The sequence below is a fragment of the Strix aluco genome, chromosome Z (assembly GCF_031877795.1).
Source record: "Strix aluco isolate bStrAlu1 chromosome Z, bStrAlu1.hap1, whole genome shotgun sequence".
In the NCBI taxonomy this organism is placed as follows: domain Eukaryota; kingdom Metazoa; phylum Chordata; class Aves; order Strigiformes; family Strigidae; genus Strix; species Strix aluco.
In genome coordinates, this window is record NC_133971.1 from 64033121 (window position 1) to 64105209 (window position 72089).

Genomic DNA, 72089 nt, shown 5'->3' on the forward strand with positions numbered 1-72089 from the left:
TTCAATAATTCCTGTTTGAATTTCAGGAACTCGCAAGGGCTATGGATCATTCCAAACAAGAGCTTTGCTTGCAGACCCAGGGTTTCTGAGACTAAAGATTTTTACAGTATGTAGAAGTCTTCCCTTGTCTATTTCTTTTAGCATCAGATAACAAACATGACTACATTTAAGCTAATAGTATATACGCAGCATTAATGTGATGGCCATGTACCCAAAAAGGTAGATAACCCAGTGCCTCCTGCAGTACACCAGGTAAAAGCAGTAAGAAACTAGGTAACATTCAAGAAAAGTTTGGCTTGGATACAGTAGCTGAGAACAAAGAACGATCTGGAGCATTTTCTAAGTGACTAGCAAATAAATATACTTTGGGTTGAATAATTAGTAATCTCAACTATGAATCAGTGCCAAAGAGGATTTTTATGAAACAAGAATTACACTGTTACAAGAAGCTGCATCCTTTTTTTGAAAAACTTTGCAAAATTGCAGTTTAGAGGGAAAAATGTGGAAATGGAAGATGGCATCCTTCTAGAATAAGTGAGAGCTTGTTCACCGTCTGTTTGTTGTAATAAGGTAAAAGATAAGGGATAGCTACCTGCACTTAAATATTCAACTTGTAATAATTTTTAACATTTATTTAGGACAGAGTTTCTTTAACTGCTGCAGAAATGAATCACCATTAATCAAGTAGAGTCACCCTAAGCACTTTAGATGAAGTAATTTTTTTTTCTAAAGTGCAATTAATTTGGTTATTTTCTTTTAAATCAACATTGTAATTACATTATAATTATAAAACCCACCTTTTACTTTATGAATTACAGCATGTGCATGTATGTATACTGTCCTATAATAGATCCATGGATGTCTGTATATTCTTTGTGTAAACTAGGCTATATATTATATGGCAGCATTTGCTCAAAAAGATAAGGAAAAAGTCTTTCAAGAGAACATATTTTGAAAAAAAAAAAAAAGGAAATCACCACTGGGTGCCACTGTTCTTCCTTGCCAGCTATCTTGTCTATCACTGCAGAATGATTTTAGCAGTAAGAACATGATCCAGAGCCCATTCAGTCAGTGGTAAAGCTCACAAAGACTTCAACAGCACGTGATGAGAATCTAAAAGAACATGGCCCTTCAACAGAGATGTGCCAGTTGCATAACTATTATAAAATATGGTTGCTTGTGCAACAAAAATCTCTGGAATTTTATTCCACTGCTGTACATGGTTTTTGAGATTAGCAGCTTCTGAGAGATAAATTGGCAAGCATTTTGTATATTAAAAAATGTATGCACTGGTCCTGAATTCCTGAGAAGGCAATGATAAATCTTCTGCTCACTTCAGCAGAATCGTGGGCAGACTCTTGGAAACCGGTTCTTCATATGTATAGTGAAGCTATAGTCTCCCTTCATCCAGGGAGATGTACATTTCAGAGCATCCACAAGAAGCTGTAATTCTGTTTTCTATTCCTTCTAAGATGCATTATTTGTCATGCAATAACACTACCCTCCCCTACAAGGATGATGTGCAGTCTCTGCTATTTAGTGATGCTGGCATTATTCTTCTCTTGGCTTCATTCTCCAGTGGTAATGCTATTGATTTATGAAAGACTCAGAGTACTTAGATAAGCTATTTCCTGGCTCTGTGCCTTCCCTTTCTCTGTCTCCATAGAGCCCCAGGTTATGAAAGAGAAAGGGAGAGCATTGTCCTAAGTTTTTAAATTCAGGTTAAAGCTAAAAGCCTTTGGCATTTGAGACATCTTTTCTGGATCCATATATTATACAATATTATCTAAATGGTACAGCAAAGCTAGAAATACAATGTTCAGAAGTACCTTAAGTAACTAAAAAATGTAAGGCCAGACTTGTAAAGATTTTTAAACTTCTAAGAATTCAAACAGTAGGATTTTTAAATGCTTTAAGGTCAATAGGAGGTAGATATATCCAGAACTTCCTGGACATTGGCATGTTCAGCATTTGGGGATCCTGTGTCTTAAAAGAATTATCTGTCCCGAGCTAGATATATAAACATCTGCGACAGACACAGGAAGCAGCCTTCACCTTAGAATGAGTTTTACAGAAGTCAATAAACTGAGTGGAAAATTGCTTACATTCAACTTTGGGAAATACTGATAAAAGCGCTCAGCTCTCTAAAGTAGGTGGGTGCCTCAACCCACTCAAGAATATCTGTTTATATAAAGCAAGGTATTATTCTTATAGAACAAGTATTCTTATTGCTGGACTACATTTTAGCACCTAACTGAATTTGCTCTAATTTACATAAAAGAAATATTAATTGAAAAAGAGATCTTCCATATTCTCCTCTCTCCTGTCTATCTGATTATTGAGGTTTAGAACCAACAGTCTGGTGACATTGGATGTTTGGGAGGTTTTGCACATTCCTGCCAGAAACACAAGGACACTAGAGTTAAAAGGCAAGTGTAAAGGATTTCAAAGTTCTCAGTGGCATTGTAATGTTGGACATAGCTATTCTATTGCATCCCACTTTTAAAACCCAAGGTATTTTCTGAGCCTAGCCTTTAGTATAGAAAATATGGTTTAGACTTTTAAGGATTAGATTAAAAAAATATTTTGGTGTATAACTCCTATTCAAATCTGTGTCTGGGGAGTGTTTGGTGATTGGAGGCTCTGTATTTAATACATTTTTGCAAAAGGGAATACACGTTGGCATTTCTAAAAATATCTTCCATGTACTTGCTCCTATCCTTCTCATTTATTTTCCCATGTCCTGTCTACATGTCAATGTTTTAGTTTCAAATACAATTCAGATATAATTCCTCTGTATGTCATTGCCTCCTTTTTCTTATTTTTAATTTATTTCATCATGAAATGTATAGGAGCCAGGTTACTCCTTGCACTATAACACTAGCTGAAGGCTTAGCTGTATTAATTTCAAGATAGCTTGATACCATTTACAAGAGTTGTAATCTCTTCTCTTGAACAGAATAATAGATGCAGTTATGCAAAACTGATTCACCCAAAATATGGGGAGAAAGCAGTAATTGTAAGGCAAAAAAGAAAGGATTGTTCTAGGTTTATAGAGTGAAAAAACTCTGATGAAACTATACATAATAGGGTTCATGTAAATAAGGTTATATATTTTATAGGCTGTTCATTTTGTAAGACTAAACTACATTGGTGAGAAGGGAACAAAAAAGATAAGCCTTTCAAACAGCAGAACAAAACTCCATATAAAAATTAAACTTCTGCACTTAAAATTTCCAAGTGGCAGAGGAATAAAGTGGGTATTTTTGCAATTTTATTGCAATAAATAACCTGTAACCTAATTTCAGATACTCAGATCATTCAGTTAAATATTTCTTTAAAATATAGATAGTGCCTCGATTTTTGTAATAAAACATTCCTTTGTTTAGGTGGGTAAACTTACTTTGAGTCAGTCATAGTCATTGGGGTGGTTTTTAATTAAAAAAAAAAATCTGTGAGTGATTTAATCTGAAGTGATATTTGTTGAGTATTAATGTATTCAAATATACAGTGTTTCCAGTTGGAGTGAGAGAAAACCACTTGTCTTCGCTTTGCAATCCTTGGTGTCACTTGAACTTCTCATGTGACAACATTCTAATCTGGAAAGAGACAATAGGCATTGTTGGGCTTGCATATTAATAAATAAGAGCCACAGTGTGTGCAAACAAAGGCTGCTTCCTGGAACACTGTGTCACAAGATTCCCAGGGTCAATCCTGATGGCTTTGCTCTGATGAGAAGCTCTGTTGAAATCAATGACCTTGATTCTCCTCACATTAATTTTACACCACCATAGAGATATTACTATTACGTAGTCCCAAATTCTGATCTCAGTTTTGTTAGTGTAATTCAGATCAGAAATGACCTCCCAGTCTGAGAGTTATATCTGGTGTTACCCCTGGGCTGCCTAAAAAAGCTCATGTGAGGAGGGAAAATGGGCCCAGCTGCCACTGGGCATCTTTGCAGAGCTGTAATTAGATAGTAAAATCTGTGTGAGTCACCGTAGAAGTGGTGAGAGAAGAGCTCTTGAGGATTTAAAGGAAGTGTCCAGTTTTTGCACTGAGCAGGAAATAAATTGAAAGAATAAGTACTATGTGACTGTGTCTGCAGGGCTTATAACCCCTGTGCTTTTTCTCTAAACTCAGACTTAAGTTACAGTAAAGAACAGTGTTTTGCTTTCTTGCTTGTGTTCTTTTGAGTGCCCCTCTTGTAAGAAGGTCTCACTTACTTTTTGGATTGCTAAGTAATAAAAGAAAGGCTATCATATAAAAGACAGACAATGAGAAGCAGGAAAATTCTCTTAGAAACAACAGGCAGAGATTTTTACCCTTAACTGATACTTGTTACTTTCTAAACATTTCTAATATTTATTTTCTAGGCTGCTAAAATACACACATATGTGTTATTCCTCAAAAAAAAATGTTAAAAGTAAGGTCTCTGATAGCATGCCTATTACCTAGGAAAACCTACTATAACCTGTTTAAACAGGTTTTTTTCATGTTGAGGGGTTGGATGAGACAATCTCTGAAGGTTCCTTCCAACTCAAACCATTCTGAAATTGGGGAGGTTGTGTGTGTGTGTGTGTACACGATACTATCCTGAAAACAGCTGGTTTACCCCTCTATATTATTCTCCTCTCCATTACTAATCCGTACAGTTTGACTCCCTGTTACAGCACTATCCCATAACTTCCTTACATTACTTGGGTATGAATCTAGTACAGAGTGCAGCATTGTCTCATGCGCTATTTTCCACTTAAAAGCAATTTGGTGAGAAAAGCAGTTGGAGTCCTAATCTTGGTGGACAACCTGAGGAGACAAAACAAAGGGAATAGCTCTTTGGGAGTACATTTTAACAAGAAGAAGCAAGTCTGGAATAAACCAAGTCCTAGTGTTGAAATCCTTCTGGGGTTTTATACTCATAAAATTCTGCCAAATGTATAGTTCACGTTGTAACTAAAATACATCGTACTATCATACAGCTGGTACTGACTGACCAGTACTTGTTATTTAATTCATCTGCAGTCTGTTCACTCTTCGTTAGCATTAAAGTTTATGAGAATGTCCAGACAACCAAATTGGAAGGTTTTTTTGAAAATATGTCACTAATAATTGGGGCAAGAGAATAAAAAGAATAAGAGGAATGACTTCTTACCAAGATTCTTATGTTCCTTCAGAATGACCATGGGTTTCCATTGTCTACTTTGTCTCCAGTCCCTGTCTCTAATGGATCTGAGCAGATTGTTCAAGTTCCAAGAAATTCTGTTGCTCTTGAGAGCCTCAGAAAGTGCATCCAAGAAGGTTTGTTTCCTTTTGGTCTTTGACCACTGTCAAACAGACAAGATTAACACTAGAAAAGTAGCAATGAAATCTTCCTTATCTCTGATTTTGTCATGAATTTGTACCTGCCTGTGTATGCATCAGACTCCTGCCAAGGCCCTGGTACAAGGTAACAGAGACAATGCAGTAATATCTGCATGTGCAAATGTATGTAATTCATTAAAGTTTACCAATATGCCCACATACACATATATTATCAACATGATAACTATAGCCCATGTTTATCTAGTTCTGCTTGTCTACTGTGTCTTTTTCAACACAAGACTATATACTTGGAAAATTTTCAGCTTATTGCTAATACAAATGAATACGAGCACAAAGAAAAAGAGAAAACTGCATATTCACTAGTAACTTGAGAACTGCCTGATTTATGAGTTGTTCAATTGATTTTTTGTTTGAATTATGTTGACTCTTCTCTCTGTGTTAGTACAAACAACAATGAAGTTCAAGGTCAAGTCCACATTAACATTTGAGTAGAATCACTCTCCTCTTTTGCTGACCTCAATTCATGACATAATTTTAGTTTTTAAGGAAATAAAGATAACTATAACAATGACGAGTTTATCTCCACATTTCAACTGGACTATCTCTCCCAGACACCAGTAACTGTAGTTCTCTGTTGCAGATCTTTACAGGTGATTATGAAATCCGTACAAATACAGACTAACCAGATTTTAGTTAAATGCTGAAAGTCTAACACATTGTGCCATATTCCTATCCTGCTGAACTAGCCCTGACTATGGAGATTACTGAGAACACTTTGGACACTTCATCAAGTTGTGCAATGGCTCCAGAATACTTGATATAAACAAAGATTTGTGCTTGGCTGTGCCAGTACCTTGTTTAGACCAGTGCCCATTTAGACTGCTTTCCCTCTATTTCTTTGTGAGTTCAGGTCTCTAAAAGCAATACAGTATTTCAGCTGGTGCATTTCTAGGGGATTATTGTACTTGACGGGTGGTTAAACATCATTCGATGCATGCAATGATTGCCCAAATATGCACAGCTTATTGTGTTTCAGTGTTTAAATAGAACACTGGATCTAATGAGGGTAAGTTTGTTTGAAGTAAGGTAGTCTTAGCAGCAGTGTTTATATGTGAAAGTGCATAAACACTATTATATCTGTAGTGCCAAAATTAAATTCCTTCTCTACAGCTAGTTCTGCCTGAACAGGAGCTAGTGTCATACCCAGATGATCACAGGATCACAAAGTCATAATTATTAGTGACAGAGAAACCTATTAGGTAAATCCCGTGGGGACCAGCACAACATCACTGACACAGTAATCTCTCACAATAAATGTAGTCATACAGCTAATGTAAGTAATTGGAACTTTCTATCTCTCTATCCAGTTAATTCTGCCTGAACGCAGGCTTAAGCTCTGTGTTATACCCAGATGATCAGAGAATCCCAAAATCAGAATTATTAGTGATAGAAAAACCTATTATGTAAGTATCACAGGGAGCAGCATGGCATCGACACAGTAATCTTTCATGATAAATGCAGTTATACAGCTAATTTTAGTAACCGAGACTTTCTTCAAACAAATACCTTACTTCTGAGGCCATTTGTATCTGATGTCACTACAAGAGAATTGTTCTGCAGCATGACTTCAGCTTTGTTAGTGAGGAAGGAACACAAACAGTGGTACAGCAGTGCTGTATTTGGAGCAGCATATTGGCTTAAAGAGAATGGCAAAGATAAAACAAATCAGCTTTTGTTCTTGTTTTTCCAGGCAGGATATTTGCCTCTGATAACTAATTACATAACTGATGGCTTTGCTTAGTCGTAAATGTCATGCTCTCAGTGGTGTGAATGGTGCACACAGATATGCTTGTGCCTTCAATACACAATATAGGTTGTGTTTCTTTCCCTTTTCCCATGGATTTTCAGTATTGGACAAATAATTTAAATCACCTTCCTTCTGAAACTTTTCAAAGAGGTGTGTAGGCTGTATCTTCATTGGAAACTAATCATAGGTAAAATGACTGCCAGTTTATATGTAGCAATTCAACATGCAGCAATAGAACCACACATAGATATGTTAGTCTCATACCCCATGTACACACTGGCCTGTCTTTGACTAAGATCAGTAGAACAAGCAGCTTATCTCAGGATTTCTAAAACAGTAAATCATTGTATTATTCCACACATTTCTGCAGAAGATGATGGACTAGCCTGCCTGTCAAATCCAGAGATTAAGGAAACAAATGCTCTAGAGCAGAATGTCTCTCCTCTCAACAGCCAAAGCTATCTGAACTCCCGCAGTGGAATGCCAGTTCCCCATTGCCCAGGTCAGTTTAGCTGGGAATCACATGAGCAATGGAGTCTTGCTTCTCTCAGTACAGAGGGTGACAACAAGCCTATACAGGAAGACATACTACCAGTCTGAACAGCTGTTTTCCTTCTCTTCTTGCTGAAAGGTACTTGGCTGGAGACAATCAAACAAAAGGCTAAAGCTGACCCTCGGGCTGTATTTTGACTGACTGAGTCTAGACCCTGAAAATCTAGTGTGACCATGTTCTGTTAAATGCTTACCATGTGGATCTGTTCTTCACTAAACAACTGACAGCTGTTAAACTTTTAGACAGCAATTATCTGACTGTGGCTCTGCCATATGGCTGCTATTAACAGCTGTATCTACTCAGTCTTTCTGGTACTGATTGTGGAAGAGATCCCTGGGTTACAAGGAGAAGCAAGAGAACTCCTTCTCTTGACCAGAGATATGTGACAAATATTTGAAGGTGTCCACATTGTCCAGACTGTCAGGAAAAGGCAGACCTGTATGGTGGCACCTGATCTCTTACTGTTATCCTTGGCCTTTTCATCACTTCTGTGCATTGCCAGCTGGTTTGCTTGATCCTGTTACCAGTTCCTTCTACTCTGACACAACACTGTACAGTTTAGGGTTTCTCTGTGAGAGATTAAAGCCCTCATATCAGGCCTAGATTCTGATACAGTCTTTCTTTAGATATGAAAAAACAGATTCATCCCTTTTTCACTGAGACTGAAGTTATGTATTGTTTTACTTAACACCAGGCATAAGAGTGCAGGCAGAGAAACTGATAGCTGGAGATGGGACTGAAAATGGTAAAATCCCATATGAACTTTAGGTCTCAGCTGGCAAGGTGGGGCAGGTCACAGTACAGCAAGAGCAGAGGAATGCGTTTGGAAACATGTGCTTGGAGAAGTTTGTGGAAGGGTTGGGAGGAAAATAGGGTATCAGGTTTTGTGATTGTAATACTTGCATGTGTTCACACTGATTATCTTTAGTTATCAGTATTCAGGAAAGGTAATTTGAGGTCTGCGCTGGACCTCAGGGCATGGTGGCTAGGTCAACACAGATCATTTTAAGGTAAAAGGCTGCAGTAAAGACAGAATCATAAAAATACCAATCCAGTCTCATAAAACCTGAAAGAATTAAATGTCACTTCACTGTGTGCAGTCAGCTGTTGCCTAAACTCATGGTCATGTATGCTACACAATGACAACTGAAACATGCTAATAGAACTAGTAACGGAATTTTAGCAGCTGGAATGAGATAGAATGAAGCCAGAACACCAGGATTTAAGTACACATGTCTTACAGTGCTGAAAAACAACGAGACCTTAAATGTCCACAAATAATAAGGACTTTAGTTTTTTTGTTGGTCTGAAAGATGACCTAGAGCACAACATCCTATAATGTTTAATAAATGGTGATTTAGCATTAATTTCAGAATAATACCACTTTGTTTGCTTGCGCTGACCAACTTCCAACACACAAGTGTTTTGAATATATTGTACTCCAGATGTGTTAACATACACACACATGGCTTAAAAATGGACTAAAATGCAAGCCATGGACATGTGAGTCATAAAGCAGAATGACCAAAACCAAAATAATCTATCAGACACCTACCTGATCCATACAGATGAGTTTTAGCAAGTAAGTCTAACTTCATTTAGTAGTTTATCAGAAAAAAAAAAAAAAAAAAAAAAAAAAAGAAAAGAAAAAGCTAGTTATATAAAACAAGGTTTATGAATTTTAAGAAAACAGGAAATCTGAATACAGTTTTTCCAGATTGAAAAACTGACTAATCCACTGAGAAACTGATTAATACAATCTCACCCAACTTTAGCTGCCTGAAAGGTAGATATTAGAGTTCATATTATCTATTTAGGTTCCATCTCCAGTCAGTGGAAAGATACAGATGGAACCAAAGTTCTGTTCACCTTATTGTACATTCAGTGTCTAGGAACTGTCTTTTCTGTTTACAAACAGAGACAGAATTTGATTTTTAAACGAGGTAGCAACAGTTCATATGGATCAAGTTAAGTGAGAAAAATCCTAAGCTCGGATTCCAAAACTGGGGTGATAGCAGAAGACAGACAAATAATGCTAGTTTTAATACCTACAGTAAGAAGACACAAGATGAGGAGATCTAGTATTTCATGACCTGCAAAAGAAATGTATACAATATTTCAAGCAGGATATGCAGGTTCATACAGTTAGCAGCTACACACTGGAGGAATGTTTCTCTAGGTTGGCTGATGCAAAGCAAAACATAATATAATGTGTGATAGAGATCTGTATTTTTGAATCTCCTTGTACTAACAATATTAATGCTTTTGAACACTGACATCTTTTGGCCTGGTGAAAATTTAGGAATGGATGTGGCTAGTGCCCGAGGTAAAAGATGGCCTTGTTTCCATGTGGGTGAATTAGTGCAATTCAGTTACATCTAATGCAGAGATACAGCATGCTTGAGGATATCATGCAAATTTGCCACAGTCACCATTAAAAATACTTTGCCAAAATTGTTTCTCATAATGAGAATCCTATAGAGATTTCCATTCATAAAACATAACATTTAAAACACAGGAGAGACCACCATGGAAGAAGAACATCTAGCAAAGAGGGCTGTGGGCATGATAAAATGGAAGGTTAACAGGCACTCAAAGCCTTTTATTTCATATAAATAACATATACTGTAATAAAAAAAGCCTTTTATTTTAAAATAATCCTGGTGGAGAAAGATATACAGAAGATCTTGTCTTGACTGCATTGGTTTCTAGATCCTGACATTTTGGATTCCCAATGCAGACATCCACTTGGAGTGATTAAAAGTTTTATTATGCCTCTTAAAGTCATAACTCAAAGGTTAGAAGATACTAAAATTCTTTCCGCAATGATTCTCTGGCTTCTTCAGGCCTTAGCCGAAACACAGCCAATATTCAGCTATCAGTGGAATTAATGGAAACTGTGCTAGCATGACACATTTCATTAGATTGTGCTTTGTCCTCTTTTACTTTGAAGCATTTTAATCTAAAATCTCCAGGAAATTAAAAGCAGCTTGCTGAGGAAAGGAAGTAGGGAGGAAGAGAAGGGGGAGGAAGGGAAAGAAATTATTTTTTGCTGTTTTCCCAAATTAGACATAACACCTAAACTAGTTGGACCAACTCTACATACTTCTATGTCTGGAAATACCTGTTCTATGCAGGTGATCAGCCAGTATTTTAAAAATTTTTATATTAGTTACACTGACAGCAGCATGTATAGTTACTAGTGTAACTCAACCCTGGATGAGATTTGTGAACTCTGTATGGTTTAGCTGAAACTTGTATTTGTCTCAAAAGTCATCCACTCCCTCCCTGTGGTGTAACATCTCCCAGACTTGCCTGGAGCCTTCTCTTTATCTGATTTTGAAGACAGTACAGATCACATATTTTTCTGCCAATAAGGGAAGAAAATTATAAAAATTGGTTTATGAAATAATAAGGAACTTGATACATAAATATTCTTCTTTGTTCTTTAATGATTTTGTCCTCCTTCAGTGCCTGAGGACATCTACAGACTCATATCACTCTGCAGATCACAGGTGCTATATATATTAAACATCTTATTACATTAAGCTATAGTAGTGTCTCCAAAATAAAAGGAAAAATGCAACTATGAGAAAGTATACTCTATCTCTCATTTCTGAGCAACTTAATGTTTCATAGGCTAAGAAATGCAATCTTACCACTTTCTAGTTCAATTATTCCAATTATTCTTAATTCAAAACCTTTCTTGAACAGAAATTACATTGATATGTTTGTCTTATTGTAGCACAAAGACTTATTTTAAGCTTAAGGTAACATTGAAATTAAATCCAAAATGGTGGCTGAGCTTTTCAGAATTAAAGCTCAATTCCAGGAGGCAAATACACTCTTTAAGTCATAAACTTTATTAAATGTTGCTAAAAACCTCTTACAGCAAGTGCTTTCTTAGCTTTTCAGTAATCCTAAAACAAGTTCTACTCGGTTTGTCCCACTAACAGGCAAGTCAAAATTCTTTTAGAAGTCCCCTCTGAAGGTTTTCCTCTGGAATGTTTTGAAAAAAAAAAAAAAATAAAAAAAAATTAAATGGATTATTATAATTTATAATTAAATGACACCAAATTGGTGTCACCAGTCAATATGCTCAAGGGCAGGGCTGCCACCTAGAGAGACCTAAACAAGCTGGAGGAATGGGCTGACAGGAACGTCATGAAATTCAACAACAGATGTCAAGTCCTGACCTGGGATTGAATAACCCCTTGCAGCAATACAGTCTGGGGACTGCCAGGCTAGAGAGCAGCTCTGATGAAAACTTCCTGGGTGTTCAGGCAGACAGCAAGCTGAGCATCAGCCCTCAGTGTGCTCTGACAGGTACAAAGGCCAACTGTGTCCTGGGCTGTATGAACAGGAACATGGCCAGTCAGTTAATGGAGGAGTCTCCTTGTCTATTCAGCCCTCGTTAGACTACACTGTGGTACTGTGTTGTCTTCTGGGCCACCAGTATGGGAAAGATATAAACAAACATCATCAAGTTTGGCAGAGGACCACTGTGGCTAGAGTACTTGTCTTTGTAAATGGAGGCTGAGGGACCAGGGCTGGATTCAGCCTGAAGAATTGCTGGCTGGGGGGGCACCTGACAGCAGCCTTCAGTGCCTGTGAGGGGCTATTAGGGAGATGGAGATGGGCATTTCTTAGTGGGGCATGGTGGGAAGGTGAGGAACAGGAAAGGTGAAGGCTGGTTATAAGAATGCCTTTCCACTAGAAGGCCAGGCAAGCAGCAGCACAGGCTGCCAAGGGGATTGTGTAGGCTCCCTTCCTCCTCAGAGGGTTGCATATCCCAGCTGGTTGAAGGCCTGAGCAACCTGGTCTGACCACAGCTGTGAGCAGCACATTGAACCAGAGACCTCTGAAGCTCCCTCACATCTTGAATTATCTTATCTCATGGCCTTATGATGATTTCATTTCTTAAACACATAAATATTCCTAAATAAACAAAATGTCTAAATATATTTTATCATTATATCTTTTTAATCTCTCACAAGCCTTATGACCTAGTTTTCCTTGTTGATTATGCTTAATATCCCAGTTCACTTGAGTGATATATGAAAGTAGCTTGGCACTGGCTGTGCAGGCTAAGAAACCCAAGGTTGTGCTCTTGTTTTCTCTCCCCATCTGTCCTCTGATGTGAAGGTTTTATTAACTGTCTGACCTGCTGTTAGTTAATATGCACTGAAACAGTTTTGATGGCAAGCCCCATGTAAAAGGAAAATCGCATTCACTGCAGTTTTCTCTGGTTCATCAGTCAAATCTGAGCCAAAGGATCATGCTGCCTTTTCTGGCCCTGCTGTGTTCAGTGACACTGGGCTGCCATTAATCAAACCAGGCTGTCAGAACAAACTTACAAACTTCAGCGGAAACCGGTCTTGCGGCTGACAACAGCCTGACCACATGCCTTACTAGGAAGTTGTTCATGGACTATGGGAAACTGTTAATAAAAAGGTGAAGAATTTGAAGCAGATACTAAGTGGTCATGCAGACAGTCACACCACCAGTGGTGAGCTAAGCTGCCAATCCTGAAATTTACTAGTTCAAACCAGTTTTCATTTAATTTTCATTTTTCATGAAAACATGACATCTGATTTCTGCACACTGTTCAGGGGAACAGCAAACTATTGCAACATCTATCTTACAGCAAAAGCAGCGAGAAAAATCAGCTACACACTTCAGGACTTGAGCTGCAACCACAGAAAGTTCCCAAAGGAGCAGATAACTCCTTGCAAACAGTGGAATTTTTTAAAAAGCCAAACAAGCATGTGCAAGGCTTCTCTCAAACCTCCCCTCTCAACCAGACGGTGCAGAGGGCTCTTCCCCTACCTGGGGGCACAGGCAGGCAGAGGCCAAGTGCAGCTGTGAAAAAGCTGCAGCTGGTGGGAGCATGCTTGCTCTGGGCTCAGGCCTCCTGCCTGGAGGCCCAGCCTAAGGCATGAGATGAGGCTTTGCTCAGTGGGAGGCTGGTGAGCCGGGGTTGTCTCAAAGGCAGCTGAAGTCACTGTAGCACTCAGGAGGGTCGGACATCTTAGTGCCCAGATATGCCTTCCTCCCCACAGCTCCTTGCTAATCAGCACGGTGGAGCCACTGCCACCTACCATGGCAGTGAGGCCAGCAGGTGAGGCCTGGGGACGTGTGCCCTTGCTTAGTGCCTCCCTCACCTTAGCATTGCTACTGGTCCCTTGGTGCTGCAGTTTTCACAAGAGTTACCAGCTCTGAAAGACCCTATCTGTTTTGTTTTGTTTGCCATTTGTTGCGTGGAGCCTGTTGTGATCCTATCCAAGGGTGCAGCTTGGCAGCACAGGTGGCAACAGGCTCAGCTTGTCCTTGCTGGGAAGGACGGGAGGCTCCTGACAGACAGTTCCTGCCCGGGGGAACCTTCTGGAAGGTGGGAGGTGGGGAGGAGCAATGTGAGGAAATGACTGAGTGAGGAGTGAGCCCTCAGGGACAACAAAGCTTGCCAACCCATGAGAAAGAGGAGGAAGCGGGTATGCAGCCAGGTACTTCAGAGGGGAGAGGAGACAGCCATGGGCACCTGGCTGTGGCAGCACTGAATCTGCCACAACTCAGCCAGTTCTTGAGCTACTGGGCTGCAACCAGCCAGGAGGAAAGGATGTGATCTGGAAGGCACGGAGAGACAATCTGTTTACAGTCCTTTTACTTCTGTTTCCTCTCCATTCAATAGCCTGTGTGTGGATGGGGGTGCTCAGCTTACAGGTGAGATGAGTCACTCCAGTGTGAGGCCAGGCCCTGGCACCTTCCTGCTCAGTTTGGCCTCAAATGCAAACAAACTTCATCCCAAGGTATGAAAGGCTACGGTAAAAGCCAATGTCCTCTAACCAGCACTACATCCACCATCAGTCAGACACAGAACAGGAGGTGTATTCCAGGCAGGTTATGTGTACAGTATGTTTTCATTTAAATAAAGAAGCCCATATTCAGGAATTTTGTGGAGCCGCCATCCTATGACAAATAATGAGAATTTTTACAAAGTTTCACACCTTTGTGTGAGGAGTGTGTATGAGGAGAAGCAGCCTGCTAATCTCCAACAGCTGCATCTCTAGGCCAAAAATCTGTACGGGGCTGATACAAATAAAAATAAACAAACACAAAGCCAAGTCTAAGGTTAAACTTAAAAAGTAGCATTTGGGAATCCTAACAAGGGAGGCTTAACATTGGGGAAAATTATAAGTTCGCAGTTGTTTTGTTCAGGATTAATCCACAGACAGCAGAGCACCAGAAATGCATCCCCCTGCAGCTGCACAAAACCTCAACCCTGCGGATGAGCGGAGTGATCTGTGCTTATACCTCAGCTGACAGTACATTTCATGAGGTAATAGAAAGCTGCTTTTACAACCCACTAATTCTAGGCAAAAACAATTGTTGCCATATTTAACTTCAAATAGATGCCCAGTGACAGTCTGTGTAGGGTGCAAGCAATTAGCATATTCTCTGCATGGTGTGAATTGGTCCTGTCACCAATGTCTGTAAAACTGAGTGTGAAGAAAAGCTTACTTGAAAATCAGGGTTTTATGTGATGCACAATAGAATACATAGGCGGAAAAAAATAAACTCAAATGTTTAGCAGTTCAAATAAACCTCAATTTTTAATGAAGGGGTATGTGGGGGAAGAGGGTGTCTTTGTTCCTTGTGCAGAACAGCCTCGTTTCTGGTTTGGATTAATAGGAAGTGATTTCAACGGATTTAAAAGAAAGTAAGTATCCTCAATGTAGTTCTTAATTTTTTCTTTCCTTCTAAAAAATGCTTTGCAGAAAATTAAAATATCAATTATATGTTTAGCCTGCCAACTCTAATAAGACAGAGCTATAAGACCAAGTGTCACAGAGTATTTGGAAATAGCTGCCATTAAAGCAGAATCTTTGAAATCCTAATATATGCCAGAAACTAGGTATGTTCCAGGATCTTAAAAGAACCAAGATCCCAAGCTTTAAAAATGTCAAGAACTGTGAACAAACGTCATCTATGGTAGCTAAATAAAGGTATTTGTGCCAAATCCTTTTTGCCTAAGCTACATATAGTCATTTAAGGACAGTATTGCAAAAACTAAATATTTGTCTTTGTTGAGACTAGCTATGTGATATTTCCTGCAGAACATTTGAACAAAGAATCTAAACATCCAATATTAACTGGAAAATGGTCTGACATTAGTCCAACATATGCAGCTTTTTCACTCAGGAAAATTCTTTTAAAACGTTAAAGTAATATTTCATAGCTGCAGATGCAACTATTTACTCAAGTTCCAAGGAAGACTAAATTAAACTCTTAAGAACAAAAAAGAAACCATGCTTTTAAGCAGGGCTCACAACCTGGGAAAGATCAGCAGGCCACATTTGAAAACAGATTAATTTACCCTTAGCTAATTACCCTGTAAGGTTCAGCTGAGCTGCCAGCATCACTAACAGTCAAGACATATCACAATGGACTGTTCTGTCTGTTTGATAAACTCATTCACTGAGCATGCTGATTTCTGGCTATGCATGTACAATAAAATTTAGCCAGTCAATAGTGCTACTAGTCATCTCATTCAGATCATCTTCTGCCTTTTTGTTATGGCTTATTATTTTCAACATACTTTTTGCATCATTCTTTCTAGTTTGAGAAGTCTGGCAGTCAAGACCAGTATGTTCTAGTTCTTGCTCTGTTGCTTATTATTTGTATCATTTTAGTAGCTCTGACTTCAATTTCCCATCTGTAAAACTGGAATAGTATTTAAAGTCTCTGGGGATCTTTTAAAGTATAAAGTAGTTCTCAAAGTGAAACCTACACACAGTGCAAAGGGACATAAAATTATAACCTTCAGGAAATACACTGTGTTCATTTAATTGCAATATTCTGTGGCAGGCATACAGTTTAATCTAGATCTGAAATAGGAACAGACATAAAAGTCATAATTCAGGAAGAAGTCAGTACCTTGTTTGTCTTTTCAGTATATAAGGAGATTAAAAGAGCTGAAAATTTCATGGAAAGATTTTGAAGATCATGTAAGGTTCCTTTTTTTTTTTTTTTAAAATTACCTAATAATGCACATACAAATATGGAAAATACTGAAGTTATGAAAGCTACCATAAATAGAGTAGGCCTTTTTTGACATAACTGTGAATAAGTCACACTCTTGCTAAAACTACTGCTTTCTGCAGAATCAGAGCCTGTTTTCATTGATATCAACCAGTCATTACTGCTGACTTTAATGAGAACTGAATCAGGCCCTTTATACAGCAAACTTAACAGTATGCTGAATCTTAGTTGAAATATTGAGACAGCTTGCTTTGAATTGAGGAGGTATGCAATTAAGTTTAATTGGGATATTCTTTCCTAAAAAGCCAGTCCTTAGATTCAGAGCAGCATAAAAACATTTCAGTTTAATTTTTGTTCTTGTTAAAAATTAAGTTGAAAATGAAAAACAATTTCTTTAAAGCCTGAGAAAAGATGTATCGTGCTACCTGCAGAAAAAGAATGGGTAGTGTACTCTTTTTTAGGAGTGTAATAAAACTAGAAGGTAAACATGCCTCTCACTGTGAGCAAAGAAGTACTGTTTGTTAGAATACAGCAAAAATGAAACTTTAGAGAACTGGCTTAATCATGGCGGCTGGAGAGTCTGAGAAGAGGCATAAAAACGTGACTTCCATTAACTAATGCAATGACTGGGACTACACATACAAAAAACTCATGCACATGAGAGAGAGATTGAGAGGAAGACATTTGTCAAAGAGCAACCTTTGGCTGTAAAGAGGGAGATGGAAAAATTTTCCGTATCATTAAAAGCACTTCAGTGGTTACAAAATAATTTCCTCCACCACTTCCTCCTCTCTTCATTATCTTTTCTTCAACAAAATCTTCTATTAGATAAAAATGTAGTACAACATGGGGTTGGAAGAGATCTCAAGAGATATGGTATTGTCATTAAGCTTCTGGCCTTTCATCACCCCTTGGTTTTCAACAAAGCAAGTTTAATACACCACAAGGACATGTGATATTAAATCTGACAGTGCAAAGTCTTTCAAACATGCACTATTGGAAAACTATAATACTATAGGTTACATGGATTATATATTTCTCCAAAACTGGCATAAAAGAATTGGGAAAATAATTGTGTATTCAACTGACTGCATTCCCTGGGATATGACATTTAAAGAAAACCAGCTAATTACTGTGAGGTGAAGTCTGCTATGCTACATCAGTTTAAGATTAGAGGAATGCCACAGAAATTAGTCTAATAACTCAAGAGTCATATGGTGTAGAAAAGAGCAGAATTTGGTACATGAAGTCATTTTTTTTGGTTTTCTGCGGGGACACCTATTTATAGCGCCATTTTCATACGGCAATCTTGGGTATTGTTTTAGTCATCAATACCACTTAATAAACGTCTTTCACCCGAGCTACCCAGCATTATCTCCAAAGCTGAAAACAAGAAGAAAACAGAGAAAATAGGTGGGATTTTCTGTAGTCTTGCTTTCAAATATTCTGAGTTTTATGCATGGGTAACTAGCAATTCAGGAAGAAAAAAACCCACAAAAACCCCACAAAACCAAACCCTGACTGCCTTGCCTGTAAGTACAGCAAAATCATTAGGAAGCAAACTGGCTTTTCATAACTATGTTGAGTTAAAAAAAAAAAAAAAAAAGGCAACAAACGCCGGGAAGCAGATACATGATATAGACTATAGAAGGAATTCCTTCCTTACCAGGTAGATCACCTACAAGTACTGGAAATTTCAGAACAAGGAAGGTGACGTACAATAAAATGGTGACAAGAATCATACTATGTGCTTGTTGCATTTAAGGTGATAAATTAATTTGGTAAGAGATGAATACCCTTGCACTCTAGCTGACCCTTAGAGATTAGAGGGGATAGGGGCGACTGGACATCTCTTAATAGGTATGCCAATTTAGGCTGTGACTGTAGGCCTGACAGCAGATGCACAAACAGCCCGTATGCTGTAGGTCCGGTTGCACTCAAGAGAAGCAGTCAGATTCACGAACAGTACGGTTTATTCTTATGCAACATCTACAGATTCTTTGAGGTTGCCTACGATAAATGCACAGACTGCAGGTTGGCTATATAGCACTGCACACAAAAGAAAAAGGATTGCAATCACACACACTTAGTTCCCAGGTAATCACTCAGCATAGCTGAGGGAAATCTTACCAAAAGGCATCCCTTCTGGGGGTGGGGGGCCAGAGCCCAAACCCGTCGATCTGTCCCTCCGATTTGGTGTCCGATTATTGTCCCTCCTAGCAAGCCCCTTCTTCTTTGACTGCATAACCTACTGCATTTTCAGTACTCTTTTATAGATGGCAGAATTGGGAACATTGCAGTGCTTGGCATTTTCAAACATCAAGTTCAGATCAGCCTCCAACTGATCTAAAGTTTCATATTCATGGTTCTTCAGTTTGGTTCTGATCTGCTGCAATGAAATAGATGTTTTAATTTGCTTATAATAATCAGGATACTTTTTCTTCGTGGGCAAGTGGAAAAAGGGTTCAGATATGAGCTGGCCATGCTTATTTCAGCAACTTCTAACTGTGTCATAAAGCTGATAAAGAGGATTAGAAGTGTCCATGAAGGAATTAATGTTCTTGGCTTCAGATTTTCCCTCTTCATAACGAGCAGCAGCAGCCAAAGCCACATCCTCATCACTTTCTGATCCTTGGTACTTCCATCTCACCTTCATGGGTCCAGTAATGACCTTTTAAAGTCCAGGCCCCATTAGCAAAGGGACCTTCCCCTGATTCGTGCACGTGCTAGACTGTTTGTTTGTTTGTTTGTTTGTTTGTTTGTTTTCTTCAGTGTTAATTTCCCAACCCTTCTGTTTTGTGTGATCTACCACTAATTCAAGAACTCGTTGTACCTCCTCCTCATCATTTCCTTGAATCAAAATATCGTCTATATAGTGACTTAATTGTGTGTGAGGAGGCTCCTGTATTTCATCTAAGTGTTCAGCTACAATTCTATGACAGATAGTGGGGCTATGCAACCACCCCTGTGGTAGTCTAGTAAAAGTGTATTGCTGGCCCTGCCACATGAAAGCAAATTGGTCCCAATGCTCTTCTGCAATCGGGATATTGAAAAATACATTAACCAAATCTATTACAGCATACCAAGTTCCTGTACGTTTCTGAACCTTTTCTATTAAAGTGACAATGTTTGGCACGACTGCTGGAAGTGGTGGAGTATGTTTGTTTAGTTCTCTAAAATCCACCGTCATTCTCTAGGATCCATCACTTTTCTTGACAGGCCGTATCGGATTGCTCCAAGCCAGGGGTGGTTGGCTTTAAACTCCTACACCAAATAAATCTCTAGTTGTTGTAACTAACTTAGTTGCAGCTGGAATCTGCATGGGAGGCATTTTTACTTTGCCGACCATAACAGCTCCAGCACTAATACAGAATTTAACTCCAAATTGATACTGACCATCAGAAAGATTTAAAGTCAGTCTTTTTAGAATGTCTATACCTATTATATATTCAGGAACAGGGACAGTTTTGGGAGGTTTCCTATTTGTGCTTGTATAGCTTTAATTTATTTTCCTTCTAAACCTGTAATAATTACAGGTTGTCCTTTAAATTTCTTGGGATTCCCATATATTAAGGAGGCCTCTGCTCCAGTGTTAATGAGGGCATTTACGGTTTTGCCGGGACTGGTTGTTTCAAAAAAAAAATAATTTTAAGCTCTACATGGGGTCGTCAGTCCTTCTGCACCCACTGCCCTGGAGTTTGGCCATTAAATTATTTGTACTGATCATAATATTGATTCACCTCCCTTGTCTCATGCAGAGGGTACAAGTTAGAAAACGGTGCCCACTCCTCTTTCACCCCCCCGGAACCGGTGATCCACTCACGGGGGCCCTCTGCAAGTGGATGGAGGGTCCCGTTGAGGTTTGAGAAGGGGCACCATAGGCTGAGTTGTCCCTGGATTCTTAGTTTTAGAACTCTGCACTCTCTTGCTAGGTTTATTCAGCCCTCTCTGTGTATATATTCATCACAGCTCGTTAGTTGGAACACCATAAATTTTTTCGCGAGACATGCTGTCTTTTAACAAAGCCGTAAACATTTCTTTACGAGAAATCCTGTTTTCACTTCTTTTAGGGCTGTCTCGAGTATCTTGATTCCCTGCACTCCCTCGGGAACCCCACTCTCCAAGGTCACCCAGCTGCTGTATTCAGTGCTGTTACTCCCTTTTTGTCTGAAAACAACCTTAACAGCTGCTGTCTGTAAGTGCAAGCCCCTGCATGTTGCAGATATTTCTGAAACTATAGGCTGAGGTTGTTGGACTTCCTTACATCATAGCAATTTTACAATCATTTTCATTACTTGGTTTATGAGTGTTTAGAATATGTATTATCTTTGCTTTTTACAGAGAAAATATTATACCCAACACCTCAGTGACAGGAGAGTTTAGGTTGCCAAACTAGGAGGCCAATGCCACTTTTAGAGGATGATCTCCCTAGGTATGTCCAAGCGTATTCTCCCAACAAGAAAATAGTCAAACTTGAGCACTTTCTCCTCCCAGCCAGCATTTGTATTGTTGTGTCACCCTCTTCTAATACAGTTTTTCTATAGTTTACACAGCCACATGTAATTACACCTGTGTAATTCAGTGTGATGTTTTTTCAGCTTCCCCACTGACAAAATGTACACCGGAAAGAGGCTGGATTTCTAAAATAATCTTCATACAAATTTACTTTCCTTGAAATATTGCTTATTCTGGAAATTTTAATTGCTCTGTTGCTGTTCTAATGTTCTAATGATAAGGGCATAGGTATACAACCTATTTTCCTGCTTTGACAGCATTTGTTACATTTGTTGACTTAATACTAATGAACTGCCCAGATCTTTACAAGCAGATTATCTTTCAGACTTTCTTTGTGCTGTTTTTGATTTACTACACTATTTTCAGACAAATATTAGGCAGTTTTGTATGACAGATTCCAAAGCACTAGAAATTTTCTCTTTTGTTCTGTATATTGTAGTAGTTGTTCATATGAAACTAAAGAAAAAAATTGTAGCAGTCATTCATTCCTCTCATATCCTTATTTCCATTTCCTGCCACACTCTTGAATCAGTGATCAAAAAACCTTCATTAGACAATACTTAATCTGGTCAGTACCTGATATGGTAATCTTTAATGTGTAGTAGAATATCTGATTATAGATACACAGTTGTTAAGAATAATGTACTTCTATGTTTTGACTTTTTAATCTATATAAATGTGAAAAAGTATGTTCTAAATAAAATTTGTTAGTGTCAGAAAACAGAAACTGTAAAGCAGTGCAATTCTTGAACTGTTTATCCCCACGCAGTATGGGGAATAAACATGATGAGTTAGAGAACTACATGCACTTGCAGGGCTATGATCTTGGAATGATGGTGGGATGGCTCCCATGACTGGAGTATTGCAATGGAGGGATACAGGGTCTTTAGGAAGGACAGGAAGGGAAGAGGAGGGGGTGTTGCCCTCTTTGTGAGTGTACACCTTGAGCTCTGTCTGGGGATGGAAAAGGAGCTGATGGAGAGTTTATGGGATAGGATTAAAGAGAAGAGAGGCAAAGGTGACAATATAGTGGGTGTCTACTATAGGCCACACAACCATAAAGAACAAGTGGATGAGGCCCTCTACAGACAGATAGTAACAGCCTCACATTCACAGGCCCTGGTCCTCATGGGGACTTCAGTCACCCTGGTATCTGCTGGAGGGACAATGCAGCAGGACATAAGGAAACCCGGAGGTTCCTGGCATGCATTGATGTTAACTTCCCCCTCCAAGTGGTTGAGGACCCAACAAGGAGAGGTGCTGTGCTGGACCTCATACTCACCAACAAGGAGGGACTTGTTGGGGATGTGAAGATCAAAGGCAGCCTTGGCTGCAGTGACCATAAGATGGTGGAGTTCAGGACCTGGAGAGGAGGGAGTGAGCAGGACAAAAAGCAAAATCACAACCCTGGACTTCAGGAGAGTAGACTTTGGCCTCTTCAGAGATCTGCTTGGAAGAGTTCTGTGGGATAAGGCCCTAGAGGGAAGAAGAGCCCAAGAAAGCTGGTTAACATTCAAGGTTCATCTCCTCCAAGCTCAGGAGAACTCCATCCCAACAAATAAGAAGGCAGACAAAAATGCCAGGAGTCCTGTGTGGTTGAACAAGTAGCTTCTGGACAAACTCAAACACAAAAAAGGGGAAGTCATGCTTGACCAACTTGATAAACTTATATGATGAAATGGCTGGCCTGATAGGTGAGGGGAGAGGACTTCATTAGAGCCTTTAACACTGTCCCCATAAGATACTGATAAACAAGCTGTTGATGTACACGCTGGATGGACAGATGGTGAGGTGGATGGAAAACTTGCTGAATGGCCGGGCCCAGAGGGTGGTGATCAGTAGTGCAAAGTCTAATTGGAGGCCAGTGATTAGCACTGTACCCCAGGGGTCAATACTGGCTCCAGGCTTGTTTATCATCTTCATTAATGAGCTGGATGATGGGGCAGAGTGTACCCTCAGCATACAGATGACACCAAACTGGGAAGAGTGGCTGATATGCCAGAGGATCATGCTGCCATCCAGAAGGACCTCAACAGACATTCTAAGTCCAGTACAAGAGAAACATATTGGGGAGAGTTCAACAAAGGGTCACAAGGATAATTAAGGGACAGGACCACCTCACATATGAGGAAAGGCTGAGCAAGCTGAGGCTGTTTAGTCTGGAGAATAGAAGGCCTGGGGGATTCTTATTAACGTATATAAATACCTGAAGGAAGGTCGCAAAGAAGACAGAGCCAGGTTGATTCCAGTGGTACCCAGTGACAGGACCAGGGGCAATGGGCACCAAGTGAAACACAGGAGGTTCCATATGAACATTGGGAAAAACTTTTTTACTGTGAGGGTGACCAAAGAATGTAACAGGTTTCCCAGGCAGGTTGTAGAGTCTCCATCATTAGAGATATTCAATAACCATCTAGACACAGTCCTGGACAAGTGTCTGCGTGGCCTTGCTGGAGCAATGGGGTGTTGGAAAAGGAGACCTTCAGATGTTCCTTCTAATGTCAACAATTCTGCAATTCTGTGATACTTAACCCATATAATTCCTTAACTGCTTTTAATGAGTAGTTCAAAAATGCTCTGTATTAGAGACTATACCCTGACTGCTTCTTGATAGCACAAGAATGACCATCAGAATTAGTATTTTCCTTTGGGACCATTGTGTAAAGAGTGGAGCAGTACTAAAGAGAATCCCCTAGTTGTACCAACCTACAATACACATCAGTTTGGTTCACAAGTGACTCTGGTATGCACAAACCCTGGACCTAAACTGTAAGCCGTGATCAAGATGCACCCTGCTCTCTAATTGGGACATACAGATTCAAAGCAACCACTGTAGAACTCTGTGCAGCTTTGGGCTGTATGTGTAATGTGAAAATTAAGTTCTGAGGGGCAGAGTAAATTTAGTCTAAAGTAAAACCCCCAGACTCCATCATGTGTTGATGTTGGGGGTCTCAGCAAAACCTTTGAGTTACTGCTTGACTCCTGTTGCACCAAATTTCTTGCTAACTTAAACATAGCAGAAATATCAGTGATTATGGCTAGTCTCTCTAGTGTTATGGTGATATCACTCAAAATATATAACAGTTATAACTGGAATTAAAAGTCACTGGTTTGGCTGAAGTTATGGTGAGAGTCTTTTGTGACATTCACGTGCAAAGTTCTTGCCTATATGTTGCTGGAGGCTAGCGTTGGCTGTGTTTTGATATTTTCTTAAGAACAGAATAACATTGTTTCATGGCCTTACAGGACAATAATAGCATTTAGTTAGCCTCTGGAATCATCATCCATTCTGTTGACATTATCTTTTGGCTACCTATAATTGATTTAAAATAAAAAATAATGTTATATAACATGCACTTTATAAAAGTTATTAAAGTTCTCAGCTGACTTTGTATGTGTACGCAGTTACTTATAGTTGGTTTACAGAGAGCTCTCAGATGAAGCTTTCATCAAATTCTCAGGGGCTATGTCTTCTTTGCTGCATTAATTCAGCTCATCTGTCACTGAGCTTGGACATTTGTGGTCTGCCACATGGCAAAGCTGTATGGAAGTCACTGTATCATCATCACTCCGTTAGGACAAAAAATGGCTGCACTGTAACATATCACAGGTTCATCTAGATTAGTGTCCTATATTCAGTAGTCACAACTGGAGCTATTTGGGAAAACTGTAACAGCATATTATAGCCATACTTCCTCAATATTTTCCCAGTAACAGACAGTTCAGATGTCATTTGCTCTGTTACACCATAAAACATGGTATCTTTTCATTTAATAGTCTTTGAGAGATATTTCCTGTCAATTTGTCTAACCTCTTTTAGACTAAATTTTCTGGGAGATGCACAACATCCTGTTGCAATGAGTTCCACAGTTTAACAGCATGCTGTGTAAAAAAACCACCCACTTCTTTTTGACTAAGTATTTCATAATTGCACTTAAAGCACATTTACTCTTGTATTAGGAAAGACACTAAATAATCATCTTCTATTTCCTTTTCTGTTTAATGCATGGCTTTATAGCCCTTAATTATATCCCTCAGTCATTTGTTTTCCAAGCTGCGATATCTACACAGGAAAACTATTCCCTACCTTTTGTCATTCTTTCACCCATTTCTCCATAATCTTTGGTTCTACTATATTCTTTTAAGATGGGCAACATCTTAAAATCATAAGAAATGTACACAATATTCAAACTGTAGATACTGTAATACTGCATTATATATGGTAAAACAGTGAGATTTTCTGATTTGATCCCTGCTTTGTTTTTCTATTACCAAGAACTGACAATGTTTTCACAGAACTGGATAAAGTATCATAAACTTAAAATCCCAATCCTGATTGTTATTACTCAACTTTCAGTCACTTGCTGTATATGTAAATTTGCAATTTTTTCCTGTGCCTGCTTTTATCTACACCGCATTTTCTCTGCTATTTTATTGCCCAGACAGCCTTTTCCTTCTCTACTTCTTTATAGCTTATTTTTACTACCCTGAATAACTGCAGTTTAAAGAGAAAACTTTGTCACTTCAGGATCACTGTTTTTCTCAGATAATTTATTAACATGCTGAACAGTCTGTCCCATGTCATTAGGACATATTCCTTTTCTTCACAGAAGTATGAACTCTCTGTAACTCCCTACCACTTTATTGTGGGATATTTCTCTGTTGGCATGAGCTCTCAGCAGGGGAAGGTACTGGAAGTCTCTCAGTACTGAGTAATTTACATGGCAATGTCATTGCAAATAGAGTGGTTACCAAACCTTATGAAAGTTGCACCTGGTCCCAAACTGACTTTTCTTCTTGGTTTTAACACTCCTTGTAATGCCCCTGAATTGTAAAGAAAGATTTACAAGAGCTGAGGCCTTACCTAGCCACCATAATCTGCCATATTATCAGTGTAATGACTCTGGGAATCAGCTCTGCCTATAAAAGACTGGCATACATCAAACAGTCTTAAGCATTAGTGTTTGGTACAAAACACACTTTGAAGTTTAATCAGGATCATAAACATTTACTGCTTTCCTTACTGTATGTGTGCTCAAAGATCATGTATTGTGTATGCAGTACAATGGCACTGTATGAAAGGACTGGGATGTTTTTCTCCCCACATTTTTCTCTCATCTATATTCTGAAAAGATTTCCTGCCTTAATAGGGTATACTGATTTATTTTTGACTGCCATAGCCTTCTACTTCTACTTTAAAAGTAGAAACCTACTTTGTCATATAGAGACCTTAATGATCTTGGAAATTAAGCATAACAGGAGACTACAGTAGTTGGGGAGGTCAGGAGAATCAGTGAAGAAGTGGTTATTTTACAATAATTAGTTAAATACTTAAAAATTTTAAAACTTTAAAGTAGTCCAAAGAAATTGTAATGTCATAAAAAATGAAAGTTTATACCATTGAATAATTATTTTTGAATTTTTCTTTCAAATTTGCATTGGACTACCACTGAAAATGTTTTAAACTCATCACAAGAACTGAAAAAAGCTGTTTTCTCTCATACACCATGATATAATCTCTTACAAATTAGGAGTCTTTAAAGGGCGTGTATACAGTGGAATTCCATTTTCAGCTTGAACTAAGTATTCAGATTCTTTCTACCTTTTGTTCATCTCTGGTGTGGTAAATAACTGGATGCTTTTTTAAAACATACAAGCAGAAGAAAAATCCAAACTTTTTAAGTGTTTAGTAAACCTGAAGAGCAGAAAACAAATTACCCATTCACAGCACTATATACTTACTTATCTTTACAAAGAGAAGACCTAGTTCAGGGCTTATATTTGCAAGGTGAGAAAACAGGATGCTTACATACCAGTAAGGAGTGTATATAAACTAGCACATAAGGCTAGAGAGGAGCAGAAGTTGCTTTGGTTTCAGCAACATACTGATTTGCCCAGTCATGTTATAACCTTTACAAGGTATGTTTTTACTTCTCTCACCTAGATTTGGCAATCCCTAGGTAGAAAACTGGAAATTCTTCAAACTTGGTCTTCCCTCCTTCAAAAAATGGGAAAATTTTCACACTGAATTTCACAGAATCAAAGCTGAGTGAGTCCTGAAACATTTCTAAGAGCATACCTTTGGAGCTGGTTCTCACTTTGCTAGTAAAAGATAGAAGCAAACCCATTAAAATCAAATGTCAGCTTCAAATATATGGCACTTAAAATTACAGTATATACTTTAGTGCTGAACAGTAGATTTTAGTTTCTTCATTCAAGGTGCTCAAATATGAAAATCCAGTTCTTACTCTCCCATGTGAACATCTCATATCTTAGCCTCTGCATTTTGATAAGCATTTTGGTTTTGTGTTTTTCACTTTAGAGTGTAGAATTATGTATATCTGTAATTATCATATTATCATAACTAGAATAAAAGTCTATTTTTTTAAAATATGCAATAAGTTAGAATTGGAAAATTAAATTATTTAGTGTATTTGTTATCTATGGTTACAATGGCTTTTGTTAGCTAAAATTTAATCTAAAGACTGAGGACAAACTGACTATATGACTGCACACCAGCTCGAAGTAATGAGGTTTTTTTTTCTGTAATATTCCATATTCTGAAGTTTCTCTTTCTGTACAGTTGTACACACACTCAACTGTTCTGTAATGCACATCACTAATGAAGTCATCAAACAATATAGAAATTTTAAACTAAACTTACCGGATGATAAGCCCAAGCCATTAAATACATTGGCATAATATGATGGTAGCACACATTTTTAAAAATATATCATATAGAATCTCCTAAATGAAAAGCGTCAAAGTCTGGGTGGCAGGACTTTTAAACACAAACTATAAAGGTTGTCTCTGCAGTCCTACTGAAAGGAAGGTAGCTACCTCCTTTCATTTCCATGGGGTATTCATCCAGAAGATAAATGAAAGTATGCCATTCTGAGATATAAAGGTACAACATTTTTCACAGAATTCTCACTTCAGAGAAAGAAAGATGTTCTGACTGAGAAGAATGACATTTTGATATGCGTGTAGATTGTACCTGCATGGTCTTTTGCCACATCTAAAATTCCTTTGAGGTCCTGAGGGCAAATTCCTTTTCTGTCTTACAAGGAAATGAACTTCACATTTTTCACTGAATGTTCAATAAGGAGAACAGTAATAGGATTCCCAGAGTTGTGCAGGTCTGGAGCACAAATGACTGGGTTTACATCAGAATGGTATCAAAACTGCCTTCTGAAAAATCCTTCAAATGTTGTCTCTGTGTGGCTATTGCTCTCATGCTGCACTGCAGTGCCTTTTTGGCTTAACAATCATTGTGTGTCACAATACGTTTTGGAAGAGACAGTTCAGAAATATTACCTATAAAAGAGAAAAATAGGATAATACAAAATTTGAACTACTTTTTGCCAGAAGCACTGTAGAAGCTCATGAAGAGACAGAATAATTTCAAACTGAAATAAAGCATCTTTGTTTCAGCAAACTTCCAGATTAGCAAATATGACTTTTTTTTCAGTGTCAAAAAGCCCCAAACTCCACTATTGTTGCTGCTCTATTATTTCTACCCTGTCAGGTGGAAACAGACTTTCAGAATTGACTTTCAAAGAAACAAGTCTTCTTTGCATCAGAAGCTTTCCCACTTTTCTATATGATCTCTAGAGACCTGGATACTATTTTAATGCTCTACAAATAACAACCTGTTTTGCTTGCATTAAATTTATTAGCAATGCATGTGAAAATTTATATGCTAATAAGATGCAGATCTTAGGATCTTAGCAACCTGCTTTTCTCAACCCCTCTTCTATGAAGGTCAAGTTTCTTTGCTGTGCTTCTTTATATTTCTTGTGGATTGGTAGGAAGGAAGGGGACTTTTAGCCTCTAATTCAAGCAGCAGTATATGAAATCATTGCCATTTATTTTCATTTCAAAAATGAGAAAGTGCTTTTATTTCCTTTAGCACATTTATGTACAATAGATTTTAGATTTGTTTTGACACTGTAATGCTTTGCATTTATGTTTATGCCATGCCTTCGCTCTTTTTAAAGGGTATGACGAGTGCAAGTAACCCACTGCTTATCTTGTAACTTTATAGAGTGGACAAGGTTTTTAACACCAAATGCTGGAAGCCCTTATGGACAAAATTGCCTGTATCATTGATATTCAAAGGGTAAGACCCCAGAATGTCAGGAAATGGCTTGAAGTTTTGGGCACATAATTTACAAACTGGATTCAGTGGCAGCCAAAGGACATCTGCCCAGCAGGAAGTAAAAATTGTGCAGTGGACTACTTGGGAAAAAGGGGAATGTTTATTTTAGAACAGAGATCCATCAAAACTGTAATGATTAGAAGACTGGCTTTTGCATTATTTTGTGTGCCTTAGTAATAGTGTAAGTTTGGAGGGTGCTGAATGCAGGATTGTATGTAAAGAATGCAAATACAGGCTTTTCTCAGATAAAAAATAGTTTAGGTTGGACCAGATACCCTGGAAAAAAATTTTTGTGCATGGATGAAGTCTGTAAATTTTGCTTCTCTAATTTAAGTAGGAAATAGTAAGTGATTTTGGTTCTGCATTTGTGTAGTACTGTAGCCATAATCAAGGTTAAAGATGATTGCTTCAATGTGCTATGATGGTAATAAGAATGAAGACCAGTGTGTCTGGTCTATACAAACTGGGTTCTCACAATGCTTTAGTTATCAGCCTGCTCTGATCAGGAACACTTAGAAGGAGGTAGTCAGAGTTGTTCTTGACTCTCAAAAGCCATGCAGGGAGAGAAAACTTGATACCCGCTTCATGATTTTGTTCCTTCACTTCAAGCACACTTAGAACAAAAGGAAAGCAAACAAGCTACTTTCAAAACACAAATTGAATCAGGTAGGGAGTGAATGCATCCTGAAATTGAGTTTATATGTGTGGGGCTATCCTTCCATCCCACCGTTTCCTGTCATACAACAAGCATCTCTATTGTTAAGACAAGCAAGAAAAATACAAAGAAAATACTGTTATATTCCTTGGCAAAAGATCCAGATAATTATATTTCTTACTGAAAAGCTCTTCAATCTTTTTTTATTCAAACTGCTTTGGCCTACAGTGCAGCTCTGAGTTTTCTTACCACCTATTTGTTTTTATCATTAGGCCATGCTGCAAGAGACCTAAGAATCCATTTTGTCTTAAATGTTTTCTGCAAAGGGCTTTCATGCAGAACTAAAGGGAGCCTTACATTTGCTATTGCTTGATGAGGTTCATAAGGTGGTCTATTGTGCAATTAGTAAATCAGTGTTTGTTTCTGGTTCTTTGCTCATTTCTCCAGGAAAGTTGTTCTTTTTTTTTTAGTTATTGGAGTCTTCTGATTTAATTAGTAGAGTGTAATACCACTGTCTTGCCAGAACAACAGTCATGCAGAAGTGCTCAGGAGATGATTTAATTAAACATGTGGAGTGCTACATATAATTAGTACCTTTCTATTGCCACTGGTCATTAAACAAGTATATGAGACACAGAGACATATAGTGCACTAGGCCACTTTCTATCTGGACTGACACTATATGCAAATACTTTCAAAACGTATGAATCCTCTCTTGACTCTAAAATATACATGGTCCTAGTGGAAGAGAAGCCTATGTAATTGATCAGCATGTTTTTAATGAATTTTGTTATGATGTAATTTACATGAATTACTAAAATTTATTAGTATTTTTCTGGAGATAAAACATTGTCATTTTTACCTTGATGTAACTAGGTGATTTCAAGATTATATCCAACACAATATCCACATCAAATGCTGAACTGGCCTACCAATGTTGTGCCAAAACCTACAACCTTATCTCCACAAGTTTTTCACAGAGGATAGCTCATGTAGCAGTCTTCCTGCCATAAGAAGTACTTCTTTGGGAGGAAAAGCAGTTTCAGCTTGTAGTAAGCTTATTGGAGAAAAAAGTATAGAATATTATTTAGTGCTAGGGTTTCTGATTTCAAGTTTTGGATATATACTTCCCTTGTGTCTCACACCCCCTCTTTATGTTAACGTTTGCTCAAGAAATTTTGTTTGTTTTCAGATATGGAACTGTACCTCATGACTTGTTAAATATAAAGAGCTCTGATGCTTTAACAAGGAAATTCCAGAGTCTGGTTTGGCTGTCAGGGTGTTGCCAAGTCATTTTTGTGTTGCTTGAAGATAGAGGCATGCTATTGTAAAACACTCATATTACACGTACTTGTAGAACTGCTGACATCTGATTTAAAACAACACTTTTGTTAGAGTTTGGAGAAGCTGTAAGCACACAGCTTTCCCCAGCCCCCAGCCCTTCATAGTTTGACTCAGAGGGTATTGAAAATGCAGCTTAATCACTGCAATAAATATGCACCTGTCTACTAGTAGGTGCTCGAGGAATTAGACTATGAATATTCGAATGCTTCAGAGTTGCTTGAGGCACTTACTACTTAGAAAATTTTGCATAGCTGTAAATTACACAGAAGCTAAGCCTGAGTTATCAGATGATATAGTTTCCTCTAACTGCATGTAATGTCACCATGATGACTGCAGCATGTGGTATAGATGTCCATGCTTTAGTAAGATGAATCTTTTATGATTCTTTTGCAAATACTGGTCAGAGAAATTTTTTGCTTTGTTGAAGAGAGGGAAACTGTGGGAAGGCACTGAAAATCTGTTGTTCTGAGTTATCTACCCTGCATCTTTATTGCACATTTGTCTGTTAAAGCAGAGTCTTACCACTGTATTATACAGCCAGTGAGACCAGTTAGCCCAGTTTGCAATGCATTTTCACCTGGATATGAGATTTTTATTTGACAGTGGAAAGACAAAAGGGCAGGATCTCTGACAGTATTGAATGAAAAAATTATTCCCATAACCTCTCATTGGACCACAGATTACAATGACTATCTTTCATTAACCAGCCCCACAGCTGAGCAAACAGTGAACAAAATGAATAGTAGGAAATCTTTATCGAGCAATGCTTTAACCACTGTTTAGTTCTGTCACTGCGACATGGAAGAGAACAGTTGAACACCTATAGCTGCCACAGATTTTGGAATAAAATTAATCTGTGTGCAGATATAGTCATGCCTGCACTATTAATCCCACTTCTCTGAGACTGCAGATAGGATATATGGATTTATGTAAATGTGGGAACTTCACCTATGGCAGGAGCAAGCCCCACTTTACAAGAAAAGCTAGAACTAAGGGCTATGTGATGGGGAGGAGACTGCAGAACAGGATTGTGGAGTACTTGTGACCTTTATGGGTTCTTACTTTTGAACAACCCATTTGATCTTTTTTTATAACCAGAAACAAAAAAAATCAAACAATCAAGCCAACCACAGTTAATTGCTAACTGTAAGGGTGGCTGAAACATATTTTTATATGTATCACTAAACATAAGGGGATTCTGAGTCTTCAAAGTTGTTCCATGTGTAACAGCACATTTAAAAAGCCTGTAAGATTTTAGGAAAGAGCCTTTGAAAACATTAAGTCTTCTGCTGATTCCACTGGGCGATGATTTGCCACCAATAAGAGATCATTAGCAATTAATTTTTTAAAAAAATTGCCCAGTTATGGAATCATGGACACTAGGATTCTTCTCCACTTTTATCTCCCCATTTTTTTCTAGTTCTCTAAGTCCTATTGTATAACTATTACATACTGGAATATTTCTATTGTCCTTTTTCAGTGTAAAGGACCATAACTTTGGGGATTATTTACTTAAAAGTCCTCATTTTCTATTCCCAGCATACAAGGATTCAAAAGACTTTGAACGTGACTGACTTTGTATCACAGTCAAAAGTGGACAGGAGTTTGAGTAGGGATTTTTAATGGTGTTATATGAAATACTACTTGGATTGAAACCTTCTGTTGCAAGCAATAGCTATTCAACTTATAAATATCTTCTGGTGTGTAGTTTAAAGTACAACACTGTCGTGATTTTTCCATTGTTGACTAAAGTGCGAGATTAGTTTTTCTGCTGTTTCAGACAATTATAACTTTTCCCTTTTTGTCAACATGACAAATAACCAACATCTTTACTCAGCAAAATGCTTATGCCTTTATGTCATCTGAAGAATGCAAGTTCCACCACATTAAACTAATTACATTCTTAAAATGCTACACATGCCGAAGTGCTTTACTGGATTCTCATAATTACTTTTGATCTCTGCTAACTTAAAGGAAGAAGGAAAGTCTCTATCCCCCATCCATTCCAGAAAAGTATCCAATAATCTACCAGCACTCTTGCTTTTGAACCTCTGTTTGCTGCTATTCCTTTGTTAGAAACAAGATGTCTTAGAGTAATGAGGAATAAATCGGATCAAAGCCCTCCTCATCTAGCAACAGATTTAAACTCTGCCACTGTCACAAATTATTATATGTCCTCATCTTCAGCAGTACTTACTATATGCAAAAGATTACGTTCAAAATTTTGGGAATAGTCACTATTAAGGAATCTGCAATAAAATTGTGAAGGAAATGGGTACCATGGTAGTTTCTATACCCTTCTGCTCAATTCTCTAACACAGGCTAGGTAAAGACAGACTTAAATGCAGAAGCAGCAGTGCCTTTATGAAAGGTTGGGGGAAGTTGTTCTGTACTTACATGCTTAAGGGGTTTGTTAAATAAGATTAATAATGCTCTATGTTTTCCTACTAACCCAAGACCATTATAAGATGGTGCTTTGCCACAGGAGAACATTGCAATCTTCCCACTACTCTGTATCACACCGTATAATAAGACCCATCACATCAAACCAAAGACAAATGACAGTTTTTATTTAGCCACATTAACAGTAAAGTCTGGATGTCACAGACAGTCTACCTTAGACGCAGCTTCAGCACAGTAGTTTAGTATGTACTGATCATTCTAATGAGGGACCACACTTAAATTCTTTGAGCCTTAACAAATTGTAAAATGTCAGGTGGATGGGAAAGGGTTACAAAGACAGTTGATATATAACCCTCTGTTCCTAAAAATTTAATCACTGTAAAAGAATTAGGTGAGGCTAGAAGAACTTGTTTGGCTGCAAACTATCATCAACACTGCCTGACTTGTTACCTTCCATGATGGACCCAGACAAGCAGAGGTAGATCAAATCTTTCATTAGAACGGGAATGTACACAATTATGCAACAACCTTTGTCAGTAACCTGACCTTTCAGGTTAGTTTCTCTCTTCAGCTGAAAAGGCACTAGATATTTTTCACCTATACATTAATTTAGTTGTGTCATTGTATACTCATAGAGGTTCTTCATGTCCTTTACCCTTTGGCTAATTAACATGGTGTCCTAGCAATGGCCTACGAGTAAGGGGCAGTTTGAGTAAAAACAGAAAATAAAAAAACCCCAACTCTGAGGCCAGTCACAGTGTATTATGAAAAGAAGAGATGAATTTATATTAATTTCATTTCCTTCTTACTGCTACAAAAATATATATAAACAAAGTGTGAACTGTAACAATAATTATAGATTAAACCATATGTAAATTTGTTCTGTTTTATCCCTCGACTCTTATCATTCACTGAATTATTTGGTAACACGTTGTTCAGCAAAGCAGTTCAATGGTTCTTTGTTGTCTAAGCAAAACAGATTCAGTCCCTGAGTCCCAAACAGGTTGTAGGTACCTCACGCAGACTTGTCTTTCTATCTTATCAGTTGTAGTTTTTGACAGGACAGCCCCACAGACAGGTTTTCAGTTAACTCATGCTAGGTTCATATCCCTCAAGTAGTACAAATAATGCTACCCAAGCAGTTATGAGGTGCTGCTGAAGGGCTATGTATTTCTTGGAAAGAAAACTAACCCACTGCATGAGAGGCTTTAAAAGTTAAACTTGCTCAAGATGCCACAGTTATGACTTGGAACGACTGACTTAGATGTTAGATGCTTTAAAATAACATCTAAAAGCTTTTATTAAGGTGGGAAAAGAGTATTCTTTGCTATCTGTAGTCTCTAACTCTGTCATAGAAGGAAAGAAGAGCAGAGTGCTAACACCATGGAGGCCTTGATCTCAATCACTACTTTTTGGAGCAGATATTATTCTATAACTAATTCAATAAGAATTTTCTTATTTGTAAAGAGTTGTAGAAGTGACTCAAATGTGTTATTATTGAAGCACAGTAGACAAATTGTCAGAAGCAGAAGAAATATTAACTCTACTAGATTTGCAAAGGTGCATTGAGTATTTCCATATTAGATATTATCTGGTTTTGTACAAATCTTGCTATCAGTTACATTCCCACCCAGTATTATTCTTTATTCCAACAACTTCTGTTTACATTGTCATTTAATCAACTATTGCTTTATGCTGCTTAATGACTATTTTGCTAGTGCTTTATAATTGCCCAAACAAATTGTGGTTTCTCCAAAAGTGTATAGTTTCTCCTCTGTGAAATCTCTAAAGCTAATGCCAGATTCAATATGCCAGGCTCAGCCTTTGGTTTGCCCCCTCATTCTCTCTCCCTCTTTACTCCTGCAAGCAAAACAGCTGTCCTAAGACTGCATTAAATTAACCTGATATCTTCCTGCAAGGACTTCCTGTGGAAAGAGCTTTTTGTATTGTATCATTAAAGTGGGAAAATGAGATAAATTTCTGAGAAAACACATACTTGTAAGTGCCACTGGCCAAAGAGACCTCTACCCTTGCAACACAAACGTCTTGGTCCATATTGTGTTCCAGGCTTAAGCAAGATGCCTGCTGAAGGGGCTTCCAGCATTGTTTAGGGAAGACTCTTGGTCTGGCAAAGTATTCAAAGGATCATCCAACCTAGGCTCTGCTGAACTGGCAATAAGTTTTTGGGAAGGATGCTTTGCAGACGAGTCTTTTCCAATTCAAGGTAAAGAAGGAATTAGTTCAAGTTGAAGTAGCTCTTCTTGCTTAATGAAAGAAGGTCATGCAGATGTCTTTCAGATCATCAGTACTCAACCTTTTTTGTTTCATACACCTTGATTTGACCATGTATGCATGTTGTGCTGGTTTTGGCTGGGATAGGGTTAATTTTCTTCATAGTAGCTAGTGTGGGGCTATACTTTGGATTTGTGCTGAAAACAGTGTTGATAACACAGAGATGTGTTAGTTATTGCTGAGCCTTGCTTACACAGAGTCAAGGCATTTTCTGCTTCTCACACCACCCCACCAGCTAGTAAGCTGGGGGTACACAAGATGGGAGGAGACACAGCTGGGACAGATGACCCCACCTGACTAGAGAGAAACTCCAGACCATATGATGTCACATTCAGCAATAAAGCTATGGGGGGGATATTGGCAGGGGGGGCTGATGCTCAGGGACTGGCTGAGCATCTCTTGGTTGGTGGTGAGCAACTGTTTTAATTTGCATCACTTGTCTTTCTTAGGGTTCTTTTTTTTGTCTCTCTTTGGTTTTGGTCATCCCGTCGTCGTCGTCCCCGCCTTTCCTTACAATATATTATTTTGTTATGGGTTTTTTTTTTTAATTATTAAACTGGTTTTATCTCAACCCACAAGTTTTCTCACTTTTGCCCTTTCGATTCTCTCCTCCATCACCCCAGGGTGGGGGGCGAGTGAGTGAGCAGCTGTGAGGTGCTTTGTTGCCAGCTGGGGTTAAACCACAACACGTTTAAGTGTGCTCTCATGCATTTTAGGAGGTTACAAATCTGTCTAAAATCATACATGCACTAATCAAGCAAAAGCAATTCATGTTAATAAATGGCCAATTTAAAGACTTGGCCTTACATAAGAATTTAAAAGAACACACATATTTCTACAACTAGTCCCCTTTTGACAGACTTGTACAGACCTGAACAAGTTGACAGATTTCTGGGTTATTTGTCTTCCAAGCAAAAGTGAAGACAGCTGTCATAGTGTCCCCAAAGTGTGTATCATAGCTGCTGTGTTTTTACCTTATGAAATATCACATCCTGTTTGGTTTTCATGCCATAGAGGTGTTTGTCCATCAGAAATACTGTATTTTCCTTGTTTTTAACTAAAGAGCTGGAAAACTAGCAATATTATAATTGTCTGAAACTGGAGCTGCATACTTGCTGAAGATTCTCTCTCAGACTTTTCCTCAGTCCAGAGGGTCTGTCCCAAGGCTAAATATTGAGTTCCCATGTGGGTGTGATGCCTGAAACAGGTTTCAAATCACTGAACATGACTTGTCTAAACTAGGTTTTTCTAGCTAACTTTCTAGATATGTCTAATTAGCCTTCAGCTAATTCCTTGCCCCTATAAAGGAGCTACTGAGTTTCTTATCCTAAGGTAATAGCTTAGGATAGTTCTGAGGTCTCCATACCAAGCCTTCAATCCCATTTACTATTTCTACTGTATTGAGGCCTGGCATCTCCTGTCGTGCTTCAAATCTCAGTAGTGCTGTACACAAAGAGATTTCTAAACAGATAGCTCTTCTGCTGTAATTACTGTACTGAATGGCAGTTCCTCCAACAAGCTTCTGATCTCATATACAAGAAATTAAAGTCACGAATTCATACCGCTGTTGTGGAAGAGAAAATTAACAGTCTGTCACTCTCAGAAAGGGGCGATGGGAAAGAATCTTTCAGAGTCTTTGTGTATCATAAAAACTTCACTTGTGACATATGTATACCATTTTATTTTGCATGGTTGATATTTAAGCTAAAAAGTGTGTGCCTGTGAGAGAGAAAAAAATTGTCTTATTTTAGTGAGAGAAGCTTTTACAGGGAGCACACAAAATTGCTGCTCTTTGTGTCTTTAATGTGTTGGGCAAGCAGCAGCCAAGCCAGTGTTCCTGTATTTGTTTTTTGTATTGGTTTGTACAGTGTTGTGCCAGCAGTGATTCTGGTGACTGAGTCAACAGGTGCCACAAATACAAAATGGTGGAAAGGAGAATGGGCTCAAGAGTTGCCAGGTACAATGCTATCTTTTTACACTCCTAGGCATAGATTAAAAAGACATGATACCTTTCTTTCCCCTGTTTATCAGAGGGTCTTTTACTTTCGCTTTTGCTTCAGAAGCCTCAGAAAAGATTTTTTCCAAAGTGGAACATTGACTTTGCAAAAAGCAAATAAGAGTATTCATAAAAAAACTTTGCAATTTGGAGCTATATTTATGTTTCCTATTGTGCTAAATTCTTAGCTAGTAAAATAATTATGAAAATACATTATACTCAAACATACTCTTGAATCAAGTTGTGTAAGTAAGTTTACAGTGCTGCTCTTCATTATTACTTACTTTTGCTTACCTTACTCACATTAGAATCTAACCAAACACATCAGATAACCTATAAGGACAAGACAAATAGAAAGCAGAGTACATGGTTTAGGTTTTATGTTTTGTTTTTACCTGAAAACTTTAATACTGTTGAGCTAAAATGATACTAAAATGTTTTTACCTTTGTCATTTTAGATTAACAGCAGGCATTTTGAATTCAAGTTGATTTGAATAATTTCGTAATTACTCTAAAGCACTTATAAATTAACAAGAAAATTAAAACAAAACAGCATCAAAGCAGGAATTTGAATGGACTGAAAATTTCCCATACAGTTCCCATATATTCCACTTTAAAAGTTTACTTACAGTGTAAAACACAGATGACATTTCTAGCATGTATTGCAATTCTCAGTGAAGAGGAAAACATTTAATAAAAACACTTAATTGTTTTTAGTGTGACAGTTTTAACACATATGACTTTTCTGCCTGTTATTTCTTTTTGATCTGGCACACTTACATAAAGGCTATCTCACCTAAACAACCCACTAATTAATGGCCTATTTAATTATGTGTTAATTGAAATAGTCATTCTGAGTCATCTTTAGAGTGTTAATAACAATGGATTTTCTTTTTTCTTTTTTTACTTTTCTTCACAAAAAGTCCTGCAAGGTCAATATACAGTTCTGGGGTTCTGGAAATCTTTATATTCTACTATAATTTTTCCAGTGCATCAGTAAACAATACTGCTGTTACAGAAGTTACAATGAGTGAGATGGAAGAGTAAACAAGACATAGTTGGGAAATTTCTTGAATACAACAGGGACAAGTCCTACTAAAATAATTGTGAACCATTCTATAGAATTTGATCATCATAGCAAACCTCTTTGAATGTAAAAAGAACAAAAGAAGCCAAGAAAATTTCTTCCCTGCTAGAAAGACAAAAATGACCTCACAGTAATTCTGTACTTTGGAGAAAGAAGGAGCTCTCAGTTCTCTTTCACATGCACACCCTCTACAAGTAGGTTCTTATTAACTCTGATCTGATTTGATGTTGATTTACCACTGAAATTTCAATAAGGATTTGATGCACCCAGTTTCCAGTAAATTGCATCTTCATTTGGTGACAGCCTATATTTGGATGAAACTTCATACAACTGAAGAACGTCAACATTTTAAATTACACTTTAAGACTTTAAAAGGGAGTTTTACATATTTTATGCCCACTGTTTTTGAAAATGGACTAATCTAACTTTAAAGGTTGTAGTACTCTGACTCCCTTTTAACAAATGAGGGGAACCCTTCTTATCAGTTGTTGGTAATCAAGCTAATAATTTAGTGATTTTTTTTGGCCTCATTTTCTTGATTTCCATTCTTAAACAGTGCTGGCCCATTGAGAATACTCTACAAAAACATCTAGTTTATCAGAAACTGGTTTTGAATATTTAAGTATGTGATAATTAGTTTTGAGGGTTTGGTCTACAAAGCAGGTAAGAGAAATAATACTGTTCTTAGCTGAGGTTTCGGTTTTTTGGCATGCTTAATAAGATATGACAGATCTTGATAGCCAAATGAAAACAAGCTTTATTTAAAAAAAAAAAAAAACACCAAAAAACAAACCCAACAACCCTGTGTGTTTCTGTGAATGAAATTTAAACTGCTATAGGAAAGGATTCTACTGTACTTGTGCTGTTTGTTTTGGCTACTGTTACAGAAAATATTCCAGTGGTGAAATCAAAGGTTAAATACAACTGGCAGGAAGTTATAAAGGTGAATTACATAAGATGTTGCTGAATAATAGGAGTTTACAGCTCCAGCTTCTGTTCAGAGTGCTTTGATGTGTTGTACAATAGTAGTATGTAAAAGATCAATTTTAGAGTTTAGTATGATATGTTTTTCAGTTTGAGATGGTACACATTTACAGGAGTAAGTTTCATTTAGAAGTATAAATGAAGGCATTTCATCAGTTTGAACAATGGGGTATTATATGTTGCTTCTCCTAGACTAACATTTCTTTTGAGTTCTTCATGTTAAAGTAGTTCAGGAAACAACTGAAGGAACTTGTGTATGGCTAGTACAACTTATTGCAATTGTAGAATGGAATAGCTAATCGAATTTAGTTATACTACTACGTCTCTGTAGTTCACATAGTGAATATGTAGCAGTGTTGCTTCTGCATAGCCTTCTGTCCAAACCAGTCCAGAGTTTAGTCAACACTAATTTGACTATTGAATTGTTGACATATGAAAAATGCTCTATATTCTGAATCTTTGCCTTTATTATATAATGTGAGTACAAATAGGAAGTTTTTCTTCCAACATCAGCAACCCATGTACAAAGTACCTACTGAGCTAAGACCCTTCATATTTAGTATGTATCCTTGTTAAGATTTTTCAAACTAAGTACATGCAGTTAAATTTCTTTTTTTCCAACATGAGATATGTCACATTCAGAATTGTGGCCCAATGTATGGAAAGAGGAAAGCAACAGGGATAATCAGATCACACAACTTTGGTAAGGACTAAGGTGCCAGGCTGTAACACAGGACTGCCATTTCAAGAACGGACCCTCACTGTATAGCTCATCTTTAACTACAATATAGCATAGTGTTGTTTTATGACCTGGCTGTTCCATGTAACTGCACTCAGAGTTGGTTAGTGGATCACTGATCAGGCCACATTGCATGTAGCCCTATTGAAAGGAGGCCATCACTGATTTCTGGAGATGACTGAGCTAGCTGATGAGCGCTGGTAAGCTGAAAAGCCACCTCTGTGAGTCTCACTCTCAGTGTGTGAGATATATTAAGCTTGCATGAGAAAGTAATTTTAAAAACAAATAACATCCCGATGTTACACTGTTAAAAAGAATGCCTTTCTAGGCTATTAAATGCAAAATTGCACCTTCTGAGACCTATGACAGTTACTGAACAGCTTGGAAGACTAAGCGAAGATTTTCCACTTAACTGGTAGAAAGAATTCTAATAAACAAATTCAGATAATTTACTTGTCATCTATAAAAATAAATGAATAAATAAATAATCACTTTGTACTAGTCACTATTAGTGGTAAGGATGTAATTTTAAATCTAATAATTTTAGCATTTGCTTTAAGTCTGCCTAGTCACTATTAGTGGTAAGGATGTAATTTTAAATCTAATAATTTTAGCATTTGCTTTAAGTCTGCCTATCACAGGCAGCTGTTCCCTTTAAATTCTCTTTTCTCTTGTTTCTTTAAATTGTATTTTAACATCTTTTTAACCGTAAGATTTTGCAGATCTTCCAGAAAAAGTGTGAGAGACCTGAGTAGTGTGAGAGATCACACTGAGGTAGTACTGAGATTAATTAGATGTAACCATGTAGCTACTACATTTCCTATGGCATTTTTCTTTTGAATTCTAGGCCCATTGGGTTTTCTGTTTTGCCCAGAGACTAATATAGACTTTGTGATTATGGCACAGCCATTTTATAATGAGTAAGCCAAGGAAAACTTTAAAAAGTCTGTACAGAAGTAACTGTAAATAGCTACAATAAAAACTGTCAAGACATGGTTGTCTCACAAATGTTAGTTCAAGTGCATCATAATTTTAAGTGTCTTTTGATGCAGTCTTTTATATAAATTTCACATGGGTTGAATGAAACTGAGATTCTTGTCAGTTCCAGTGATGATATTAGCGTAGCTACACTGACAGAAATTTCAATTTCATTCAGCAAGCTCAGATTCCATAGAGGACATTTCATTTAGAAATTACATACTGGACACACTTTAATTTAGAATACCACATTTGTCTCCTAATAGGATTATTTCCTATTCGTTTCTTTAAAAAAACCCCGACAGTTGTGAATTGTTGTACAGAATTTAAACACATACATACTCAAAGTATGACTCTCTGGAGACTGAGTACTGAAAGAAGGCCCGTATCACCAGGCATTTTGTAATTAAAAAAACATACAATGAAATCATTCTCAAGACTCAGTCATTGTCCATTTTTTTCCCAGTTTACATATTCTATATGTGCAAATCATTAAGCTAAATATGCTCAGTGTTGTTCAGAACTGGTTTTGTCAATAGTCACTAACTGCAAGTGTTGGTTAATAAGTATTTATCATAAAGTGCTTTGCTTACGTAGCAAAGTGTGGCATATGAAAATATAATTTAGCAATCCAAACAAAACTGGTATTTATTATACTGTATGTTTGGTATACAAAACATACCTAAAAAGTTTTTATTGTGTGTTATAAGGTTTTTTTCTTCATTGTGTTTTATTCCATTATTCACCAACAACTGTCTTTTAGTTTTATGTAAAATAATAGACCACTTTTTAAAGGTGAAGCTGTGAAACTGTGCATTTTCTTCATTTAGCTCTCTAGGCAGTGTCAGGGGGAATAGCTTTCAAGCTGTTCATTAAATAGTGTCTGCTTATTGCTAATTCTAATTTGGACCACAGCAACACAGAGAACTAGTTTAAGGCAGCACCTAGCAACATAATGTTTAGAACTACTGACTAAATTCCTCCTATGTTTACAGAAAGAGTGAAAAAAGAGAACTGCAAATGAATTTTAAGTGTGCAGTGTTTGTGCTACTTTCTACTTCAGCCTTTTGATGAGCACAGGAGTTTATTTTACTTACTATGAAAGCAGTTTGGATAGACCTTCCATCAGATAGAGATTCTGCATGGCTACGTCCCTATTTTTGACTATTTTATGTACTGTTAAGCCTAGAGAATTCGTAATCATGTTTTTGCATTTCAGATCACCAATCAACTGGACATTCTGCAATTGAATCTCCTCGAACCTATGTAAAATACCATCAACTCTGTTTTGTTTTTTTTTTTTAATTTTCTAGGTTGCTCCAATGCATTACAAGATCTAAACAGAATTGCTGCTTCTGCAGTCCTTTTCAGATCAGAAATCTCATTTGTACTTATGTACTAACCCTGCTTCTTTGGAGTTAGTCAGTTACAGAGGCTCTCTAACAGAGGCTCCCAAACTTGACAGCATGAGGAACATTATTGTAGGAGCCCCACTGCTTCTGGGAATGGAATAGCAGCTCTTTTCCCTGAAAAATAACATCCACCCCATTCATAGGATCATTTGGGGAAAATGTGACAGCATTTGCTCCAGGCGTCTATTTCTATAAGGTATTCTACCAAAAACGTGCACAGGATTTGCGCTTGTTTTGTTGACTAATGATAGAAAAGGGTGATTCTGAGTTATGCTGAATTTCAAAGGCTATAATTTAAAATGGATCATGGTAGCTGCACAGAGACCTTGTTGCTCTATAAAAGAAAGTAGAAATTGTAATTCGCATAGAGGTATTGGCTTGTATAGAATTATTGCTTGCGCTTTACTTGCCTGCTATCAGTGAGTCTGTCTGTGGTGAAAAAAGATAAGGAATTGCCAGCCATGCAAATCTGGGGCCTGAATCATCCCAAGTATAATACAGAACAAGTCAATACAGAGGACCAGGCAGAGGACTCAGGGGCAGGGAAGGAACAGGCTGTGTAAATACAGGCCTGGGACAGAAGCCCCCAAATGAAATTTTAGACGAAAATTAGTCAGTATAAAAAGTCTACATGGGACTGAAGGAAGCAGAAGCAAAATTACAAACACCATTAAAGGAATATGAAGAAGGAAGACTATGAATTTGAATTTGAAGAGCAAAATGAGATATGTCCAGTCCTTGACTGGAATTCAGCATTCCTCTCCAGGTGTAATGTTCTCTGATACTACGGCCTGAGGCTGTCTTACATAGGATTTATAAACCAGCTAAGAATTCTGTCATACTACCATAGTAAATTAAAATTTAACTGACATCTAAGAATCACCTGCTTGTTGTGTTTCTTCCTTTTATTTAAACTTTCCCAGTTTAAATCTCCTTTTTTTTTTTAAAAAAAAAGAAGTTATTTTTATATACTATATCTGGTCCTGTTGATAGCTGATACTGTTTTCCACAGCGGAATTCCCCTTCAGTTCATATGAAGAATATAGGATTTCCCATTTTCCACCTACGTATTTCCTGATTATCTGGTGATTCCAGATGTACAAGTAAAAGCAGAAATTGGGAGTGTTTTATTCTGGGCACAAAGCCAGTGTGCTTTTCCAAATTTAGACAGAAACTTTTTGGCCTCTGTTATGTTATGATTATAGTTGGGACACTAATGATAAGAGTCACCAATCTTCTCTAACTATGTGCATCATAACAGTGAGACTTAGATTCAATGGGAGTTAGAATTCATGAAGGTTTTGCACAACTTTTTTTTGATTTGTCAGAAGTGATAATAGCTTGAAAATTGTTTTTCACTTATGAATAATATTTCTGGTGAGTTGTTGTGAATTGACTATTTGGGCAAATATGAAGTAGAGCACACCAGTGAAGAGATTATATACATGTCCATGTTAAAAACACAAAATTGTATGCATCTGTATGAAATCCTGTAACTGAATATTATCTCAGTACGTTTCTAAGTGGTAGGAAACATTCACTTCTACATTTGCTGACCTATCATGCTTAAAACAAATCTTACTGCAGTACTGTTAACGTTACGCTTTTTCCTAGGAAAACTCACGCTGCTAAGAGGCACTAAGGCCACGATGTTTTTCTGAATACTTTTGTTGTTGATGCACAGTACTATCCAATGTTATATATATGCCAAAAGTCATTTCAGAAAGATTTGTATTGTTAGAATGCAGCATTTTGATATAAAGAATCAATTTTATAGTTCATAAGCCAGTTTTGCATCATTCAAAACAATCAGGTTGTCCTCATATATGACAAATGCACATCTCTGACAAAAGTTGAATTTTCACTGAAAACTGTTGAAAAAGCAGTTGAAAAGTCCTTCTTCATAAAAATTTTGTTAGTGATTCTCAGAAGGAACAAAAGTCTATGGAATATAAATTAGTGGTGTTAATCTCATGAATATAGCAGGATGAATGTCAGCTACAATGAAAAGATTTAAGAATAGCATTGTTCTTATTATATTTATAAGACATTGCATCTGGCAGGCCTTGAAAGTGTGCCAATTTTGCCCAAGGTCGTCTTCATCTCTGAAGATGTGTTGCATCTCATGTGATGGCCTACAAACATGGATGTGTGTTCTTTTCTGTCTTGTCACTTTAATGTTCATTTCATGTCTTTCTTACTTTTCAAAGAAATTGCAATGTGGAAAAAAATGAGAATATGGTTCCACTGACATAACTCAAGCAGGAAATTGACCTTGCTATTCTGTGGCTAAAGGAGCTAAAGGAGCTGAAGACTCTATGATGGAAAGCACACCCCTAGAGGTCAGTATAATCATAGTAACATTAGCACAGAGAAATTAAGTTTAACATTAAGAATAAAATAAACCAACTATAGAAAGGAGTTTACACTTAGATTATGATCTGTCCTTAAGTGACCCCTCTAAAGCCATGTTGAATGACACTGATAATTCTTGGTAGTTCAAGTCATTATTATATACCAGGACACAATGTCAAAAGGTTACCAAAGTATAACTGGAACTCTGAGAGTCTGTCATCTTTGTATCCAAGAGACAGGAATAGGATGAATTGATCAACTTGGAGGTGGAGTACCTGCAAGTAGCTGGTGCAATGAGCAATGAGGAGCATGCCAGCCCTTGTAAGGTGAGAAAGATAGTATGGAGGGAGTCATCAGCTGAGGTGAAAGCAAGCTGGCTATGGACAAGGAAACTAAACAGAAAATAAGCTAAAAAGAAACTGTGTTTGTCACAGTGACTTGGACAAGATGACAAAGTTTGCTAAACATAATGGACCTGCTATCCATGTTAAATGGTTGAGGCCTTTATACTAGTGACAGCTACAGAAGAGACACTGTGTTTTGTCTATGTATTGCAAACACTGTCTCAAAAGGAGCTGTCTCATACAGTAAATGGAAGAAGATCACTTGGAAACTCATTCTGCAAGAGTCTGCTCCTAATATTTATAACAAATGTTATAGCAAGGGTAAAGTAAGCATCAGATGATCCATCTAGAATAAGAAATGTATTTCACAGTACCAACTGAATTTTTCAGAATATTTCACTTTAATTTACAAACTTTTAAATTTAATTTATAAACTACATATGGTTGGGAAGCAGTTTATTATGTGGCTGTGCTCTAACCTTGCACATGTTGATGGAACAAAAGTCTAATACCTACATTCAGCAATTGTATTAAAACCACTACCAACCAACTCATCATGACATGAAACAGGAGCAACTCTGCAAATGTCACAGGGGCTGTATCTAATTATGCAGGAGATGATTTGGACTTATGGCTTTTACATGGTTCACTAAGGTTCCACAACATGGTTATATATGTCTGCATGGGAATGTGTTATAATTTGCCAGCCAAGAGAACGAAGAATGTGGCATGAAGGTGCTGGGACTTCGCTATTCTCATGTTCATGCTTTGCAGACTATGTAAAATCTGTATTGAGCAGGTTTTCCAAAATATGCTTAAAGCATTTATTAGGTGTGTCCTTTATCAACAAATTGTAAAGAAAATTTTTTTGTGGTAATGACTAAGTGGCCTCAGCAAAACTCTCTCACAGAATCACACAATCACAGAATCAGCTAGGTTGGAAAAGACCTTGAAGATCATCCAGTCCAACCATTAACCCCACACTGACAGTTCCCAACTACACCATATCCCTCAGCGCTACGTCGACCCAACTCTTAAACACCTCCAGGGATGGGGACTCCACCACTGCCCTGGGCAGCCCATTCCAACGCCCAACAACCCGTTCTGTAAAGAAATGCTTCCTAATATCCAGTCTAAACATTCTCTGGCGCAACTTGAGGCCATTACCTCTTGTCCTATCGCTTGGTTAAAGAGACTCATCCCCAGCTCTCTGCGACGTCCTGTCAGGTAGCTGTAGAGGGCAATGAGGTCTCCCCTCAGCCTCCTCTTCTCCAGACTAAACAACCCCAGTTCCCTCAGCCGCTCCTCGTACGACCTGTGCTCCAGACCCTTCACCAGCTTCGTTCCCCTTCTTTGGACACACTCGAGTAATTCAATGTCCTTTTTGTAGTGAGGGGCCCAAAACTGAACCCAGGAATCAAGGTGCAACCTCACCAGTGCTGAGAACAGGGGGAAGATCACTTCCCTGTCCCTGCTGGCCACGCTATTTCTGATGCAAGCCAGGATGCCATTGGCCTTCGTGGCCACCTGGGCACACTGCTGGCTCCTGTTCAGCCAGCTGTCAATCAACACCCCCAGGTCCCTCTCTGACTGGCAGCTCTCCAGCCACTCCTCCCCAAGCCTGTAGCGCTGCTGGGGGTTATTGTGGCCCAAGTGCAGCACCCGGCATTTGGCCTTATTGAGACTCCTCCAGTTGGCCTTAGCCCATCGCTCCAGCCTGTCCAGCTCTCTCTGCAGAGCCTCCCTACCTTCGAGCTGATCAACACTCCCACCCAACTTGGTGTCATCTGCAAACTTACCAAGGGTGCGCTCGATCCCCTCGTCTAGATCATCAAGAAAGATGTTAAACAGGAGTGGCCCCAAAACCGAGCCCTGGGGGACACAACTCGTGACCGGCCGCCAACTGGATTTAACTTCATTCACCACAACTCTTTGGGCCCGGCCATCCAGCCGGTTTTTTACCCAGCAAAGCGTGTGCCCATCCAAGCCGTGAGCATGTTGTTTTAGACTCTGGAGAGTTTGCATAGGCCTCTCAGATGTGATACACCAAGAAAATAAGGAAGACTTAACGCCTTTTGGGATTTACATATGAATGCCACGTGGGAAATCCTAGGGCATCTCAAATGTCACTAGATGCTTGTCTTCAGGCAACTGAATCAAACTTTCACTGTTCATATATTCCCGTGACACTGATACTCACTGGCAGCATATGAAATAATTCATTTTTATCCCTTTTGTTGGTATGGACGCAGTCTTACCTCATTACAGTAGTTCTTTGTGTTAACTTCATTGAATTTTCAACACTAATTTTGAAAACAAGGAAAATTCCAAAACAAATTGTATAGGAGCTTAGATAACAATGGCTTCAAAAGAGAACATTAATCAAGACCTAGCCCCTGGTGCCTGAATAACTTTCAAAGGGAGACAAACAGTGTTTGTTTTGCTTTTTTTACTCTGCTCAGACTGTCCAAACTGAATTTAAGCCCGGGGCAAAATGAGCTTAACAGAAAAATTTGGAGCGGAGGTTTGGTTTTTTTTTTAAAAAAAAAACAAGGAAAGGAAAATAAGGTCTGTAACACTCACAGTCAAAAAGAATAAGAAGGCCCACACCAGATATCATCCTAGCTTTACAATGGGGTAATGACTTTGACTTCTAGAGGATTGTGTTGATGTATTTGAGAGCAGAACTGGTCCAGTGCATGATACTGGAAATGCCAATGAATTACCTCAGAGAGATTTTTAAAATGTAAAATTTTAAAATAACCTTGTGTTCATTGTTGGAAATACATCGTTGGAAATGTATTTGAAAGGAAACTTTTGGTATTTAGAAACTTATTGTCCTCTTTCCCATTTTTGTGACTGAAGTAAGTAATCTGTTTATGACATGGCAGTTGTTTCAACAGCACCTCAATATGATGTCGCTAAGAGATGATCAACATCTGAACTAGGGAATAAACAACTAAAAAGGAGGAAAAAAATTTATTAGACTGAAATACTATTTAGTATGGGTAGAGCTATATTTTTGGAGAACAGATGTTATCAGTGAAGCTGTAAAAGGTGTTAGTGATTCAATCAATTTCTGAATGTATATTTATTTTTTACTATACAAACAGATGTTTGTTCTGAGTATTATATAAACCATTTCCTTGAAAATGTTGTATATTGTCCTTTCTTACACAAAGACCTGGAGGTGTCAGCAGGATTTCTGTATATTTATATAGCAAAAAAAAATAATGTACTGTAACAGCATGCTATGCAGAATAACTCAACAACAGAGTAATTCACCTCTTTTGCCAACAGAGGCCACTTTCTATATACGGACCTTTATGCAGGGGAAGAGTGATTATTATTTTAGATCCTCTAGCTGGGTTGCCTGGTAAAATGCAATGAAAGTAAGACATTGATTAAAAATTTACATTCTTCATTCAGTATTTGAGTTATCAAAGAGTTCAGAAAATCTTTGTAGATATATATCTGCCAGTAAATTGGTGCTATACATTATTAGATACTATACTACAGGGTGCACTCTAAGAACTTATATATACAAAATAAAAATACATATAATATTTTGGCAATGTAATACACACATTTAAAAAGAATCTCAAAATTTTCACTGATACTTATAAATCATAGAGAAAGCTAGCATTACACTGGTTCTGCCTTCTGTATTTTTCCTCAAAGCTATTATTGTATATAATCATTTATATATATTTAATTATTTTTGCCCCATTCTATTAGGAGAGGATTTAGAGTAAACATGCAACTACAATGGCAATGGAAAGTGATTTTAATGAAATACAATATTCAATTTGTACATACATCTTCCTGTCAAAACCAGAAGCCCACCTGTTCTTGATATATCACAGAATCACAGAATGATTCAGGTTGGAAAAGACCCTTGGGATCATCAAGTCCAACCATCAGCCCTACTCTACAAAGTTCTCCCCTACACCATATCCACCAACATCTCATCTAAACCACCCTTAAACACATCCAGGGATGGGGACTCCACCACCTCCCTGGGCAGCCTATTCCACTGTCTGACCACTCTTTCAGTGAAAAATTTTTTCCTAATGTCCAGTTTGAACCTCCCCTGTTGCAGTTTAAAGCCGTTCCCTCTTGTTCTATTGTTAATTACCTGTGAGAAGAGACCAGCACCAACCTCTCTACAATGTCCTTTCAGGTAGTTGTAGAGAGTGATGAGGTCTCCCCTCAGCCTTCTCCTCCTCAAACTGAACAGTCCCAGCCCCTTCAATCTCTCCTCATAGGATTTGTTCTCCAGGCCCTTCACCAGCTTCGTTGCCCTCCTCTGCACTCGCTCCAGCACCTCGATATCTCTCTCGTATTGAGGTGCCCAAAACTGGACACAATACTCCAGGTGTGGCCTCACCAGTGCAGAGTACAGGGGGACTATCACCTCCCTGCTTCTGCTGGTCACACTAATACAGGCCAGGATGCTGTTGGCTTTCTTGTCCACCTGGGCAGACTGCCAGCTCACGTTCAGGTGTTTGTCAATTAGAACTTCTCTTCCAGAACAGCTCTCCAACCACACCTCCCCAAGCCTGTAGCAATGCAGGGGGTTGTTGTGGCCCAAGTGCAGGACCTGGCACTTGGCCTTGTTGAAGCTCATCCCATTGACGTTGGCCCACTGATCCAATCTATCCAAGTCTCTCTGTAGAGCCTCCCTATCCTCATGGAGATCGACACTCCCGCTTAACTTGCTGTCATCTGCAAACTTACTGTCTTGTGTCAACAGAAGAAACTGCCCCAGGCAGCAGAGGCTGTGTCTCTGTTGCTTGGGACCTTTCCCAGGTGCTTTGTTCTTTACATGAAGGCCATCTTCTTAGGAGGTCTCTGCTCATAGTAACTTAGGTATGATCTGATCACCCAGATAGGGAGAAAAAGCAGGCAGACAACTTCTTTGTCACATTTGTTCATGGGTAGCCTGCAGCTGAGACCCATTTGTAGTTGTCTAATTTCCCAACTAGCTTCAGAATGCACACTTTTTTTCTTTACACAGCTATATGAATACAGGTTTTCATATATGTGATTCGTGTAGCAACCCCTTTCTCCTCTGTGCGTCTCTCACATGTTTTGCCTTTATTATTTCACAAGAGGTTTACCCTCAAGAGAAGTAAATTGACTGAAAACAGATCAACTGAAAACAGATGTATGAAAACTCGGCTTGTTGCTTGACCCCCTGAAGGTCAGTGACCATCATAGTGCCTGGGAGAGTAGGTTCCCAGGCAGGCCATTGGGTGACATTTCTTCTGTGCACTTCTTTCCCACAGTTTATGGAGCTGATTCAAAGCTCATGGAATCACTGGAAATATTGCAGTTATCATCTCTGTGTCTTAGGTCAAGTTCTCCAAGTCTCAAAAGAAAAACATTTCTGTCTGCTGCAGGTTATTTCATTAGAACACTTGTATTTTTTATGATCTAGGAGAGTGGTTTTATTGATTCATACAGCATGATCCAGCAAACGTGACACTGGCAACGCACCGGAAGGATTTTCAGAAGCTCCTGCTGCTCCTGCCACTTTTCCTGAGCTTGTGACCTCAGCTGTGACAAGGAGACAGCTGAGTGCCACCTGCTTTGTTTATCCCTACCATTTCTTTTGCTCTCATCCCAGTTTGTTCTTAGTTATATATTATAAAAGCTTCATTGTTTAAAATCTCTGTTCACTGTGGTTTTCCTGTAGTTTTTGCAGTACTGCTCTAGCATCAGTAGAGCATTAGCCATATTGGGCAGGCTGTCATTTTTAAAATACTTGTCTGGATCTATACGGTGGAAGATTGGCAAATCTGACAGGATGGTATCAGTGATCCACAGGCACTTTTCTCTCCCTTCTTCTCAACACAGACGATGAAGCTTAGACAAAGAGAAGAATTTCAGAAAATACAAACCAGGGATTTTTCATGTCACTTTACTGTAGCCAGAGATACTGGAGAGAGAAAAAGGAAGAAATCAAGGCAGGAGAATTTTCTGTTTACCCTCAAATACAGATGTGCTTAAGGCAAGTGCATGTTCCTGTTGCTAGTTTGCACTAACCTCTTTTTCTTCTTTAGAGAGGAAAGACAGAACTCTCCCTTGAGCACAAATGAAATTATTGGTTTGAATAACATCTATTTAATAATAAAGCTATTGTAGCCATGATGCTGTAAAAATATGAGACAGGTCAAATTTCTAGGTGAGGCAGTATCTTTTATTAGACCAGCTAATTAATACAGTTAGAAAAAGTAGTCAAACTTGTAGGCGACAAGCCTTTCTCCAGGTTTGAAACTGCGGTCTTAAGTTCTTTCCTGCATGCAGTATCCAAGAACCGCCCTTTGGCTGCACTGATGTAGTCCTTGCATTTTAGAATATTTATATTTCCCTACCTCTGCTGTTTAATTACCATTCAGTGACTGGTTCCGACAGGCTATAAAGGTTTTCTCTCTGAAGGAATTATTATGTTATACAGGGAAAACAAAGCACAAGAAGTGGCATTATATCCACTTGAAGATGCTCAGCCTAATTTTTGTTTGCTGAGTTTCTTCTTGGGACTTCTACAGAGTTGAATGGTGTTAGAAATGGCTTCCTTTCTGGTGCAGGGTGTTCTTTTAATAGGTTCAGGGAGAAAATTCTAGGTTCCTCATTTTTTAATATGTTATGTAGATATTTATCTGGACAGAAAGTCTGGGTTTTTGGAGGACAGACTGTTCAGCTCAGAATGGTGGGGTGTTTAGATAGACTAATAATATAGGCAAGCAGAATGATTCCCTCAGTCCCTGAACTATACTGCTGGATGGTGCTGTGATATTTTTTTTCCCCTGACAGTTTTCTTTTTGCTGAGGTAATCTGTTTTGTCTTATATCTGTTTTAAGGCAGAAGTTCTCCTCACTGGCTCAAAATCTCAAAAGTAATAGCTATGTTATTACAATGACTGCTCTCCACTCAGTCTGCAGTTGAACTGGGAGAGAGAACAGGTGAGGGTGCATGACATGCGAGATTCTTGAGCTTGCTATTCTTTAGATTCTCTTAGAGTAGAAGAAATGTTATAGATTTGCTTTTTTAAAAAAACCAAGGAAACAATCTCTTGTTCTTGTTCTTCCAATTTTTGTAGGAACTCTCCCAGAGGAAAAGCGTGGGTTGTATCAAACTTCATCTGTCCCAGCTGTGATAACCATCTTGCACAGAACAAGAGCTAGGGACCAAGGCCTTAGGGAATGCATTTGAAATGCTGCCAATTTAGCCAGTTGCCTCCTACTCCTGAATTAAGCTGCAATGTTGTCAATCAAGGAGCTGGATAGTATGGGAGTGCGGTAAAATGTGATCTGGAAAAGAAGTGTTTCCATGGTAAGAAACTGATGAAACTACATTAGAGTATTTGTTTTGCACAGGGCAGCAATTTTTTTGCTTAATTTACAGTAATGCTTTTACATAGGAACAGAGGAACTAATTGACAGCTTTTGAGTCATCTGATCTAGTCCTCCAAAACAGGAATTCTCAAGTCCTGAAGAAAGGTAAAAGCACTGAACTCCAAGGCTTGGTATTGATTCCCACCAGAGAGTGGAAAGACAGTTTTGAGTGTTGAGGACAGAAGACACAAGCCTTCTCCTTTCAAAAATGTATTTTCTTTGGGAAAAAAAAAAAAAACAAAAAAAAAACACCAAAAAAACCACCCTTCCTATTTACTAGTGAAATAATGTTTCAAAAATCCAGAAAGTGTCCAAGTGCCTATTACTCTAGGCTCTGGGAAAGTTAAGTGGGGCTTTAAAATACTCCTTTCAAGAACTCTAAAATTGTGATGGAAGTATTTGCTGTCTCTGTTTTATGATGATGAAAAGGAACTGGAACGTAGATGCTTCACAGAAGTTTGAAGTCCATAATTTGGGTAGGCACTGCATGTATTTGGAGTCTTAGTTGACACATAGCCAAAAACTTGAGAGCTGAGTTAGAAACTTGACAAAGATAGAAGCTTGTAAGATTTTCAGAATTTCCTATGTTCACCTGAAGCAAGAAGAAATTTTTTCATGTCTGTTCCCATTTTTCTGAACAGAATAGGAAACAAAGTTAATTTTCTCTTCTTTAAGTTTTAAATTAGCTGTATCCTTTGAACTAGTTCTTGTTCAGGTTGGCTTTCATTGTAAAAGATCTGCTATTCCTTTGGAAATTCAATTTAAATCTAGAAAACATTCTGATCAATGTAAATATATAATCAGAAAAAGGTTCGTCTTCACTAGGTAGATTATACAAGCACCTGAAACTGTGTTCTCTTTTAGAGAAGCAAAAGAAAACAAAATAATGATGCCTGCTTTTATTTGCTCTATAATAAATTGTAATAAAATAAATTATTACAAGGTAACGAAGAATTCCACTGGAAAGAAAGAGGAAAGGAGATAAAGTGAGTATAAAATTGGCATAAGAGGAAATTGATAGAAATCTTTAGTTCTGTATACCATCTAAGCAGGGACTCACAAATTTTTCTGCTAGGACATTTTAGATCTAGAAGTGCCATGTGAAAGTCTGAATATTTTCACTGATTTTAACAGAACTGTATGACTTTGGACATGATTTAGGTGTCTGGGTATCTTCCCGCTCACTTTGGTGAAGAAAGAATAGAGAGACAGGTATAGATCTTTGAAGCTAAACCAGGTTGTAACTAAAGCAGGTGAAGCTGCACCTGTTTACAACAATGTGGTTCTTGGCCTGTGATAACCATACCAGATAATAAGGGGAAAGCTGATGGAGTCATGCATATTTACCCTTGGTATCTGTTAAATGTTAAGAACAATTCACAAAAAAACCCTTGAGAAAATCAAACCAAATTATTTTCTTTATTCTATGAAAAAAATGAAGTTTATTTTATAAAATAAACAAGGTGATTATGGGAAAAACTATGATCAAAATAGACTGAAAGAATTGTCTATCCAAGTTTCAATATCTCAACACTAAAGCAGACAATGAAATAAATGTGAATTACATTTTTTTTTTTTCCAGTAAAACTGGCATCTAACTAAAGAAGCCTCAGCATAAGCTTCTATTTTGGTAAGGGAACGGCCTACAAAGAATTACAGCATGACTGCATAAGCAGTGTGAGGTTTACACTTATATTTACACTTATGCAATCCCATGCACAAATACAAGCTGGGTGATGACTGGATTGAGAGCAGCCCTGCGGAGAAGGACCTGGAAGTAGTAGTGGATGGAAAACTGACTGTGAGCCAGCAATGTGCACTTGCAGCCCAGAAAGCCAACTGTATCCTGGGCTGCATCAAAAGAAGCAGGACCAGCAGGTCGAGCGAGGTGATTCTGCCCCTCTATTCTGCTCTTGTGAGACCCCACCTGGACTACTGCATTCAGCTCTGGGACCAGCAACATAAGAAGGACATCGACCTGCTCAAACAAGTCCAGAGGAGGGCCATGAAGATGACGAGAGGGCTGGAGCACCTCCCCTTATGAGTACAAGCTGAGAGAGTAGGGGTTGTTCAACCTGGAGAAGAGCAGGCTCTGGGGAGACCTTAGAGCAGCCTTCCAGTACCTAAAGGGGGCCTACGGAAGAGGGACACTTTACAAGGGCATGTAGTGATAGGACAGGGGGTAATGACTTTAAACTGAAAGAGGGTAGATTTAGATTAGATGTAAGGAAGAAATTCTTCACTGTGGGGATGGTAAGACACTGGAACAGGTTGTCTGGAGAAGCTGTGGATGCCCCCTCCCTGAAAGTGTTCAAGATCAGACCCGGTGGGGCTTTGAATAACCTGATGTAGTGGAAGGTGTCCCTGCCCATGGCAGGGGAATTGGAACCAGATGATCTTTAAGGTCCCTTCCAACCCAAACCATTTTATGGTTCTGATTCTATGATTTGTGGATGGTAATTAAACAGTATGAACTCAGAAATATCATATCCCAAGTCATGGGCTCACTATAGGACCAACTTAAAGGAAGCTATGAAGTGCAAACACTAAAGGAGAGGTGGTCATATTACCCCTATTATAAGTTTTCGGTTCATACCTGAAATTCAGTACTTATTTTGAGTTGCCAAAAGCTATCAGTGATTAGTTGAACCAGTCACTAGTTTTGAAGCATTGACCATGGTGAGAAAGGGTTAAATGTGTTGTCCTGTATGACAAGACTGAAGATGCGTCACCCAATCCAAATATAAGGAAGATAGGAGTAAAGCGGTGAAAAGAAAGTTGGTGTGGTTTGAGCAGGCCTGATACAAGAGCCCTAGGGGAATTTAGGTCTGGGAAATGTTGATTGTTTTTTAAAAAAAGACAAGCCCCAGAAAAGAACAAAGTGTAAGACAAGTCACTATGGATGTGACTTATGAAGACATGTACCTATCTCCCATTGATTTCAGTGGCATTTAAACTGATGATTAAATGCTTTCTTTTAATAGTGGTAATTTTCTAAAGCAGGGGCTTTCGTTGCTATACTTTAGCAACAGATGGGGAAGAAGGTAACAAGTACATTTTTGAGGGAAAACATTAGCTTATAAGGAAACAAAAAGCAGACTTCCTCCTGACATTGAGTGAAGGGTTTAAATAGCTATTTTATTAATATTTGCTCCAGGAGTCCTGGGTTGCATTTTTTTAAGGTTACCTTGGCCTTGAGAAGCAGTAAAATTTGCTGGAGTTATGACTGGGTTGTTGACCGAGCTCAGAAGCACTGAGGAAACCTGAGTTCTGACTAACTTGTCTACCCAACAGGTATGATGGCAGTCAATGGAAAAGTTTATAGAGCCAGAGGGAGTCTGGGGTGAGTAGATGGCATGGACACAGTCTGTTCATATCAAAGAACATAACCAAACCATTGAAACATATCTTTAATCAAGCTTTTACATTAACAGGCAAAAAGAATTCTCAAGAAAAACATCTTTTTGTTGAATACTTCTTTTAGTTAGGTGGTCAAAAATCTTAGGTCAATCCTGATTACTGCTGAATGTGGTAAAGAAATAATGCTTGCTGTTGTGAAAGTAGAGTTAATAAGCTCTTAGAAAAATTCTGTCTCCTGGATCTGCTGAGTCAACTTGAAGGTACTGCAGATATATTGTACCTCAATTGTCCAGCTCAAGACTGGACACAAGAAAAATAACAGTCTTATCAGCAAAAATACTTATTCTTAGGGAAAAAGTTCTCAAAACAGCAGAGATTTAACTAATGACTGTTTCTCCAGATACTCCTGGGAACTGCATTTCATATGTGAATGACAAAACATGTATCATCTGATGACAGTAAACAAACACAAATGCTCTCAAAACAGCTGGAAATTATATTTCTCCATATTATGATTTAAAGTGTCCAAACAGCTCTACTGCTGATGTTAAAATGATGCCCTTCATAAAGGTGATAAGATACTATTATTTTTTTTATCAAGCTTCATATTACCAAATTACATTTTTAAACTAGAATGTTTATACACAATTATTCAGGAAAACAATGTCAAAAACATATATACATTGGTAAAACATCTAGGCTAAAAGTGGATATCACAGGCAAACTCTCAAGTTCCTTACAGACAAAGAGTTCAGGAAGAGCTCCATTACAAAAGAAGATGGTGATTGTAGACTTTTTTTTTTCCTTCTGAGTTGTTAGAGATGGGAAAGTACGGACCACTGACCTATCAAGATCATTAAATAACACTTTCTGTCTTTTAGAAGGGGTAGGAGGCTGAAAAAAATTCAAACATATGTAGTTAAAATTATATTTAAAAAATCTAAGGGAAAACTGTTTCTTTATATACATGAAAAAAATACTCTGTATTGTATTTGTTAATAACACATGAATCAGTGATTTCTAAAGCTCTGACATTTGAACAAAAAGATGATCCTACTTTGAAGAGACAGATCCTGAAGTCTTGTCTCAATTTTCCCAAGGAATAAACATGCATTGATGCATTGGCATGCAGATTTGGGTGAAACTGTATAGTTCTATGGCTGACCTGTTACAGAATAGCAAACCTCATTCACTTGCGTGGCTGTTAGTAAAGTTGTCAAGTACAATGGAGAACAATTAAGTGAAACTACTTGTTAAATGTTTTTAATGAACAGACAGAAGTCATCAGTCTTTGCTTTACTTCAGTGTGATTTCCCAAATTGGCACAAGAGTCTATATGAGTGGAAGAACAATTGGTAATTTCTAAAGAATACTAACTTTCCCTAAAAAAGAAAAAGAGAGTGCAAGATAGGAAGGAATTTTTAATCTGCAGTGATTTACAGAAGACAGAGGAAAATGCAAAAGCCTATGCCCTTGGATCTGGGTCTTGATAAGTATGATATGAAGATTAAAAAAAAAAAAAAAAGACACAACAATTTGTTTTCCACTTCCTTAGACAGTGTTTATGAAGTCCTCTTTCATCTGTTTGCATGGACACACCCTGTTAGACTTCAACCTCCAACTCATCACCACAATTTATGAAATTTTATACTTTCAAAACACTCATCATATTTGGCCATTAGAGCTGCAAATGTACCAGGTGCATGACACATGGTTAAGCTATCACACTTCATAGCATAACTTTTGTATATATGAAAACCCCTTATCTTAGAAAGGAAAAGGTGATAAGATTAAATGTCCTTCACGGAGGTCTAGGAAAGGTGTGTTTTCTGACTTTATGCAGTATTCCAGGATTTAGCCCTTATGGCCTTCGGTATTCAGACAGTAATCCTTTCTCTTTGATTTAACTATTTAATATAAAAGTTCTAGACAGTAATTGAACAAAAGTATTTAGTTCTTGTATTCTGTAGCAGCTATGCAGTGAACCATTAACTTCAGAGTTCACAAAAAAGGTCTAAGGACATTATCACTAACACAGATCATTGACTGATCAAGGACATGTCAGATACTGATGTGATTCATAGCACACAATACTTGTTCACTAAATTATAGCAGCGGATGGGGTATGTTGATTCAGATTTTTAGTGAAGTTACCTCAAGATGTATTGTTTCAAGAAGTATTGACTTTAAAAGGAAAAGAGTATCTTGTTTCAGAGTAAAATAGTGTTATTGTTCTGTTTGATTTTCCAGATGCCTGAAGCATATTGTGCCATAGTTACTCTTGCTACAGGGATGGGCTGTCTGTTCCACAGACTTCAGGCTAGAATTTTACATTAGGAATGAATGTTCAACTCAGTCAAACTGTTTAATTACAATGTACACTGTGTGATTATGATTTCAAAAGATACTCTTTAGAGCTTATTCTTATTTCTGATTTGTCCACTCATCACATATATGGATTATACTTATGTTTTATATAAATTTACTAGAATATATATACCTAAACATAAAGGTGTATATATATATATAAAGAATGTACTCACACAAGTATATAACTAATACATTGTATATTGTATTTATATTATATATAATATGTATATTTTAAAATTACACACACACATATATATGTAATATTTTCAAATGGAAGGACCTAATTCAATTGTCTTTATTTAAATAAAACTTGGTTTATTCAAAGTACAAAAGTATCTTTTCCCTGAGTGAAGACTGAAGAATTTCTGAGTTGCACAGATAATAAATATTTATTAATTGTGAATGTTAAGAGCAAGATACATTGCTTAGAGCATCCATAATTCTAATATTCAAGGTGTTATTTAATCACTAAATGCAACAAATACAGGACCACCAATACAAACTGGCAGACTGGATTTTTGGAAGGTGTTTATTTCAGAAATTCTTATATAGTAAAAATGTTCATGAATGGAATGGAAAAACTTTCTGGAGTAGTTTGTGCAAAGTTGTGCAAATGAAAGTTTCTTTGTCATTACTTCAACTTTACCCCAGTTATACCTCCATTTCCCCTTTCTGCAGATCATTGACTAAGACTGACTTGGGTAAAGATGAAGTCTGCATGATCATGTAGTCACAGTTCCATCTAAGAAACTTCCACAAAAATTTTAAGTGCTCTCCCCTCCTTGTATCTCATTGGCAGCGTTTTAGGAATTGAACCCACTCATGAGCACAACCACTCTCCGTCGCAAGAAAATGCTGTCCTTTGTTTATTGTGGAGAATGATGCAACTGATTGAAAATTTTCCTATTCCATGTTTATAGAGGCTGACTACCTTATTCACTTTGTTCATTAAAAATAATGCATTATTCATAATGATGCTTTCAAATCTGCTTTAATCTGCATTTATGTGATGAAATATATACAGCTATGAACAATCTTTCATTTAGCTTCAAAATAATCTGGCATTAGACAGTAGTTTAAAGGGGTTTATTAACACAAGTTACAGATTATTTTGATCAAGATAATCTCTGTTAAAATCTGGTCTATTACACAGTATTTTTTTCCTCCTGTAGCATCTTGTTTTCTTCTTTCTTTGTAGTAAATTGAATAGAGAGTACTTGTGTGTGCTATAAATACAAAGAAAACCTGCTTGTCTTTCTTTGTCTTCTTTCCTAGTCAGCACAGGCTTATTTAAACACATGTATGATCTAGTTACAATCTTTCACTGTGAGCTTTGCAGTATGGATTGTCTATATTTCTTCATGTCACATTAGTGCAATGTGAGACTAATTTATGACTGAACACTCTTGGTGTAACTATATACTAGAATTCAAGGGGATTTTGTTTATTTTCTTTTTGAACTATAGTGGGAAGACTAAGACAACATTCCATTAATTTAAAATATTCCTTGGTTCTGAAGATAGGAGAAACAGCTGAGCTCCAGGGAGAATATGATTAGATTTTTATTTTAAAAGTACATGAATATATGCAGAAGACTGGTATTGATCAGTATATTATGACATAATCAGACGTTTTAATCTGAAGGAGGAGAAATCCTTTAAAGGCTAAAATTGCTTAATAAGATGATTCTCCACCCTATTGAATATTATATTATTTGATAACTGCCTAATCATAATCTTTCCCCAAATCTGAGTGCGTGTTAGAAATTATGGATTTTATGGCTTTATCCATGCATGAGTGTATGGATATGAATGCATGGATATGCATGAAAAACATTTTAACTATTCATTACTGTTCAGAAAACAAAACATGTATTTGAGGAAATACCTTAGCTCTTCCTCTCCACTCCTAACCCCTTGCTGAGACTGAACTTTTTGTGCTATATTTCCAGTAAAAATGCTATAAGATTTTCTTTGCCAAAAACCTAGAATAACACCCTCGTTTTCAGAATTTTAACTTCATCTCTATTGCTACTTTGAAAAATGAACATTCTCATTTAATTGGACTAATACTCGCATGTGCTGTATGCTTGATTTTTACCAGGAATGTTCTTTTTATTATGACTAGATGAAAATCTTCTGTGAATTTTCCACAGTTTCTCAGTGGAAAATGATTCAGGATTTGTTTTTGAAAATTTCTGTTGCCTATGAAAACATCCCAGTACAGTGGAAACTGGAAAAATTCATGTAGGGAAATGCTTGGCTAGTGCCTCAGTTGTAGCTTAGGTAACTATGCTCACTTTTCTAAGAGCCAGGCTTCTCAACCTGGCTTCACTGTTGATGATACCTGGTGGCCTTGAGACCACCAGAATCTTTTCTCCAAGAAGGAAGACTTCCATGAAGATTTGTAGACAAAACCCAAATTGTCTTTAGGAAAAAAAGCGGGAATGTTTAACCTCTGAACTACAGAATGTTATGTAGAATACCATAAGGTTTCCAAATTGAAAAATATTGGAGTTTTCCACCCCAAACTGAAGATTTTCACTGAGGAGGAACAGGGAAGAAGAGAGGCACAGCCTGTTCCGCCCCTGACAAATCATCTCAGAGATAATGCTATAACATTTTATTTCCAGCAGCACTGCCAGACCAGGGTAATTTTGGGAGAATCATAGAATCATAGAATGGTTTGGATTGGAAGGGACCTTAAAGATCATCTGGTTCCAATTCCCCTGCCATGGGCAGGGACACCTTCCACTACATCAGGTTATTCAAAGCCCCACCGGGTCTGATCTTGAACACTTTCAGGGAGGGGGCATCCACAGCTTCTCCAGACAACCTGTTCCAGTGTCTTACCATCCCCACAGTGAAGAATTTCTTCCTTACATCTAATCTAAATCTACCCTCTTTCAGTTTAAAGTCATTACCCCCTGTCCTATCACTACATGCCCTTGTAAAGTGTCCCTCTTCCGTAGGCCCCCTTTAGGTACTGGAAGGCTGCTCTAAGGTCTCCCCAGAGCCTGCTCTTCTCCAGGTTGAACAACCCCTACTCTCTCAGCTTGTACTCATAAGGGGAGGTGCTCCAGCCCTCTCGTCATCTTCATGGCCCTCCTCTGGACTTGTTTGAGCAGGTCGATGTCCTTCTTATGTTGCTGGTCCCAGAGCTGAATGCAGTAGTCCAGGTGGGGTCTCACAAGAGCAGAATAGAGGGGCAGAATCACCTCGCTCGACCTGCTGGTCCTGCTTCTTTTGATGCAGCCCAGGATACAGTTGGCTTTCTGGGCTGCAAGTGCACATTGTCAGGTCGTGTGGAGCTTCTCATCAACCAGCACCCCCAAGTCCTTCTCTGCTGCTCTCAATCCAGTCATCACCCAGCCTGTATTTGTGCTTGGTATTGCCTCAACACATGTGCAGGACCTTGCACTTGGCCTTGTTGAACTTCATGAGGTTTGCACAGGCCCACCTCTCAAGCCTGTCAAGGTCCCTCTGGATGGCATCCCTTCCCTCTAGCGTGTCAGTCTCACCACACCTCTTGGTGTCATGGATGAACTTGCTGAGGGTGCACTGTATCCCACTGTCCATGTTGCCAGCGAAGATGTTAAACAATGCTAGTCCCAATACCAACCGCTGAGAAATACCACTTGAATGAGTTGAAGTCTTAATTTTGTTCCGCGTCTTCCAGAACAGTCTGATAGTTCCTATTAGTTGCATTCTGCAACCATCAGTGAAAATGTTAGTCCCACATCTTTGAGAGAACATGCTAATCCCTGTTCCACTGCTTAGCCTGTTTCAGAAGAGAGATATTTACCTGTCCTCTCAAGTGACCAACAGGGTAAAGCATGAGCAGATGAAGGGTTCTGGAGAGACAACTAACAAACTTGATTCATAAATCAAGCCTATGTGAGATAGGTTAAAGAGAAATAATACAGACAGAAATCCCAAGCCTATTTTTTCAGAGACATTTCAAAGCAGAACTCAGCCCTGAAGGCTACCAAGTCATATCTATGTTTCTGTGACTTGTACTTAATCATGACATCAAAGTTATATTAGATCTCTAATCTATGTACACAGATGTGCCTGATTTGAAGACTCGTGTGGTTTCTGCCTTTCTCATACCTCATAAAGGCATATGAGGAAGAGCCAGGAACTCTGCCATATGTTCCTTGAATTTTCTGCTTTGGGGATCTTCACAAGGGCTAGGGCTCACTTCAGTTCTGAGCTGGAGACAAATACAAATTATTGTTCAGCTATTCTATGGTTGAATAAAGGAAACTATGGTACCATGTTTCCTTTCCTCCAACATATGTCAGTACAGTAATTCATTTAACTATAGATGGACTGGCCACATGGCACTCAGGCATGCCACAGCCTGCATTATGATGTAAGCATGGAAATGAAAGACCAGTTCTTGCCTGTGAGTTCTAGTTACTTCAGATTCCTCATTCTTGATTAGTTTTGTTTTGCTCTGTTTTCAACCATCAGCTGGATTAATAATTCACACCAACTGACTCAAGCAAACATTACAGTTGTATTCCACCCGCACACACACCTGAGAAGTTGGAGTGAATAAAGTGGGGGTAGCTCAGTTACTAGCACAGATCCAGATTACATCTAGGAAAATGCCTTCTTCAGCATTTTAGAAAGATTCATTACTGTTGCTTTCTGATGGACCTGATATAGTCAATTTCAAGTGTACAGAGTAGTGATTCCACTGGGAAGTACTACTGCATTACAAAAAATTAGAGTAAAGACTTATATTTTTTAGGTGCCTGGTTTTTGTCCAACATTTGTCATTCTTGTCTTCCTTTGTATTTTCAACTAGAAAGTTTTCTCCCATGAAATGGGAGACAAAAGTTCCTGGTAAAGTACTACCTCTTATTCTGTGTTCAACAATTTTATCTGATCTTCTAACCTATGCTTTATGAGCAAGAGTGAGTAAATTATCACATTTCTTTACAGCTCTGTCTGGACCACAGTGATAATGATCTCTTCTTGTGAAGATATCTCTTGCAAGGCAGCTGCTCTCCTTCACTGTGAAATCTGCCATACACTCCTCTCCAACTACATACACCGTATGTTTAATAATATTTGGTGTCTGGTCATAGATCCTACATTTTGGGCATATACCTTTCTTACTGTCTTTCTTTTCTTTAAGATACATTAGATAGTACTTAGTCTCTTTTTTACAATGTCTTATTTACCTTAGAATATGCTTATAATATACACTTCTTTTTCCTTACATTTTTAGAAAAAATTGTCCATGTGCTTCTTTTCTCTGGTTTTTTTTTTCATACCACCTGTCTGTTGGATTTGGGGTCAGGAAGAGAATACCCTTGATTTGGTTTTGGAACTTGCTTACATTTCCAGTCAGTCTTTTATGTACCTTAAGTAATACTTTTACTTTCTTATCATTAGACATCCATGCTTCATAACACCCTTGATGGCTGTTAGCCCAGCCTGTTACCCTTTTCAATGACTTTTCTATCAACAGAATAAATATACAGTGGAAGTCCAGTACAGCCATTATCATACAGCAGCAGACAGTTGCCACTGAGGGGTTAAAAGCTGCCCATTATCACTTTACATTCAGTGTTTTCACTAAACTAATGTTTCACTAAACACTACATTAAGTGTTTCCCCATTCTCTGGGGTTAAATGCCAAATGAAAATCTAAACTTTAATCTTAGGTATGTTCAGTTATGAAAGAGAAGTTTGAAACGTGACACGTTATTGTAGAAGAAGATAAGTCATAAAAGTATAATTTTTTCCATTTTTTGTAATATCTTCATTTTTTGAGAAGTGAGGATTTCTGAAAGTAACTGACAGTACTGTGTCCTTGACAGAGGTTTCTGGAGGTCAGTTAGCAACCCAGCACAGCAAATGACTGTCTGTGACCGTTCCTGACACTGGTGCCTATCGACTTCAGAGAATAAAATATCAAGGTATGTAAATAGATCATAGGAGCCAAAGGTCTAGATTAAAAAAAAGCAACGACAACCAAACACAAAACTAAAGCCTTTCTCTTATGAGTGACACGGCCCTTTCACGTTTCATCCTCCTGAATGCTTTGTTAAAAGAGCAAGCTGGGCCTCAGAAACGTATCATGTACTTTCCTTCCCTTCCCTTGTTCTTTATTAATGAAAATATTTGGATAAAAAGGAATCCTTGTTTCCCAACAGTTCATCCGCCTCTCCTGTTTCTTCTCTACCTGGTGTCATAGTCCTGTGAGTTTTGGCAGTGTAATAATTTCCATAGCAGTCCTGCTGTGATGTCACAAACAGAGGATTAGGTTTCACATTTTTAATAAGTAGAAAAAGAAAGATAAATACTTAAACAAAGTAAATATCCTTAGTAACGTGCAAAAAAAAAAAAAAAAAAAAAAAAGAAAGAAAAATAGGGGCAATCTCTAATACCTAGGCAGAACTGTAGAAGAACAGTATAGTGTTTTAGAACTTTTCCACACACTCCCAGATGGACTTCAGGAATGTCATTGCCTTTTGTCTTTATCCTCAGTTAGGAAGATGGTTCTCTAGTTTTTGGGCAGAAGAAAGCTTTTGGCAAAATTTCAGACCTGAATGAATTAGATTTTAATGACCTTGTTGTAACACTAAATGGCAGGATCCCACCTTAAATATAGGGCTGAATTCCCAAAATAAATGGTGCAGAGAGAATTCCTCTCAGTTGGAGGCAGAGAAAGATGGGTATAAGGTGGACTGGGGAGAGCCAGACAGTGCTGCTGCTCAGCATGTTTAGCGCCTGCAGTTGTGAAAAAACATCAGATGAGGTTCTAAGGAGGCCATCAATCACAGCAGTCTTTAAGGTTATTCTAACCTGCATTGTGGATCACACATTTCTCTAAAATAGATAGGTAGGTTAGACAAATCGGGTGGGTTAGTCCAGAACATAAATAATTGAGCTTGTAAGATTTTTATTAAAAACACTATGAAGCCTATGAAGCAGTTAGAGTTTGAAACCATGAACAGAAACCTCCAGGTGTAGCTTACATACCTCAGATGCAAGCTAAGAAAAATCACTAGGGGCCAGATTGTGTCATCAGTATTTCCATGGGGTAGTTGTTTATTCTCCAAGTAAATCCTCCGAAACTGAACATGTTTAGAACAAAAAAATCTGTTCTAAATAGGCACCAGCAACTGACCTGGTGGCAAAGAAGAACCCTCTGAACAATTATGCTTCTATATTTTTCTCATAACTGTGTTACAACTAAAATAAGGCTTTAAGTAAGGTATATTTGTACTATTCCCAGAATAATATTTCAGTGTTAGCTATCCAAGTCATAGCATTTCACATGACTTCACAGACAGGATGGTACAACTGTAGCCCTTGGGAAATCTACATTAGTTCCTGATTGAAGCTGTAACTTGTCTGAAACAAAAACATACTGAAATAAGAAGATAAACATGGGCCAATTTTAAGACCTGTGAAAAATAATGTGCTGTTTTCCATGGAATGTGAAAAATAATGTGTTCCACTGCACTTTTACAGATACAATAGGAACACAATTTTTAAGCTTGGGTTAAGAGAAGCAGTCACAGTTTTAAAAGAGTGGTATTTTACATGGTATATTTGATTTTCCAACAGTGATAATGTTTTATGTGAAATGCTTCTCACCAAAACACTGTATGGCTTACTCCAGATGTACACTTGAGATGTTCTGAGACTGATTATTTTCTTACTTACATTGAAGTAATAGTAATCTACCAAGCCTCTGCTATAAGGGAAAACCAGGTTCTTCGTACTTAATACTTTGCCATGTGTATGCAGTCTCTTATACAAGTTCAGTAGTAAGACCAAGGTATAAGGTCAATATACTCTGCTACTACCCTCCATAGCTCTAGTCAGTCTTGTGCCAGAAGCCAACTAGAAGCATGCTGTGTTGCAGTAAGTTGTTTTTACAAACTCCTTCTTGCGTCCATCTGCATCACTGGGCCAAAGTTGTCTGCCTACCTGCATGGCTTCTTTCTTATTACCATTTTAGAACACAAGATGTACACACTGGATAACCTATCTGCTATTAAATGAGTCCTAATGAAACCTATTAGGAGATGAGTCTTAATTTTCTGAAAATAAAGCACAAAAATAAAAGGTAGCCCTTGAGTGAACTGGATAAACAGTCTGCCACCGTCTAGTTCAAGCAGGTTTTTGGGACTGCATTTGCCTTTCATGTATATATTACATGGACAAATTAGTAATGCTAATGTAGTGTGATGTGTTTACTTATGCATGCCTATAGCAAGTTATTGTGTCATTTGCCCATACAGTGGTTTTGTCTGCGTACAGAATCATTACAATTATATTTGCAAATGAAGTATGTACTCATTGTGCACATGTGGGATAACTGTATACACAATTTTTTTACTATTTGGACTATGCATTTTCTTCAAGTGAACATTTATCTTATTCATTTATCCACCCAATCCACATAAGTCTTCCTTCTGAGTGACAGCTACTGTAGCCTGCAAATTATTTTGTTCTTACCTGCACTAGAAAATATGTTTGCCGGCATTTGTACAGCTCTATCTATACACCAAGTTGTATAATCTGGTAATGTCAAAACACTCACACCTTCTCTTCATTACATTTTCTATGTGGTTAGAGTGCAAAGCCTCCACAGCTGAGATATTCCCTCTAGCAGTTTAGCTATGGCAGCACAGTCATAACAACCAATCATTTCCACAGCTTTTGGGGTAGTTTTCTGGCTGACATTGAATTCAGTGTTACTGTAGGTGAATTTACAACGGTTAACATCACCACTTCAAAGCTAGCCAATTTTTCCTTACTCTATGCCAATCATGATACTGTAGACATATGCAAAGACAGGCAGGGAAGAAAAAAAAGGGAGAAATTAATGTCACTGTGGGCATTTGGGGATTTGTTTGTTTGCTTTTGGTGGGATGTTGGTTTGTTGGGGTTTTTTTCTTCTTTTCTGAGAAATTAATTCTGTGGTATAAGATGCTATGTCAATGGCAAGGAGAGAAGGATAAAAATGATAGCTGAGGTGAATGTTAAAGTAGCATTAAATTGTTTTCTCTGTTGTGTCAGAGTGGAAGAATCTGTTACTTGTAGATCCATTACATAGCTGCAAGTGGTGGCAGGTTGTAACTGCAGGTAGGTGGTCTTAAACCATGGCATAAACCCCTCTGTACAGGCATCTACTGTTGATGAGTCATGTGCCACCATAGCTCCCGTTTCCCTTTACCAGGTGCTCTTAGTTTCTATTCCATATACATAAGCAGTCTCACTACTTAATGTTTTCTGCTCAGGGAGCAGAAGCACACCAAGACAGGATCAAGCAGGGAGCACAAGCTCAGCAGAAAGGGAAAAGTTATTGAGGTATTTGTGTAGCAAGTAGATGACTGAGGGTTATGAGACACATCCCAGATTGGATGAAGCTAGAAAGGGACAAGAAGTTGAGAGTGTAAGAGGAGAGTGATGACAAGTGGGCATAGTATTGTAGTGGGGAGACTGAAGTTGCATGAAAAATAGGTACGAAAAAATTGACGTATATTCCTTTCTGTGCACTTGTGTTAACTAGTGTATTTTAAGGGATTGCAGGTGCATGACTACCACTCATACCATATAATCAAAGTATGGTGTGGAAGCCCTGGTATAGTACTCCTTGAGGTTCTTCAATGGAAGGAAATTTGGTAAAGAACTTGGGAATTATTTGTTCACAGTAATCGAATTATCAGACAGCAGTAAATACTTCAAAGTCCCCAGCCTTTCAGAATCAGACTTGGGAAAGAGAATATGATATTTAGTGTGCTGAGTAAGGAAAAACACTGCATTTATTTAGACAACAAGAAAAATAACAGGAAAGTCATTCTCTCATAGGCCTGAGAATCCTTAAGGATTTAAAACAGGGATTGTCTTTCCACAACATCATATCTCAGGTGCAGGTGGAAAGGTCATTAAATGGGAGTCACAGACTAGATTTTTCTTAACTATGGACAATGCGAGAATATATAAGTCAGAGGGGCTCCCATATGATTTTAGCATAGTCCTGGTTTGGATTAGATTGGATAGCCTGATACCATCCATTCCTATTTTACCAGGATTCATTTAACTGTTTATTCCTGAAAAGTTAGATTTCCAACTTACTGCTTATGTCTCATGTGGGGATGAGGGACTACATGGAACAAAAAATCAGCTTAATTTACCTTTGTAGATGTGTACTGATACGTTGCAGGTCAGCATACTAATGATACTTGAGCAGGGAAAGCAGCTGCTGAAAGCTGCACTTCAACTCTGAAGCTACACAGGGCCGTTGTGGGAATCAGTGCTCCCCAGAGAGGAGATGCATACAGTTTCAACATCTTCCTTTTTGCTGTGGAAAGGGGGGTGCCATAGAAACTACTCTGTCATTCCTGTTACTTTCTGTTGGTTCTTTATCTGAGCTTCAGAACAATATTATTTGAGGAAAAAGGTAGAGTTTAGCCCAATGTAATTCCAAAAATTCACTATGTATGGTGCCTCCCAAAAGTCTTGAATACTGAAGATCATCCTGCTCAGAGTGGACTTCACAGATTTCAGAGGACTTTTCTGAAGAGGGAGATTTCCTTTGGAACCCTTGCCATAATACTGCCTTCTATGTATTACTGCTGCTGATTCCCAAAGTAACTGCGTTACAGTGGTTCTGTTTGCAAAATTTTAAAACTCTTTTGGGATATAATAGCTACACAAACATTAAAATACATTTATTTTTAAAAAAGTGGAAATCATACAGCTTTGTAATGGTAATAGACCCATTAAACTGGACTTTGCCTGCAGCTTTCACTGGGGAACAAGAGGATGATCAGAGGAACTGGATTTAAGCTATGCATTCCTACAACAGCGTGTCTGACAGCTTGTTTTGGAACATCATCTTATCATTTTTAATAAACAAGGATTAATGAGAAGAAACAAAAGCAGAGTAACAGTATCTGCAAACTCAGACATTAAAGGATCTGAAAGAAGATAATTTGTCCAGTGAGGAAGTAGTGATGCTGTGGGTTTCTGACATTGTATTTTTCCATCAGGCAGCAACTCCTCTCTCACCTTCATGAAGTCACATATTGTGATTGTCTTGGAAATACAGTCTCCATTCTGTAATGGTTGGGATGCTTTCATGTTTAATTTCTCTTTCAATAGTCTTCTCTTTCATTAATCACTATTACCATAACTTGAGCATAATCATGTGGGGGAAAAAAGAATTTTGGTCTAAAAATCAGAAGAATGTGGAGCTTTATGGTTCCAGGTTTATTCTCTTTTATTTTAAGAGGAGAAACTTTATTTGAAATTAGATGAATGAGAGAAAATCAGGGATCTTACATTTTTAGAACTTGCTGGGGTCCTTTCACAAACAGCAAGTTAGTTGCTAGGAGACTCAAGTATTATTTTATTTTCAAGTTGTTATCAAGTGTATTGCAACTAATCCCATGATTTATTATCTTTACCACTGGAAATAAATAGCCCTTCATTTGCTGCTCCAACCTTTCCTGAAAAAATATTCTTTGGATGAACCATAGATCAATACAGAACCACTGTGAGCTATTTGATGAAATATTTTCATTGGTTTCAGTGGAAGATTAAGTGAGGCACTAAGGACAATTCCTGAAAGGTTCTTAGCATGAGTTCTGTCTGATATTCTTTCAGTTTCATAGTGCTTGGTGAATGTACAGAACCTAAACTAATTTGGACTGTAATTCATGGTCCTGGTCATAAGAAGGATAAAATATATTCCTGCCTCTCAGTTTACAACATTATGTTTTCAGGCGTTTTTATAAAAGTGATATAGCTATCTATGTCTCAGTATTTGTAGTCTGATCTGGCAGAGGAGTGTCTTTATGCCAGTGCATAGCCTCTTTAAGTCTCTTGTACCATCAAATTTTGAGAGAGCAAGAAATAGCAAAGAAACATGTATTTCTAAATATACATTAACTTCAATGAGGCCAAGACATTTAATGTATCTTAACAAATCTAATATATCTAATATGGCAATATTATAAAATCATTAAGTGTTGTCCTAACTGTGGAAATAGTAGTGGTTATAAACGTTTCTCTTTAGTTTTTAATTTAAAAAGTTTGTTTTCACAAGTTAGCACTCTACCTCTTTTTTTTTTTTTTTCTTTGGGAAAGAACTAAATAAATCAGGAAGTTGCATTTTAGCTTTCTAGCAGTTTGATGCTGTAGGAGTATTGCTATCAGAACTGCCTCTGAAAGTTCAGTTTCTTATTTTAATTCTCCTGTAAGCTGTATTTTTTTTTTTTTTAATACCATCAGGTAAAATTGTAGTCACCTTAGTATATTTTCTATTAAAATCAAAGATAAATAAAAATATGTGACTTAAATATTTATATCAAAATATTTTCTGGTATTTGATTTAGTGCAGTCAATATAATTTTTCAGTGTTGTGCTGAAGAATAAGAATTAAAAAAATTGCAATTGTCTGTTTTCATTGGTCAAAAGGAAAATCAAATCACATAAATAAGAACGGTAGCTTTGTCTAACAAAACCATCAAACTATAGAAATAACTTTATCATATATGTTTTCTTTTTAATTATTAATTGTGGAAAACATTACAGCTTTTTTAGGGCTTATCAAAAAGGTATTTTTCTGTCTTCTGAGCACACTTGCTAAAATTAAGGGATTAAGTCATTGCTAAAATTGCTAAATCTTTTACAGAGTAACTTTAGAAGTTTCACTTACACTTTCAACTAATTTGATTATTTTGACTATTTTTTAATTAACTAACCAATCCAAACAGTGTCAAGTGCTGTGCAGTCAGAGAGCTAAACATGAATCCAGTCCTTCAGAACTTGCAGTTTTACAAAGATACAAATTCAACAGTTGAGCTAAAATATGATGCATCTGAATCCAAATTTCAGCTGGTGACCTTAGGGTAATATTTAGTTTAGTAGGAATAAGTCTGTTGGTACTGAGAAGAGAGACATTGTATTCTTCACAGAGAGCACAAGGC